The sequence below is a fragment of the Nicotiana tabacum genome, chromosome 1, assembly GCF_000715075.1.
Source record: "Nicotiana tabacum cultivar K326 chromosome 1, ASM71507v2, whole genome shotgun sequence".
Classification (NCBI taxonomy): Eukaryota; Viridiplantae; Streptophyta; class Magnoliopsida; order Solanales; family Solanaceae; genus Nicotiana; species Nicotiana tabacum.
The window spans coordinates 113,788,160-113,860,248 of record NC_134080.1 but is presented as its reverse complement, the minus strand read 5'-3'; the positions used below and the strand labels follow the sequence as shown (position 1 = coordinate 113,860,248).

Here is a 72,089-nt window from a genome sequence, read left to right as displayed (position 1 = left end):
TCAGCCTCCATTCTCCAGGCGGGCTCCTGACTCCAATTTAAAATAAACATCTCCATTATCCAGGCGGGCTCCTGACTCCAACTTAAAATTTAACAACCTCCGTTCTACAGGCGAGCTCCTGACTTCTCCAACTTTCTCAAAATAATTCAGCCTCCATTCTCCAGGCGGGCTCCTGACTTCAACAAATTTCTCAAAATAATTCAGCCTCCATTCTCCAGACGGACTCCTAACTTCTCCAACTTTTTAAATGTAACACCTCCATTCTCTAGGCGGGCTCCTGATTTCAACAACTTCTTAAAAATGTCAGCCTCCATTCTCCAGGCGGGCTCCTGACTTCCATAGCAACTTTGAAAATAAATTAGCCTCCATTCTCCAGGTGGGCTCCTGACTTTAACAATTTCTTCAATTCAGCCTCCATTCTCCAGGCGGGCTCCTGACTTCAACAACTTAAATGTAACACCTCCATTCTCCAGGCGGGCTCCTGACTTCTTCACTTAAATGTAACACCTCCATTCTCCAGGCGGGCTCCTGACTTCTTCACTGCTTCTTTCAAAACTGGTGTTTTATTCCTCTGAAAATTGCTGGGGATAACACCGATATTTTATTTCACCAATACGTCATTTTCCTTCTTCAAAGACTATTTCCTTTAAAGCTTAGTGCTTCCACTTCCCTGAAACCTGCCGGGAATAACACTGCTGGGGAATTATCTTCCTCCTTTTAACAATGGTGGGGATGATATTGATTCAAAGGTCATTGCTTTTACAACTTTGGGTTATCTTGCTTCTTCCAAGATTGCTCTCCTTTTAAAACGTGTATCTCCCTTCTTGTATACTGCTGGGGATTTTATTTTCTTCAAAACTTGTGTTATCTTCTCTCTTTCCCAAATGGCTATCTGATTTCAAGAAAATTTTCGTAATGAGAAAAAAAATTCTGCCCCAGTTTAATAATCTTCTTTGTGACCCTGTCTTCCTGTGGTCAATAATATTTCCTTTTCCTGCTTTAAATCAAAGAAAAATTTGTTAGTTTAAAACGGGGCGAGTGGTCGTGCCACTTTTGCTGGGGATGGTTTTTCCCTTTTCTTTTTCCTTGCTTTGCTATAAAACTTGCTGGGGATGATACTGTTTGCTGGGTCTGATACTTTTTGCCAGGGATGGTTTTTCTTTTCTCTTCTTTCCCCGCTCTGTGTTGTCCGACCATTGTGGAACTTGGTCGAGAATCTGTCGGAGTTGTTCCTGTATCTCGCGAATCTGCTGGGGATCCTCATAACCTTTTAACTATTGCTTTTCCGTTTTTCTCCAACGTCCCCTAGAAATTTGGTCCTCTTGGAATCTAGACTCATTCATCATTTGGTCTTCCGCCCAACTTCTTTTGCTTTGTCGCCTTATCTTTGGCCTGTCCTATTCGCATTTTTCTTTGCACCATTTTGGCAACTGGTAGTAAGCTCTGAAAATCCTTTTCAAAAACAAACTGCTGGGGAGATAAAGTCTTTAAACCAAAAAATGCAAAAGTGATAATTTCAAAAAATAGAAAAGAAGAAATCTTTCTGAACAAATGCTGGGGAGAAAGAAAGAAAAGAACTTATCTGAAATATAACCGATCCCAATGATCATGTCGTGCATTCTGGATTAATCAACCAGTCTATTCATATCAATCAATCTTTTGGACAGCTTCATCTTGCTGGGGATAAATAAAACACTCAACTCTTTGCAAACCGCGGATCCTTCCCGCCAATCTTGCCTTGTCGCCTCATAGTGCCCTTCGAGGGGTTTTCACTAATAAGACTCTCTCATTTCTCTCAACTCCCATCGCCTTATGGTGCCTGTGAAGGTTTTCACCGATAAGACTCTCTCATTTTATTTCTCTCAACTTCCGTCGCCTTATGATGCCTGTGAAGGTTTTCACCGATAAGACTCTCTCATTTTATTTTATTTTTCAGCTGGGGATTGGAGTGCTGCCGATATGACTCTCTCTGCTGGGGATCAGAGTGTTATTCCCGACTTCTGTTTGCATCACTTTGCACTTTTTGGATACTGATCGGGAGGTCTTTTTGGACATCAATATGGGTTTTCGTGTCTGGCTGAAAGGAAAGGGGTATCAAAAGGCTCGAAATACTTTTGATGGGTAACATATTACAACTCTTGGAATCAAACTTTCTTTTCAAAATTACAAACACAACTTGTGCCCCAGTTTTTCTTGCTTGGGGATTTTTATTTTTTGTTACACTATGACCGAGCCGTGAGGTGCCTACGTATCCTTCTTTGAGGAATCAGGTTAAACTAAGTTCCCAATTCCTTTGTTTTTCTTATGATTTTTTCTTTTGTCTTTATTATCATTATTTTTCTCTTTTTCTTTTTCTTTCATTTTAATTACTGATTCCAAAAGAGGGATACGAAAGAATAAATAAGGCTCAAAAGGGGAAGCAAAGGATAAAGTGTTTGGATAGAAGAAAGAATTGCCTCCGTCATTTCATTCTCCGATAAATGCCAACCACAAACAAACAACAATTACAATCAAAAGAAATCATACATAATATCTCTTAACTGCGTCAGAATTGATAGCCATGTTGATGCATTTCCCGTCGATATTTGTTAAACATAAAGCGCCATTGGACAACACTCGGGTTATAATGAACGGTCCTTGCCAATTCGGGGCGAACTTGCCTTTTGCTTCGGCCTGATATGGCAGGATTCGTTTCAACACCTGCTGCCCCACCTCAAATTTTCTGGGGCGCACCTTCTTATTGTAGGCTCTCGCCATTCTCTTTTGATATAATTGGCCATGACACACAGCTGTCAATCTCTTTTCATCAATTACGTTCAATTGCTCCAACCGGGCTTTGACCCACTCGTCATCATCAATCTCAGCCTCAGCGATAATCCGAAGGGATGGAATTTCAACTTCCGTCGGTATTACTGCTTCAGTTTCATATACCAATAAATAAGGAGTTGCCCCTACTGAAGTACGGACAGTGGTGCGATAACCCAACAATGCAAATGGTAATTTTTCATGCCATTGTCTGGATCCTTCTACCATCTTCCTCAGTATCTTCTTGATGTTCTTGTTGGCTGCTTCAACTGCTCCATTCGCCTTGGGACGATATGGTGTGGAATTACAGTGTGTAATCTTAAACTGTTGACATACCTCTTTCATCAAATTGCTGTTAAGATTAGCACCATTATCCATGATGATCACTTTTGGGACCCCAAATCTACAGATGATATGGGAGTGAACAAAATCCACCACTGCTTTCTTGGTTACCGACTTGAAAGTTTTAGCTTCAACCCACTTAGTAAAATAGTAGATGGCCACTAGAATGAACCTATGACCGTTGGTAGCTGTCGGCTCAATAGGTCCAATGACATCCATGCACCAGGCAACAAATGGCCATGGCGCTGACATTGTATGCAACTCTATCGGCGGAGAATGAATCAAATCTCCGTGTATCTAACATTGATGGCATTTCCGCACGAAACTGATACAATCACGCTCCATAGTGAGCCAATAATACCCTGCTCGAAGAATCTTCTTTGCCAATACATATCCGCTCATATGTGGCCCACAAACTCCAGCATGTACCTCTGTCATAATTATCGTGGCTTGACTGGCATCTATACATCTCAACAATCCCAAATCTGGGGTTCTTTTTCTCCTCCACTGAGGAAGAATCCACTTGACAATCGCCGAATGGCTCTTTTTTGATCTCCAGTGGCCTGCTCCTGGTATATCCCCATCCTGAGGTACTCCTTGATGTCATAAAACCATGGCTCGCCATCCACTTCTTCCTCTATCATATTGCAATAAGCATGCTGATCACGAACCTGGATATACAACGGGTCAACATGAATTTTGTCTGGGTGGTGAAACATCGATGCTAAAGTGGCCAATGCATCGGCAACCTCATTGTGAACTCTCGGGATGTGTCTGAACTCCACTGATCGAAATCGCTTGCTCAGATCATGCAAACATTGTCGATATGGTATGAGCTTCAAATCTCGTGTTTCCCATTCACCCTGAATCTGATGCACCAGGAGGTCCGAGTCTCCCAAGACCAAAACGTCCTGGACATCCATGTCTGCAGCTAGTTGCAAACCCAAAATGCATGCCTCAAACTCAGCCATGTTGTTGGTACAATAGAAACGCAACTGAGCCGTAACAAGATAATGACGTCCTGTTTCAGAAATAAGTATCGCTCCTATTCCAACTCCCTTCGCATTTGCGGCTCCATCAAAGAAAAGCTTCCAACCTGGTTCCTCAGGTAATTCCAACTCATCTATATGCATCACTTCCTCGTCAGGAAAATATGTCCTCAATGGCTCGTATTCTTCATCAACAGGATTCTCATCCAAGTGATCGCCCAGTGCTTGGGCTTTCATGGTCGTCCTCGTCACATAGACGATGTCGTGAGTAATATTTGTCATTTCGCTAGCCTCCCTGTGGGCATAGGCTTTTGGAAAATATACTTTAGTGGATCCAGGCATGAAATGAGATAAGTAGTATATGAGGACAAATAATGCTTCAATTTCTAGGCTACCCAAGTTAGGGCGCAACATGTCTTCTCGAGTTGAGTGTACTTAACCTCATACACCGTAAACTTCTTGCTGAAATAATAGATGGTTTGCTCCTTCCTTCCTGTAATGTCGTATTGCCCCAACACGCAGCCAAACGAATTCTCCAGGACCGTTAGATAAAGAATTAACGGTCTCCCCGACTCAGGTGGAACCAATACAAGTGGATTTGATAAATATCCTTTGATCTGGTCAAATGCCTCTTGACATTCTGCCGTCCATTCTATCGCAACATCTTTCTTCAGTAGCCGAAAGATGGGTTCACAAGTTGCTGTGAGTTGAGCAATAAATCTGCTGATGTAATTTAACATTCCCAACAGACTCATTACTTCTGTCTTGTTCTTCGGCGGGGGCAAATCTTGGATAGATTTGATCTTTGACGGATCCAGTTCAATACCTCGCCAACTGACGATGAATCCCAACAGCTTTCCAGATGGAACTCCAAATGCACATTTGGCCGGGTTGAGCTTAATATCATACCTTTGAATTCTTTACAAAAACCTCTTTAGGTCTGCCGTGGTCTTCCTGATGCTTGGATTTTATGATCACATCGTCCACATACACCTCAATTTCTTTGTGGATCATGTCATGAAACACAGTGGTCATCGCTCTCATGTACGTTGCTCCCACATTTTTCAAACCAAATGGCATTACCCGGTAGCAATAAGTTCCCCATGGCGTAATGAATGTCGTCTTTTCCGCATCTTCTTCATCCATCAGAATCTGATGATACCTAGCATAGTAATCTACAAAAGATCCGATCTCACGTCCGGCACAATTGTCGATCAGGATATGGATGTTGGGTAAAGGAAAGTTGTCCTTTGGGCTTGCCCTGTTCAGATTGCGGTAATCGACACACACCCTGATCTTCCTATCTTTCTTCGGCACCGGCACCACATTAGCCAACCAATCAGGATATCGAGTGACACGAATAACCTTTGCTTGCAGCTGCTTGGTTACTTCCTTTTTAATCTTCACACTCATATCCGTCTTGAACTTCCTCAACTTCTGTTTGACGGGAGGGCATGCCGGGTCGGTAGGCAATTTATGAACTATTAAATCCGTGCTTAACCCCGGCATGTCATCATACGACCAGGCAAACACATCTTTGAATTCGATAAGTGTTTTGATTAATTCTTCCCTGATATTTGGTGCAATGTGGATGCTTATTTTAGTTTTCCTGATATCGACTGCATCCCCTAAATTGATGGCTTCTGTGTCATTTAAGTTGGGCTTGGATTTTTCTTCAAACTGGCTTAACTCCCTGTTTATCTCCTCGAAGGCTTCATCCTCATCGTATTCCGATTCATTATCATAATCGACCTCTTGTATAGTTAGTTCGGAATCAGATTGATCTTTTAGACTAGGTTGAAGATCTGTTGTGCATGCCATGTCATTAAGACCAGTATGAAAAGAACTGTTTAGGAAAAAAGAAAAGAAAGAAACAAGAATTAAAAATAAAAATAAAATAAAATAAGGAATGAAGAAGAAACTTTTCATTTTATTGAATTATGGGATAACAAGGTTTCACACTTTGTTGAGCAATAATAGAAATAAAAAGGAATCTGGATTACAACCCTAGAATAATCCAGAAAACAGAAAAGGAAAATCAGAGCCAACTACCAGGACTCCCTCCAAGTAGGAAGAGGAGTAGCTGTCCAATTGTTGACATTGGCCCTAGGCCCCACAAACTGTATGTCTGCCTTACTGGAACCCTCTCCACCTTCTATCATGTTGACATCTGCGAACATTCTTTCAAAACCCTCATTTAAATCCCTATCTGGCCCAATCAGGGGTCTGAGAACTTCCGGGATTGGCAACTTTCTGCACCCTGCTTTGACAAATGATCTGGATAGGCGCGGGATTGACTGATAACAACTGGTTCTACGCGGACCCCCTTCACCACCAACACTGGTTTGCTTGATACTCCCTGCAGCACTGCCTTGGCTGACTCTGGCTTCTTCGCAGCAACAGACGAACCTTTCCCCATTACCACAAATGGCTTGTCATCTGCCTTTCCCAATTGTACCACTGCCTTTCTACTGGTCGAATTTTCGTTCGGACTGGCACAAATCATCATTACCGTTTGTGAGGGTGTTTTAAGTTTTCCTCCTTCGTGCACTAGTTCGATCATGTGGGCCTCATGGTGCACTGGTAACGAGTTTTCATTGATGTTGGGTGCCTCTAGTGCCTGAACCCCGATCCTATTTGTGTCAATAAGATCTTGTATAGAAGTCTTCAACTTCCAACACTTCTCAGTATCATGCCCGGGAGCCCCCGAACAATATTCACAGCTTACTGAATGGTCCAGATTTCTGGAAAGGGGATTTGGCAATTTGGGTTCAACAGGACTTAATAAGCCTATCTGCCTTAACTTGTGAAACAGAGTAGTATAGGTTTCTCCCAACGGAGTGAATGTTCTCGGCTTTTGCATCCTTTCATTTCTGAAAGCCTGATTTCCGTGGAAGCTTGGCCCTGAAGGATTCTTGTAGGCCCTTGGTGGTGGATATGTGTTTTATGGAGGGGGATATGTGTTTTGTGGAGGTGGATATGTATGTTGGGGAGCCGGCGCACGCCATTACGAACGAGCCGGAGGCTGGGTATAAGTTTGGGCGTGATGGACGGAGAAATGGGGCTCTTGTGGTGGATAATAGGGTTGTGGAGGGTTGTATGGATTGTGTGGATAATTTGGGTAATGGGGTCTGGTTTGGTAGCGAGGGGCTGGACCTCTTGATCTGGACCAAGTACCTGCTTCGACTGTTGCGACCTCCTCTCTCTTCTTTTTCCCGAGTGCACCTCCCGTGCCGCTTTGGATAGCCTGAGTTGGGGCCTTGATCGCCGAATAACTCATTATCTTGTTGGACCTGAGTCCCTCTTCAACCATGCCGCCCATTTTTACTACTTCGTTGAAAGATTTACCAACCGACGTCACCAGGTGACCAAAGTAAGTTGAATCCAAAGTTTGTAAGAAGTAGTCCACCATTTCTCCTTCCCTCATTGGATGATCGACTCTTGCCGCTTGTTCTCTCCAACAGAATCCAAATTCCCTGAAGCTCTCTCCAGGCTTTTTCTCAAACTTTAACAGTGTGAGACGGTCGGGGACGATCTCAAGGTTATACTGGAAGTGACCTGCAAATGCTTGTGCTAGATCGTCCCAGGTATACCACCTGCTAGGATCCTGCCTCGTGTACCACTCTAATGCGGACCCGCTTAAACTTTGACCGAAATAGGCTATTAACAGCTCATCTTTTCCACCAGCCCCTCTCATCTTACTACAGAAACCTCTTTGATGAGCCATGGGATCACCATGTCCCTCATATATATCAAACTTTGGCATCTTAAAACCTGCCGGCAATTGAACATCGAGGAAGGGACACAGATCTTTATAGGACACACTGACTTGGCTGCCCAATCCATGCATATTCCTGAAGGATTGCTCCAGGCTTTTCACTTTACGGAGCACTTCGTCCTGCTCCGGATTTTTAGCTGGCCTCTCAGTTTCTGTCGGGAGCTGAAGGTGAGGGGTGTAAGTGTATGGCTCGGGTGCTTTGAAGGTGAGTTCAGGAGGATAGTATTGATTGTCGTGAACCTGAAACACTGGTTCATCGGATGATTTTTGCAATGTGGCGGGTGGAGGTGCCACGAAAACAGGAACAACTGGTGGAGGAGGGTTTGTTTGGGTGGTGAAACTTGGGGATTATAGGAAGTTCCCCTTGATAGTATTGGGCAATGGGGAAGCTCGTCGATGGACCAGTGGAAGGGTGTTCCGGAGTCCGAGCTGGTGAAAGGGTAGGAGCAGGGGGAAGCATTGGTGGTGTTTGTACCTTAGCCCAAGCTAGGTGCATCCCAGCTATCTCTTGTCTCAACCTGTCTACTTCCTCCTTCATCATTTGCATCTCCGACTTTTCCTCCTCAACACTTTTGTCCGAACCAGACATACTTTCCGGAATGGGCCCTTTGATCTTGTGTGGTAATGGTAATCTGGCAGAACGTTCCAACGAGCTAACTGTTTTGAAATCTCTTTCTCTGGTATAAACAACAAACTTGTTAGTGTTAGAGTTTTAACAGATATTGCAATTGCACGTTGGGGGATGCAATGTTCCTAGGCAGTTTAACCATTTCTAACATGTTTTTGCTTCGACTGCATGCGTCATTCCGGCTTATGTCCTTTCTTTATTCACTTTGCCTTTTCTTTTTATCTTTTAGTGGTGGTCGAATCTTATGTAGATTGCCTACGTATCATATCCCCGCATGAATCAGACCGCGCGTAGTTCTACTGTAAGTAAAATAAAGACACAATTTTGCATTTTATTACCAAAATATATTATTACAAGCTACGCATTTGAAGAAAAACAAACAAACGAAATACACACTCCACACTATTAATATTGTTTGATATGAAAAGAGAACAGAGGGGTAGACAACAGACTTTTAAAAACAACAAATGCAGACTTGAACTAGGGATACATTAAAGCCTTGAATTTTGGTGCCCGCGAGGCATCGTTCGGCCTTTCGCGGGCTTTGGTGCCAGGCGTCTTTGCAAGCTTTTTAATTCCTCCATGATCCGGTGGACATAACCCATGACTGAGGCAAAAGGGGTATCACGGGGCATTTCCTCACATGTTAGGCACTTCGTGGTGATGTAGCGCCCAATCTCATCGATCATACCCCTGATTCTATCCCTTTCCATACACAGCTGTTCTATTCGTTGATTCTTTAATCCCAATACTTGAGTGTTGTCAACGAGCTGATCTTGGAACCTCTCCATTTGCTCTTCCATTCGGGCTATTGAATCATAGCAGCGCTCCCTGTCCATTCTAGAATCTCGGGTTTGCTTAAAGACCCGCTCTCTAAGAGTGGAATTTATTTCTCTTAATATTGCAATGCTCCCTTCATAATACCTTCTCACTTGCCATAGGTTCTTTTTCCGCGCTGCTGCACCTTTTGCCCATCTGGCACGCATTCTTGCTATGCTAGCCTTGGATCTTTCCAAGTCTTTTCAGCTTTTAATGACCTGATTCCTTAACCCTGCTATCAACCTTTTATCGGACCGGCTTCTCCGTTGGTTGTCGACATCCATTTTCATCTTCCGGATCTGAGCTTTGAGGATCTTGCTTTCTCTGGCTAGTTTGTTCTTTTCTCCTTCGTCGGCAACAACCTGCACTTTGTTCTCAAATTTTAGATCCTTAATCTGTTGTTTCAGCTTGCCTATTTCTGCCCTGTAGCTCTCTTCTTTACCCAACCAATCCCACTGTTCTTGTGACGCCTGGACGAACTCTTGGAGATGGGGTTTTTTGGCCGGTCTCCCGAACTCAATTTCTTTCCTAAACCAAGCAAGGTATCCCGGCGAAACTTCACCCTTGGACCGATCACGTACACATGTATTGGCTGTTAGGTATTGACATTCGCTCCAAATTTGTCGGACGGCTGCTTCAGGAAACTGTCCGCTGGGCCCGATCTCGACTACTTGGCCACTAAGATCTTCATCTTTCGGAACTATTTGGCATCTCCCCAGCTGTCTCAAGACTCGATACGGGGCGTGGGGTTGAATACTACGGAGTCCCATAAAAAGGAAATGGGGTCCCGTGGCGGGCATATATATGATTTCATTCGTAGGCAACCATCCAAATGTCCATCCTATTTGGCTCGCAGTAATAGAACGGAGTCGGGTTATCCATTCCGTGACCCCCTCTGGTAAGCTGATCCCGTCAACCCTTGTGGAAAATTCCTCTATGCATTTTTTCTCTGTCGATCCATAACTCATAAATTAAGGACGACGACATAGGTGTTCGATCATCCACATCTGCACCAACACATTGCACCCCTCAAAGAAATTTCCCCCGGCTTTGCAAACTGTGAGAGTGCGGAAGATTTCCGCTACTATCATGGGTATGAGGGTGCTGTTGGCCTGAGTGAGTAAAGTGCTGACAACCCTGGACACTCGTATGTCAATGTTCCCGTCTTTTCTAGGAAACACCAGGAGTCCCAAAAAGGCTATCATGAACGCAACACACCTATGTTCTTCCCACTTTAGGCGGTTTCCTTTGCTACAGATTTTGTTTTTCGGCTTGTTGAACCCTCCTATGTGGCCATACCTGTTGTATATAAACCGCAAAGTACAAAACTCAACTGCTAAGTCTGGATTGTGGACCCCCCTGCTTATTTTCAGAGAGTCTAGGAACCTGTGTACGGCCCTTGGAGCGATCAGGTATTGGTGTCTCAAAGGAATTTTGGGGCTCCCGATGTACCCGGCTATTTCTTCCAATGTTGGGGTAAGTTCAAAATCCGAGAAGCGAAATACGTTGTGAGCCGGATCCCAGAATGCGACCAAGGCCTTTATGATATCCCCTCTAGGATTAATCTTTAGCAACACAGGGAGGCCTCCCAGGTATAGATTGATTGTGTCATGTCCTTCCTCGCCCAAGTCATCCCACCACATGTGCAACTCCAAAGGGATCTTGTTCACAATTGTTACGTGTGAAGTCTAACTTGTGCTCATTCTGCACATTTATTAGTGTGATTAAAAAAAAAAATTTATCTGACTCAACACGTTGGCTATATATATATATATATATATATATATATATATATATATATATATATATATATATTCTTCGAGATTTAAAGGAAGATCCGGTTCCGAACACGGCCTTCCAGCACTTCGGAAATGAAGATTTTAAGGCTGTGAGGGTCAATCGACCAAAACTCTAAAGGATGATCAAAAGTGGCCGTTTACGCAAAGTTAGCCTTCCGGCGTCCCTTTCGGGAACATTTGGCTATTCTTGCAAAAAACGGCATCACCTGACTTATTTATGTTGACAATCAAAAATTGACATTTTTGATTATTCTTTTGTAAAAGGGGAGGTTGAACCCAATGAGGGTTGCCTACGTATCTCACACCCTGTGAGAATCAGACCGGCGTAGTTCGGGCCGATAAAATAAACTTATTTTGAAAAAAAGAAAACTCCATTTTATTGGCAAATAAAACTTTTTTTCTTTTTTTCTTTTTCATTTTCTCAAAAATTCGGCAGAGTTTCGACATTATTTTCAAAACAAGTGATTAACCCTCGTGCATATATTTCTCTTTCCTCAAAATATTCACAAGTCAGTCAGCATGCCAGTCCGAAGCAAATAAATGCACAAGTAGAAGCAAGTAAGATGCATCAGGATGGTCATTTTCATTTTTGGTACATCTGTCCTAGACAGACCCAACCCCTGTGTTGAGCCTCCAAAGTCAAATGCACGTGATGCAAACAAACGTTTCTACTAGGGATCCAGCATGAAACTGAGTTATTCTAGGTTCATAACCTGGGTATTTGTTCTAGACTGTGTACCCGAGCGGACAACTCGAGTCGAGGAGAGGGCTACGTACCGGGAACCAAAAGGCCATCCGGCTTAGTAACTTGTCCGGCCTCTTTCTTATTTCAGGTATTGACACTAACAGAATAGGGAGTCTCGACCAGCAAGCACATCCCCGGAGGTAAGAAGAGAAGGGTTTCAGCACAGTTTATATACAGTTCAGATAATATCAAAGCGGTAAAAGCAGCATTTAGCACATTAGGCCCAAACATGTAAAAACAGATAATAACCGAATATAACAATTTATCTAAGCTCGAATTCTGAACCCTGAACCAGAGATTCTGGGTTCTTTTTTCCCAGCGGAGTCGCCAGAGCTGTCACACCTCCTTTTTCAGCGCCCACCCCGAGGGATAAATGCCCAAGGGAGTTTTTCCAATTTAAGTGACAATATTCGAAATGGGATTTGTTTATTTATTTCAGAGTCGCCACTTGGGATAGGTTTGGCTTTTGGTTTCCCAAGTCATCGGTTTATCTTGAATCCCAATTCGAGGAAAATATTTGACTTTCCAAATGAAGTCTGCGAACTAGAAATTCTAAGTAAGGAATTCTGTTGACCCGAGGGAAGGTGTTAGGCACCCCCGGATCCCATGGTTCTAGCACGGTCGCTTAAATTGTTGTAATGGCTAAAATATCTGATTTTAATACATGTTCAAAACTATAGTGCAATTTTAATTATTTACCGTTTTATTATTATTTTTTAAAGGAATTGCAACGTCGTGAAAACGCGTCTCGAACTACGTCACAATCCATGTACCAGTGGTTGTTGACACATTTCGACTCCGTTAAGATTTGGATTTGGGTCACATAAATGTGCACCCGAGTTTAGGGACGTACTTTATTAAAGACGCGTCCTAAAGAGACGAGCGTATTGTTATCTTTGGGGAAGGACCATGGAGTTCACTAAGCGGCCGATCCCGAAGTCTATCCATTTATTATGTCTTTTTATCGAGGACCCCGCAACTTGTGATTTCTCTGGCGAGGCACGCCTCATTTTATTTTAGAGGATCGTCCTATAGTAACTATGTTTTTCTATTTCCGTTCGTCTCTAATATAAAAAAAGAAAAGTACCTAATTTATTTACATGCTTGTGGGTTATTATAGTTAAGTTTCGAATACGATTCGTTAATTCTGAAAATGATGCAATAAGGGCGATCCGTTTGTCATTTATGGGCCCAGGTCCAACGTATATGGGGTAAAACTGAACCCGGGTCATCCTTAATCCAATAGGGTCTAGTTAATGGTTTCTACACATATTCATAGCTTGCAAAAAATGGTGTCATTTTGTTAACAGATTTCTGCAAATTTAAAGTGGCATTCTACTGGAATGAAAGAACTTGGAAATCTAATTTTTTATCTTAAACCATTTACATGCATGAAATTAACCAGTGGTATCTAATTAAACAATGTTCCTACCAGTTTCAGAAACAGGCCATTTGTTCAATGAAATAACTATTGAATGTTTTAAGAATAATCTAAATGGCCTAACATGCTTTTGATATATACTATTTAACAAATAATACTGAAGTAACAGAATAGGAATTACTATACCATCAATCCTTCTAACTAAACATACATAGGCAGTTTTCTCACTAAACTACTACAAAAGGCATGTCCAGTTATACATAAATAAACACTTACATGATTCTAATGAAAGAGGTATTCTAATGCATATAAAAATAAGTAGACAACTATAATGAATTTAAAACTTCAACTCTTCATTTCTTTGTATTCATGCTTCAAGTTTCAGCCTACAAGAACCAGGGTATCAATTTGTGTACCTGGTATTTGGAAAGCAAAGAGAAGAAGAGGAAGATCAGTGCAGAAAACAGCAGTAGCATACACAGCAACACAGCAGTACAGCAACAACCAGTAAGCCAGTAGCCAACAATAACAGAAATCCTAAGAAAGATTAAAACCAAGCAGGAAAACCCATGAACTCAATGCAATCAGTACTCCACCAACAGAAACCCAGGAAATACTAAACTGAAACCCAGCAATACCAAAATGAAACACAGACAGATGCAAGGAAACAGTAGTTTCTGATTTGTCAAATACTCAAGAAAAACAGCCTGAAACTCTTGATGTAAAAGTTCAGCCTTAACACTCTAACTCTTAATGTAAAAGTTCTGAATTTTTCTGAATTTTTTTCCCCTTCTTGTTCCAGAATTTTTATCCCTATCATATACCCAAATCCAGACCCTTTCCCCACTTAGTGCCCGACCCCTTTTCCTTATTCAAGTCAGATTTTTTCCACTAAAATCTGATTTTTCACTTTAAATCCCACTAAGGCAAACTTTTCCTTATTACCAGCCCCCCATTCTCTTTTGTTCCCCATTACCAAATTAATTTAAAGACACTAATACCTCACTAACAAAACACTAACATTAAAATATTATCCTAACTGTTTCATTCCCAAATCACCCCTGAAACCCCCTTAATATTACTGCCCCTAATTATTCAACTGTATTAAAACTTTTAATTCTGAAATCTGTTCAAGCTACCAAAAATTTAAAAACTAAATCGGACTAACAGCTATAACCAAACTTATTGACAGCTAAATGACTAAGGTCGAATCCCAATTGAAACAAACTAAACTGAATTTAAATCAACACACAGAACTCAACAGAATCATTTAAACTGAAATTGAAACATTGAATCAATATGCACATGAATGCAGGTAACATGAATGCAGGTTCATTGTCAGCCTATTGACAATGCCCTGAAGCTAAGTGTCCACAGATCAAGCATACACACCAAACATTTGACGAACTTATTGATTTAACAAACAAGAACGAATTAATCGACGAAAACTAACTAACCGATTACCTACAACAAATGATAACAATCAATCTGAAAATAGATAATCATGCAATTTCAATCGGCATTGAAAGGAACAGGGGTTTATAATAAAACAACTAATCGATGAACTTAGTCGAATCGATTACACACATTGTAACTCATAACAATTACAGCAAACAGAAGCAATGTCAGAATTGGACCAAATAAAAAGGTCTAGTGGAGATGAGAAGATGAATTGAAACAGCATGGGAAATCAATAAAACTAAATTAAATAGATACATAGATAGAAAAATCATAAACACAGAATAAAGGAAAAAGAAAAATACCTCAGAACCTCAGAACTATACGAACCCAGGCTCGAACTCGGATTTGGACATTTTGAGGTCGAACAAACCTTAGTCGAAGTATTCTCAACTAAGAACACTTCGATTAAGGTCGATTAAACCCCAAATCCTCACTTAATTTGGACGGATTCCATGATTTGGAATTTCTAGGGTTCCGTTTTTTTTTATTTAGGGTTCAAACATTTCTAGGCAGATTTGAAGGGAACCAGTGGTGGTTTAGGGGTGAGGGAGGTATGGGGGTCACCTGGTATGATTTTGGAACGGATCGGGGTAGGTTAATTTTTGGCTCGAATCTTCAAACGAAGATTCGAGGAGTTCCAGGAAGATTCGAAGCCAACTGGTACTGGATTTGTAATGAGGGTGGTCAGATGGCTTAGGGGTGTTAATTTGGTGGTCATCGGAACAAGTGAGGTCTTAGATGGACTCTTTGATTGAAGATTCGAGACATTGGGTATGGATTCGAGGGAAACTAATACCAGATATGGAAAGAGGATGTCATGGGGAAGCTATGGTGTAATTTTGGGGTCGTTTGGACCACCGGAACCGCCGTGAGGCTATTTCCGGTGGGCGGTGCACGGTGGCTAGAGGTGGCAGACATGTCTGGTCTCTGAATATCAGAGACGAATGTGGAAAGGGGGGGTATGGCTTTGGGGGTGTGGGGTAAGGATTGGGCTTATATACGGAGGGGTTGTTTCGATCTTAGCCGTTAGATCAATTAAGATCAACGGCCAAGATCAAGGGGGTTAAACTACACGGTGTCGTTTTGTTTAAACAGGGGGGTTTGGGTCGGTCTCAGATGGGATTGGGTCGGGGTCATGAAGGAAGGCCTGGGAGCCATTAGATCAAAAGCAATGAACGGTCCTGATCAAACACACCTAAAACGACGTCGTTTCAATTATGCAGGGGCTACCGTTTGATTGAAACAAATCAACGGCCCAGATTTGAGACTCAGAAACGACGTCGTTCGAGTCTTTTGAGGGACTGGCTGAAATGGACCGGGTCTTTTGAATGTTTGGGCCTGATTTTTGGGTCTAAAATTTTGGCCCAGATCTGATTGGCCCTATATTTTTAACTCTTTTAATTTTCTTCTTTTATTTAACAATTTAAACACAATTCCTAATTAAATTGTAAAATCACAAATATTAATTAACACTTACAACAATTAGCACACAAATTAAGACCTTAAAAAAAATCACACAATGACAACAAATAGAATAAAATGCATATTTTTTTTATGATTTTCCTTTTAGAGCCAATTAATGGTTTAATTAATTCCTAAATGCATAATTAAATCCTAAATATGTAAAAAAAAAATTCAATTAACTACAACAAGGTAAACATTTACGGATAAAAACACAAATAATTATCCAAAAATGTCACGCAAATCCTAAAAATTGTACACCAAGAGAATTTTGTTTTATTTTTGATTTCTTTTGGAGTAGTTTTCGTGAAGCAAAAATCACGTGCTCACAATTCTATGTTTTCTTGTGAGGATAATAGGAACAAAGAACCCATGTATGAGGACCTGAAAGAGATCGAGGATATGTTAAAGTGCCTTACGAAACAATATGATGAGATACAACTGCGGGTACAAAGGCAAGGGGCAACTATTCACAACTTGGAGGCTCAAGCGAATAATTTAATTGAACCTGGTAAAGCGCAACAAGTTGACATTGTGGATAGTAGCCAATATGAGCAAGAACGGGTTGTAGAAATTGCCATGTTACTGGAGGATTTAAAAAAATACGAGGATGAGCTAGAGGAGGAGGCTAGAGTAGGACACCAACAATCAATTGAACTAGATTTTGAGGATGCCGATGTCGTAGAGGAGATACTAGAGTCAACCAAGGATATTGAGGATACATATTTAGTTGACTCTATTGTCATTAGTGTTGAGAATGTAGACTGTCCCAATGTTCATGTAGTTGAGCGCATTGGTCCTCACTCCAAGCATTTTTCCACATTGTGTTTAGATGATGATATGAAAATAGAGTCGTCCGAGCCACTTGAGGAGTCAAGGAATGAGGAACAAAGTGCTTACATTCTGGAATTCTTCTTTCCAGAAAGTCGGGATTACACACCTCATCTAAAGGCCAAGAAGTGCAGAATACTACATTATTTTATTGGGCCAGTCAGATTCGTTCCACCGCCCCATGGCCATAATCATAAGCTTGAATCAAAACTTAGGGTTCAATTCATAAGCTCGAGGTGGAGGCAAAAAGTGATCCGCGTCGTGCCGCGACGTTAAATCAAGCGCTTGTTGGGAGGCAACCTAACTTTATTACTTTCTTTTATTTATTTTTTATTTTTTTAATTGTATTATTTTTGTAGTGTCAATTTTTTATTTTCTAGGAGCATGGAAAGCAAAGGTATTGGAAGGATGCAACAGCAAACTAAATGGTTGGAACTAAGTGTGAGGTACCCGCACAAAGGACCAAGCTTGGGAGAAGTCTGAGTACCCCATGAGCTGTTAATGTTTCGGCCTTTGGCCTACCATGGAGTTTCTTTTACCCTCTTATTAGTATGGTGTGCATTGGGGACAATGCACAATTTTAAGTGTGGGGTGAGGAGATTGTCTGGGTGACTTTCTATGCTATTTTAGTTGTATTAGTTTAATTGAATAATTTTATTTTAAATAGAAAAGATTGAACTTTTCTCGACGATGGATCTATTAGACAATTCTCTTGAGGGATTTAAGTCTAAAGAAAAAGTACAAAAAGATTTTCTTTTGTCAGGTAGTGTAATAATTCTCCCTTGGTTTTCTTTAAACCACGGTTCTTTTCCAAGGGTTTTATTTGAATCGGGTGTAGTTAGTTTTTTTTTTGGAGTAAAAGCTATTGTGTTGTGTTTTGAAGTGAAGCAATATCTCTTGACTTTGTTATGCCTTGAGAATAGTGAGTACTTTGGTTGTGACGCTTAGGCTCAGTTTTTGACTCTTGTAGAAGTACCTTAAATTGTATGATCTTAACTTTGCTTAACTGCTTTGACTAGAGTGTCTTGATGATCCAATCTTGAGTGAGTCATGTGCCATGTGTGTGTAAGAATTTGTTATATTCTGTGCATTGCATTTGATGCCTAGAACTTGTCCCGTGTGTTTACAAAGCGAAATAGTAGTTTTATTCAGTCTAGGAAGTGATATAGGCATTTCTTTGTTGAGCCAAACATGTATATTTTACCCACCTAAGTGTTATGTATCGTAGTTAACCCCTTTGAGCCTGTAATCTTGTTTCTTTGGCAACCACATTACAAGTCTTACCCATTTGTTTGAATTAACCATCTATTGAACCATTGTAACCTCTCATGAGCACTTGAATTGTTTATGAACTTTGTAAAAGTTAAAGTGTGGAGTAGTTGGTTTGGCTTTTGAGTGGAACTAATGAAATAAGGAGAAAGGGTGCACTGATTTGAAAAGCAAGAGCCTCTTGAATTGAAAAAGAAAAAAAAAGTTGTATTGATGTAAAAAAAATATATTCTTTGATAGTGGTGACTCTTGATATAATTGGGCTTAAATAATTTGGGAGTTGATGTATATTGATGTGAAGGTGGAGTTTGGCTTGACATAAGTATGAGGTTTGAATGTTAAAGTATATGTATTAAAGTGCTTAGGGAGGTGTAGTCACTCTTATATCTAAATGTATCCTACCCGTCCCGTAGCCTACATTACAACCAAATAAAGTCTTAATTGATCCAAGATTAAATGAGCTCGATTAGTGGAGTAGTACACTACGGGCAAGCTTATGGTGCATTTTTTGTGGCATATGAATGTTATTTCTAAGAGTGAGTGAATTCTTTCTATCTTGAGTTCCTAAGTGTTCTTAAATTTTATTGTGTGGAACTACTCTCTTTTGTTGTGTGAAGGCACTTGATTCATGAAGGAAAGGTAATGTCAGTATCCTCTATGTTAGAGTAAGTAGGTGAGTTGTGAATAATGCGTGGTACTTGTGAGTCAAATCTTGAGGTAAAGATGTTACGCTTTTGTGCTTAGTCTATTTTAAATACTTTTGGTGTGATGAGTTAGGAGAATTGTTTAAAAAGGTCATGTCTATAAAAAAAAGTGTAAGGCTTTTTTGCTTAGTCTATTTTAAATACTCTTGGTGTGATGAGTTAGGATAATTGTTTAAAAAGGCCGTATCTATAAAAGAAAAGTGTAGTTTGATTGCTCGAGGACGAGCAATGGTTTAAGTGTGGGGTATTGATGATAGGCTATAATTACGTATTTTAGTCGATTATTGCACTCTAATTTACTGCACTTTAGTTGAGTTTGCGCTTTAATCGCTAGTATTTTGCACTAATTATTGTTTTATGCCTTGTAGGTGTGATTCCGAGCTATACAGATGTTATGGAATGAATTTAAGTGGTTTGGAGCTTTGAAGTCTAAGTAAGAGCTCAAGGAATTAAGCCGGGATCGCGTTCAGGGATCAACGGATGATAAAACAACAAAACGAAAACTCGAAGAGGCATATTGCGCACTGTCTAGTAAAATAGACATAACTTTTTGCTCAGAACTCCATTTGGGCTCTATAATATATTGCTGAAAGATAACTCAAAGGGCTACAATATTCATGTTTTACGTTTTTCCAAATTCCAAACGGAACAGGGTGGAAAAACGCGATTACGGTAGGACCGCAGCAGAACCGCGGCAGAAGGCAGTCGCGGACAAATGAAGAATCTGAGAGGGTGTTTGGCCGCGGTTCCAAGGATGCATAAATTTCAGGGACCAAAGTGCAAAACATGGGATTTTAAGCCCTAAACCCTATATTAAACCAAGGAAGTCGGCCAAGAAAAGAAATTGGACATATTTTTGACATAGATTTGATCTAAGGAGGCAGAGACACAATAGGAGCAAGGCTTGAGAATTCTTCTACAAGTTTTTTCTTTCCTCTTCCTATTTTTCATTATTGGTTATGACTTTTAGTATTGTAGTTTTGCATACTATTATGAATAGCTAATTTGTTATCTAGGGTTTTGATGGAACCTTTTGTAGGATAAATTCTTGTTATATTTTTATATAATTGAGCCGTAGTATAATCTCTATTTGTTCAACTACGTTCTTATTGTAGTTAATTGAAGAGCTCTCAATTAGCTGTGCCTATTTACTATGCATAACTCGAGAGAGAGTGCATATTTAGGTAATTGTTGAACAACACCACTCCCAAAGTATATGAGGGATCAATAACCTAGGGTTTAAAGGTGGGATTAGGGATAACGAAGCCTTGGGTGCGATCTGAAGTGAGCTGTATCAAAAGCCAGCTAGCGTAGCTCGGGAGAGTGCGTCTAGTAAATTTTCGTGATTACTCAGGAGAGATTTACGGTAATAAGAGTGTTCATGATCGTTAGAGAATACTTAGGCGAAATTATAGAAGACATAGCGGGAAGAATTCCGACAATTGGGGAAATCATAACTCTAGACCTCCTTAATCTTGTCTCTAACCCTTAGTATATTTAGTTGTTAATTTAGTATTTTAATTTGTTAGTTAATTAGTTAAACACAAGAATCTAAATATCTATAAGTTAGGAATTGTTCAAGCTTGTCTTCTTGGTGATAGTGAACAGTTGTAGCTAAGCCTTAGTTCTCTGTGGGATTCGACTCCGGACTTGTAAAGCGGATTATATTTGCAACGACCGCATTGTCCTTTTTATAAGGCATAGTTGGGCGTGATCAGTGCTATTTTAAACCCATATTGTCAAAATGATAAAGTGTCGCCAATTAATTAGAGCTTTATATACTTATATGGATATTGGCCCAACTGAAACTCCTGATATTGACACTTGTATTTTTGAGCTACACACACATTTACAAACTTTATATAATTATTATGCTAACATTGTTGATGCTTCTTCGGTTGTAGATGCAAATATTCCTTCAACTAATCCTTCAACATCTAGAAGAACTATGGATGATGATGATTGTGTTCAAGATTATCAGATTTGGTCTACACTAGGAGAGCATCAACAAACCAGTAGCAGGAATATTGATGAACTACAATTCTACTTGCAAAAGTCACCAGAGCCCCTCACAAAGGATTTTCTACCATTGAGTTGGTGGAGGAGCAACTCAAATCAATTTCCTGTTCTTTCGGCTATGGCTCGAGACGTGCTAAATGTGCCAATTTCAACAGTCGCATCAGAGAGCGCATTTAGCCAAGCAAGGCAGCAGCTAGGAGATACCCGTCTTTCATTGGGCAGCAATGCTTTGGAAATTCTAGTGTGCTTCAGAGATTGGAGAAGATAAGAACGGCGAAATCAAGGGCGTGACGAGGTAGACGAAGAGGAGGACCAAGAAATTGGAGATATAATGGTTTATGGTTCCGATTCAACCAATCCCAGAAATCAAGAACCTCATGTTGACATGGAAGAACTTACAAAAATGATGCAAAACATGTGATGTACTATTTCTTATTTTTTATAATTATTGTAAAGTTTTAAGTTTTAATTTGCAAGTTCAAAAAAAAAAATCAAAAAAGAACTTGCAAATTAATTTGAAATATTAAAAATATAAATGAAAGCCTTCGGAGTTTGTTCCTTATATTTGCCTATTTTTCTTATACTCTTATTAAATAATTTTGTAGCCACTTACTTTCTAATTTCAATTTTATAATTATAAAATACAAATTTCAAATTTAACACTTTAAACATCAAAATTTAATTCTAACCCTTAAAAGTTTGCAAATACTTAACTATCAATAACATTGAATAAGAAAAATAAAATTAAAATTAAAAAAAAATAAATATATATATATATATATATATATATATATATATTTGAGCCCGGCCCGCCCGAGCTCGAGCCGTGTGAGCCCTAACCCGTACTGGCCCACGAAAACCCGAAAAATCCCAGCCCTATAACAGCCCGTTATCCCCAGCTCGCTAACAGCCCGCCCGCTAACCGAACGAGCTGGGGGTTTTCCCGTTCAACCCGTCCCAGCCCGCCCGATAAACACCCTTAGTTTTGGTTTCCACCAAAGGCCTTTCTTAAATTAATTTTTTTAATAATTGTTTTATCAATCAAATAGGTCATAACTTCTATTATTTTAAAATATTTACAAAAAAAAAAAGCATAATAAATTTGGGTCAAACACCACCTAACTTTCGTGGGATAACTACAAGAATAATAGCCTGTTTGGCCAAGCTTCTTTTTAGCTAAAAGTGTTTCTTCTTTTTTTGCCAAAAGCACTTTTGGCCAAAAATTGAGGTGTTTGGCCAAGCTTTTGGAAGGAAAAAAAATGCTTTTGAGGAAAAGCAAAACCAGTTTTGGAGAAACAGAAAAAAGTAGTTTCTCTCCAAAAGCATTTTTTTGAGAAGCACTTTTGAGAAAAATACACTTAGAAGCAGTTTTTTAAAGCTTGGCCAAACACTAATTGTTGCTCAGAAGTGTTTTTCAAACTAATTAGTCAAACACAAACTGCTTCTCACCAAAAGTACTTTTGAGAAAAACACTTTTGAAAAAAAACATTTCTCAAAATAAGTTGATTTTTGCAGCTTGGTCAAACGGGCTATAAAAGTAATAGATTTTTATTGTAAATCTTTGTCAATAACCCATAAAGATGTGGACGAATTATCAGACAATATGCACAAAATTAAAGATTTAACTTCTTTATTGTCAGTAGCCTTTTGTGGGCTGTGTTAGAGAGCCAAATATAATCTATAAAATATGATAATAAAAGAGACGAAAATTACCTCAAAAAAATCCGCGTGCAGATGTTTTGGATTGTAATGGTGTGAATACAACGAAACTGTTTATATAGAGGCAATATATGTGTTTCATTAAGCGTGGGATTGCTATGGATTTGGGACTCTAAGAGTATGTGGGATTCTATTATTGTTTTATATAATTTCCCACCAAGAATTAGTATAGTATTAGAACTTTACATTCGCTTATTAGTTTTGAAAGAATTCTATCATTATTTGGTATCAAATTCCTCGCTAAATATTAGGCAAATTATTGTTAGATTACTATTTTATCCAATATAGAATTATCTTTGTAATAAAATATTTAAGAGTATAAAAGTCGATTAATATTTTAAGGATATTTTAGCCATTCAACATTTAGCATGAAATATTTGTGTTTTTATAATAATATAGATAGATATAGATATAGATAGAGATAGATATAGATATAGATATCGATAAATATTATGCATACGACTGAACCAAGAACCTGCTATGGACATGGACCTCACATAATAAGCATTAGTCCAAACCAAATTTTTGACCCCACTAATCTTGCTAGTAAGGGACCCAACTTCAACGGTCCAACCTACACGCCACTTTGTAGTTTGTATAGATTATCGCAATAATATTACGTTATTTCCTATGCTCATACTTCACTATATATATAGCAACCCTCATCTTCGACACAATCACAATCACAATCACACAAATTCTTCTTCTCCAATTCTCTTGCGTAGTTATCAAGCAAATTAGATCAGACATGGGTTTGAAGGTAAAATGTCTTTAAATCCTTTATATTCCGTTTTCCACTTTTATTTTAATTGGTTTGCTATTTTCGTGGTTTGATAGATCTGTAGTTTTGTTGGTCAGTTATGCTATTCTTGTGAGTACGTCTTGTCAATTAAAAAGCCCCCGACATAATGATTGGACGGTAATTACATAGTTGAAATTTCAGTGGTTGGGTTGATCTGTTAATTGTCGTTCAAGAATTCTCGCTTAGCAGATCGGACACTGGTTCAGATTAAATACTAGTCTAGGGTGATGTATTTATGCTATACTATACTATCATTAATGCTAATGGTCAAGATTTAAGCACCTAATTAGATAAAAATAGTTGGATGCAATGGCAGATGAGCCGCGAATTGTCATAGGAATTTGTCCTCTACATGTTTGGCCTTCCATATATTGATGTATTGTCTCCGGCACAGTAGTAGTCCACAATTTCGATGATCTTTTGAAGATTTCATCTGATGAGAGTGTTTTTTCTTTTGGTTTTTGAGATAGTTGATATTATTGGCTATATATGGTGTATCTTTTGAAGCTTAAGTTGATGAGTAAAGCCAGGGAGCACCATTTAGCTAAATATGAATCATAAGGAACTATTAATTAATAGTAATGAACAAATTATTGTTTCTTGAATTTATATGATGCTACATGGACCTCCTTCTGTGTATAATTTAACAGAAGTTGAAGGCTTCCTCTTTACCATCCTATTTTATCAGATTGCCTAGTCTGGGTACTAGTTTACATTCAGTTGTCTAAAACCTATCATTTCCCCTCCGTGCTTCATTAAATCGGGTAAAGAAAATGGAAGAAAGGCTCAACTTATGTTCAGCCTGGCTTTGAATTCTTTCTGCTGTTCATGGCTAGTGGCTGTAATTTTGCCCGTCCTATTTATAAGTGGCTAGAAGAATTGTTGGTTGGCCAATTGCTTTCCACTAAAAGGATTCCTATTGCCACCAAGTATATAGGCTACTGAGAGCATTGGCGGAGCCACACGTATTCAAAGGGTGTCAAGTCACACCCCTTTCCCAGAAAATTACATTGGGTAGCTAGGTAAAAGATTTTTTTTTTCTATATACTATATATTGATTCCCCTTGACTTTTCCGTAGGTTTACTTCTTTATATTTTGATATCCCCCCCCCCCCCAAATTCTGGCTCCGTACGCTAGCCAAAACTTCAGTAGTGAAAGATTGAAAGTTTAGAACTGGATTGTGGCCGAATGATAGGGTAACAGACGGAACAGAGCAGTAAACAAAAATATGAGTGTCATAAGAATTACTCATGTTATCTAAAAGGTTATTTCTGGTTCTTCATTGTGGTTTGTAAATAGTAGTATTTGAAGAACTGAACGATAAAACATAGATCACAGACTAATGTGCTCTAATTGTAACATGTTGGAAGCAAAAGATTGGCCAAGGGGGTCTTTACAATGTTGAGGAATGAATGTATTATTTGTGCCTCTCTTGACTAACATTTTGCAGATATTCTTTGGACTAACTATGAACTGACGCACCATATGAATTTAAACATATGTATTTGGATAGCAAACTCTTCGTAGATGCCGATAAAGCACTCAATTTGTATCATAGATTTCCATAAATTCGGTTTTGGCGTTGGAGCTGTTGTGTTTATATAGATTTTTTTTGTTAGTTGCGCTCTCATTTTATTGAACCACCAACTATGTGCTTCTCCACTATTAAGGTGGAGTTACGTCCTGATTTTATCATGAAGAAAGTATACCTGGAAGATAAAACTTTGAATCTACTGCTAGCCATACCTTTTGCTGAAACATTTGGGTTTCAGGAGGATTTTGAAGAGCACGCTGAGTTGGCTAAGACATTGCCAGAGAGTACTTCCAATGAGAACAAGCTTATTCTTTACGGGCTTTACAAGCAAGCAACTGTTGGCAATGTTGACACAAGTGAGTATTATGTATTGAGCATTTGCACTTATTGATCTTCATGTCTCAAGCTAGCTATGTGATGTTCTTACATGCATTGTGTATTGATGGGCAGGCCGTCCTGGTATGTTCAACATGAGGGACAGAGCAAAGTGGGATGCATGGAAGGCTGTTGAAGGTAGGTGATCTCTATAGTATTCATATTCACTACCTTCTTTCTTGCGAGACCTTGCTTTTCCCTTGAGGAAAAACACAAATAACGAGACTATATCTATGGCAGGAAAATCCAAGGACGAAGCTATGAACGACTACATCACCAAGGTGAAACAGTTGAAGGAAGAAGCTGCTTCAGCATAAGCTCTATCATCTTTTGTTGCTAAATTGTTGTTGGACTATGTAATCTTATTTACCAATGGCTTGCCTAATTCCGTGCTGCGAAAGAATGCTACTATTATTTATGTTTGAACCTTTTATCAATAAACCAAAAAAGAAGTTTGAACTTGGTTTCTTTATATTGGGGAATTGATAACTTGGTTGAAACCTGATTGAACTGCTCCTAAAATTTTCAGAGTAGCTATTACCCCTTGTTTGTTGGTTGCGGTTTATCCACTTGTTCTACTTCTTTATTCATTAAACTCATTTCTACCAGCTCCCAAGTTAATTCTTTAAATGTCAGACGATGAATAGTTCTATATTTTCAGTCATTGTTTACGAATATCTTCAAATTCATCTGTTATTTGGTTGTATAACCGCAAGGAACTCGTATGATGTCAAGAAAATTTTGAAGACCTATTTGAACATAAAACCATGTATCACAAAATTAGCCTTGCCAAAATGCAAACATCTTCAACTGACTCATTTTGAGGATTTGAAGACCTACACTCCAATATAAATGAAGACCTATTTGAACATAAAACCATGTACCACAGAATTAACCTTTGCCAAAATGCAAACATCTTCCAATTGAAGATTTTATTAAAAGCTTGTTGTTTCGTAGTCTATTAGATCATTACATTGGGAGATCAGAAAGGAAAACAGTGTAAGAATTGAACTCACTTATCAGTGTCACTAGTTGTCGGTAGTTCAGAAACTCCTATAAGTGCCACTAGCTGTTGGTAGTTCAGAGAGAATTGAACTACTATATTTATTTCTCTTTCCACAACCATTTAATGTTTGTCAGATTTCAGAAGACATTTATCCAGTTGCTTAGGACCATACCATCCCTTTCAAGCTAGAACAAGTATTTAAAGCCTCAATAGAAAGACCAGGACCAAGAAAAATAGTAGTAAATGATAAGCATCCACATCAGGAATAGTGACATCCATCAATAATTCTGTCAAAAATAAATCTTCATGCCATACTCTTTACTAGTTAGCATCAATAGTTTGGGCTCATTATGCACATTCAGTTGGAAAGAAGTCTGACCATTCTTGATATTTCTTGTTAACAGAAAGGAGCTATACACCATTTCAATAGGATGGATGACAAATTCATCACTATATTTTTGAATCATGATTTCATTTAAACTGTCAACACATGAACAACTATTGAACAAAAGGATATCTAGATATATAATAATCCCTTACACGAGCAGCACCATCGCGGGAAAGGATTCCCTCAAGATCCCCAATAATTCTTGCCAGCCATATCTCTAAATTCCGTTGGATTTCTTTTAAGTTGTTACGGATGGAGTCAAAGGATCGCTTAGTAGCTAGTTGGGCTTGACCTTCAAATTCATCCCCATAATAACTCTTTCCGCTGTCCGTTTGTAGCACCATTAGCTTCTGACCAGTTTCAGATGCACGCTGCTGAAGTCGAAATGCTTCAAGCAAAAATTCTGTCTGTCTTTGGGTCCGAAACTCAGGACTCAGATTGGGTTCACCAGGATCGCTGGCCTGCTGTTATGAGGATTATCGTTATCAGCAGTATGCTTATGTAAGGCCTAGTGTTGTGCGAGCTAAGAGTATAAACCGACATCTAAATATGCACATGTAATCAAGACTAGTTTATTCCCTTCTTTCAACAAGTCCAATAGATAAATCTTATTGATGCATGAGGTAATCCATTTCACCAAAAATAGAAGTGTTATACGTATTTCTTGATCTCTATTTCTTTGCAAGAAAGAAACACCATATTGTCCAATCTCAGAGAAACATAAGCATGCATGCAATAAGCTTTCAAATCGATGTACTAAAATTTTCAGCAATAAGCTTGCAATAATTACCATTCTTCTGCATAGATCATCGATCTTGCCAGCAAGAGCTTGGTATCTCTTGACCTGTTTTCGCGTTGATGATGGTACCTTAGATAGATCTGTCTTTCCAATCCTTTCCAAATTCAGTAGCTCCTGCTCAAGTAACTTTAATTTGGAGGAGACTCCTGTTGATTCACCATCTATCTTCCAAGGGGCCTCCCTTCTAAGAAAGCAAAAAGTGATCACCCTTGTTAGTTCCTACAACCTCAAATTGCAAATGTCAAACCATGTCATCTCTAAACACAGAATGTTTACCTTGCAACAAAATGCTTTAAATGGTGAAGTGAATCGGCAGAATCATACTGCATATCCTGCATTAAGAAAACACATTTTATTAAGACCCAATGATAATTCCCACCTAACTACCAAGCTGGTTATCTACTAAGATAGTGAAATGCTTCAATTTTCCTCAGGAACCAAATAAATGAAAAGCTCGCCAGTACCAGGGTTAAGAAAATCTAGATCTATAAAAGGGTTTCATTCTCAGGAAAGGAAGAAATGGCAGGCACAAATAGACTGTGTGATCTCTACCTAGTCCAGACTTGGCGCATTCACCTAGTATAGGTAAAAATGTTTCAGTAATTAGTTATGAATGGCAGCCCTGCAGAGTTAAAGTTTCATTTGAGGAACTAGTTTAAAACGATAACATATACTATTACATTACAAAAGATGACGTTGAAGTTAGACTGTTAGAGAGATAAAGTCCAGAGAGAGACGAGGGCAAGATACAGCTAGCAACAAGAAAAGGAAAGGACATCTTTCCATTGAGGTTGATGAATCTTAAACAGATATATAACAGATCAACTAGATGTTGACTGATAACAGCCCATTCTTTGCTGATATAAGGAGCCATTTTAACCAGATTACTGTTGAACTTGCAACCAAAGGGGATATATAATTGGATGTCATTACTTGGTGGGAGTTCGGTGTTCTATGCCAACAAGATAGTTTCTGGAGCTAATCTGTATACATTAATTTGAGCTTCCTATATAACAGCCTCATCGAAATACTTAACAAAGAGGGACCATTCTTGAAGCCAGAATTGCAAAACTCTAATAAGACAAAAAAAAGGTGAAAGAAGAAAAGTACGAAACAATGACCTAGTTTTCAAGCAGTGGTCCAAAACACCAGTATATGGTGAAAAAAATTAACAGTTAAGGTGAGTTTCATCTTTTGTAAAACAGAACCATATCCCGGGAAGTTTGAAGTTCAGTAGACACCAAGAAGATAAAGCCATTCAAAATTATGGATAACAATGACAGGAGTCTCAACAAAAAAGACAAAGCACAAGACAAGTAGGAGAGGTAACTGAGTACACTAAACTACAGATTTCATTAATAAGCATCTCAGAATGTAATCATCATATAATTCAATTTCAATTTGCCGCTGAAGTACTCTCCTGCATCAACTTTCATTTCAGCTTTTTTTATCATAAAAGATTAAACTATGAACAACGGAATGTTCCTCTGAAATTTTCAGGTATTTGAAAAAGGGTATAGAACTTCACCAAGAACTCTTTATTACTACTGCAACATTGGTCAATACTTCAGCCACATTCTTATAAAATTTCTTTAACTCAATTTTCTTCATCCCAACATACCTCTGGCTCATTTTGTTCATCATATATCTTATACAAAAACAAACAAAAAAAGAAAACAAAAGGCATACCAGGTGGTAATCTAATCTAATCCTTTTAGTACCATCCTAGTCAAATAAAAGCACTTTTTTCCCCAAAGTATCACCATGGAAAACCAAATATAAGACAAACACAAAGGAGACAAACTTAGTCATATTTTTTTCTACATGAAGATCATTCTAGCAAGGACTTTGTGGTTTTTAACCACATTATGAAAGCACCATAACCCCAAATATAACTAACCAAAAATCTTCAAATGAATGAATCATACCTGCTGCCAAGGACTAGCTTTTTCAGCCCAAAACTTAGAAGCAGAATTCAAGTATTCTGAATTGAACCCATTACTCTGTCCATAAACACCACTCATTTGCTCAGAATTAGGAATCCCATTACTCAAGTAACACTCTTCCATCCCTACCCCTAAATCCATCCCTTCTGATATCCCAACTTTCCCAAACCTCAAACCCATTTCAGCATAGCAATCCCCAACACCCTCGCCAACATCTCCACTCGTACTATTTTCCATCTCACAACAACCCCTTCTACTCATGAAGTTCAACATTTCATCTCTTTCACTGATCTCCCTTTTCAGCTCCTCAATATTAGCCCTTAACTCACCTTCCACTTTCTCAAACTCCTCAACTCTTCCTCTTAACTTTTCAATCTCATCAGCACACTCATCAATCTGCTGCAAAAGCCTCTTCTCTTCTTGCTGCCAAGCATGTCTATGACTTGCAAAGATCTCCACAACTCTTGCATTTGCCTTTGAATCCTCTTTTCTACGAGAAAGTAACTGCTTTAGCTGCTCTTCTGTCTCAATGAGCTGAAAAGTTAGCTCCTTGCTCCGGTTCTGAAGCCTTGGAATCAAAGAAATTGCATTCTGGGGTAAAAAACCAAGAAAGATTGTGAAACTGAGACCCAAATAGGAGGACAAGAACTTCTCCAAGTGTTTATTGTTGGGGTCTAAGGTGAAAGGGCAAATGGGTTTTTCTTGTTCTTGTTCTTGTTCATGTGCCGCCATTACTGCCGAGAAAGTTGTCTTCAGTGAGTGGGGGAGTTTTTGAGGTTGCTTTTTTGGGTTCACCTTTTCTGGTTTGGTTTTTGATGATTTCTACTCGAAAGTCCCTTTTGGTTTGAGCTCCCCACCATGTGACTTTTTGTAATTGTGGTCTCTTTGCTAGTTAGTCCTTTTCCTTGTTTTTGTAAATTTGTGATAAATGATTTTTGGGATTTAAGTGAAAAAGAAGAAAGTGGATGTTAAACTCTTCAAGAAACTCCAAACAATTGAAGTGACTTTTCATTTCCAAATATGTGGATTTAGAAATTTTCTTTCAGATAAAATGGCAATAAGTTCAATGGGATTTAAGTATTTATCTTCTTGATGGTAGCCCTTCTTTTGAAAAACGACGAGTTCAAAGAAATATAAGGTTCTAATTTTTGTTGGGATCAAAATAGCACGGTGGATGAGCAAGTTAATAAAGTAGACCTTTGAGACAAAAAAAAATTATACGCTAAAATAGAATATTATAGAAATGTTTGATCAATTGACCTACATATAAAAACTAGTATAAAAATATAAAATCTATTGAGAGAAAAATCTCTCGTAAACGAGACTCTTTAATGATTACATTGCGGATGGTAACAAGAAAACGTCAATTTATAAAAGTACAAAACTTTTCTTCCACGAAAAGTATAAGACATATAAAAGAGATTTATTCCTTTTAGGAATATTTTTTCCTTCCTTCGAGAAAAAAAGTCCTAATAAATAAAAAATTTAGGGCAAAAACCTAACAATTTTGTATTTGAGAAGTTAGTTATATCAACTCATCCACTTCTCTTAATGTAACCTCACTATCCAAGAGGAAAAACTTGTATATAAGTTAAATATTGAACTTCTTATTATCATTTTAATTTGTGACTCTTAGGATCAAACGATTTTAAAAAGCAGTGAATTCTAATACGTTATTTATCGTATATAAGAGCATACATGTGTACTATCTACTAGCTGTCAAAAATGAAAGTTTAATCGTTGACGGGTTTGTTATCTCCTTTCTTCTTCTTCTTCTTATCTTAAGAAAAAAGGGAAATTAAGAAAATCTCTCCCTTTAGAGTAAATTTCATTTAACTTTCTTAATCTTTTAGATTTGAGAAACAATATTCTGTTCGTACTTTGAATAGAACAGTGGATCCCCTCATCTAAAACCAACGATGAAAATTAGCTATTCATTGGATGTAATTTCAGAATGTAAAAATGCTCTTAATTATTACAGAGATTCTATACGTTTTTCTCATAAATTAAAAAGCGATATATAATACCTAACAACAATAACAACATACCCAGTAAAATCCCACTAGTGGGGTCTGGGGAGAGTAGATTGTACATCTTAGCCCTACCCCAAAAATGGTAGAGAAGTTGTTTCCGGGAGACTCTCGGCTCAATCAAGAGAGACAATAATATCAGAAAAGAAACAAAAGAAAAGACATGTAACAACAAAAGATGCCAGAAAGAAAATAACACAACGAATAAGTGAAAGGACAATAACACCAAACTATACAAAATAACAATGTGAACACAACATAGATTGCTAACAAACCTAAACAAAACTCTATCAGACTACCCGGTCAAAGAGGGAAGAACTCTCGACTACCCCTAGCCTACCACCTTAATGCTCGACCTCCACATGTTCTTATCAAGAGTCATGTCCTCGAAAATATGAAGTTGCGTCATATCTTGCATGATCACCTTGCCCCAATACTTCTTAGGCCGGTCTCTGCCTCTTCTCGTACCTGCCAAAGACAACCGCTCACACCTTCTAACCGGTGCATCTAGGCCTCCGCACGTATCCGAACCATCTAAGTCGCGCTTCCCCCATCTTGTCGTCCACGTGAGCCATGCTCACCCTCTCCCGAATATCTTCATTTCTAATCTTATCCAGCCTAGTGTGCACACATCCATCTCAACATCCTCATTTCTGCTACTTTCATCTTTTGTATATGTGAATTCTTGACTGGCCAACACTCAGCTCCACACAACATGGCCGGTCTAACCACCGCTCTATAGAACTTACCTTTGAGTTTCGGTGGCACATTCTTGTCATACAAGACTCTAGACGCTAACCTCTATTTCATCTACCCTACCCCAATACGGTGCGTAACATCCCCGTCGATCTCCCCATCTCCCTGGATAATTGACCTTAAGTACTTAAAACTTTCTCTCTTGAGGATGACTTGTGAGTCAACTCTGACTTCCAAATCCGCTTCCCCCGTCACGTCACTGAACTTACATTCCACATATTTCATATTAGTCCTACTCAACTTGAAACCTTTAGACTCCAGGGCCTGCCTCCATACCTCCAATCTCCCATTAATGCCGCCTGGCGTCTCATCAATCAGAACTATATCACCGGCGAACAACATACACCATGACACCTCTCCTTGGATACGGTGTGTCAGTGCTTCCATCGCCAGAGCAAATAAGAACGGGCTGAGCACAGATCCTTGATGTAACCTCATAACAACCGAAAAAGGCTCTGAGTCACCTCCCACAGTCCTAACCCGAGTCATAGCTCCATCATACATATCATTTATCGTCCTCATGTAAGCCACCGACACACCTTTCACCTCCAGGCACCTCCAAAGGACGTCCCTAGGGACCTTGTCATATACCTTCTCTAGGTCAATAAACACCATATGCAAATCCCTCTTCCTATCCCTGTATAGTTCCACCAACCTCCTAATGAGGTTCCGTAGTAGAACGACCCTAATAATATTATATAGATATGAGAAATTTTCATCTAAGTATAAAATTCTAAATAAAAACGATTTATTCATCTTTTGCATGAAATAATAAAATTTCATTAAATCAATATTTTTAGATGGTTCTGAAATTAGTGAAATATCATATCACCTATAAATTGTATTAGTAACATTCAGGATTGTTTCTTTTTATTTTTAAAATAACCATCCATGAGATATTTACAATCAATCCTTTTGAATGTATACGAAATGACATGAAAATATAAAAAATGCTTTACACAAAATTGACTAGGTAAAGTAAAATTTGAAAACGAACAATAACACAAATAACAAACGAATGGACATACTTAAAATTTGAAACTCTACATGAAAAAAATCTCATGAAGCAAAATGAGGCTTTGAAAATCGAAAAAAAAAAAAGCCAAAGAAGAAAAAAGAGAGATGTGATAATGTAATTTCTATTAAAAAAAAATTACTACGAGCACTTAATTTCACTTATTGAAAATGAATACTCTATTTATAATTCATACTAATTTAGGGTTATTTATGACCTTAACAATGACATTTCATGCGGCCTTTGACTTTGAGGTGAAGGGATTATCTAAGTGAAGTGGTGTTATTTTCCTAAATCAAAAGTTAATGGGGTTAAACGGAGTTTACTCTTCATTTTATGTTGAAATTCTAATCAATCAAAATAAAAGATGAAATTGTGCCCTTCTTATCTTTTAGTAATATGTATAACAAGACAGCAGGAAAATAAATTGCACCAAATGTTTAGTTTTAAAAAATAACTAGTGATAAATAGGTCCTTCTGACATATAGCCAGTGTGGCCAAGCTTCTAAAATCAACTTATTTTTGAGAAGTGCTTTTCTCAAAAGTACTTTTAAAAAAAGTGCTTTTGGTGAGAAGTAGTTTGTGTTTGGCTAATTAATTAAAAAAGCACGTTTGAGCAGTAATTAGTGTTGGCCAAACTTTTGAAATCTGCTTCTAAGTGTGTTTTTCTCAAAAGTGCTTCTCAAAAAAGTGCTTTTGGAGAGAAACTACTTTTTTTTTACTTCTCAAAAACTGCTTCTGTTTCTCCTTAAAAGCGTTTTTTTTCTTTCCAAAAGCTTGGCCAAACACCTTAATTTTTGGTCAAAAGTGCTTTTGGCCAAAAAAAACTTGGCCAAACAAGCTAATAATTTCATGTGTAAGATGTTGATGTAATAATAAATTAATAATGTCAAATGTGCTATGTAATGCTTAAATTATAAATGCATATACAACAACAACAACAACAACAATAACGGCCCAGTATAATCTCACAAGTGGGGTCTGGGAAGGGTAATATGTACGCAGACCTTACCCCTACCCCGATGGGTAGAGAGGCTGTTTCCAAGAGACCCTCGGCTCAAAAAAGCAACAGGAGCCAGGGTATATAAATGCATATAGTGACAGGGTATTTAACAAAAAGCACAATGAATTTTCAATGTTAAAATTTTTTATGCAAATCAAGCTAAAATCGTGAAAATTGTTAGTATCTTAGGTTTATATATATATATATATATATATAAACCAAAGGTATGCATAATTCTTATTTCCAAAAATCCCACGACTGTGAATATATCCATACCTCCCTAGAGATACTATTTTGACTACAGAATGGATCTTAAGTGTGTAACAGAGTTAAAAGGATCAACGGTCATTTTAGCATTAAATAATTGGTTCTTGTTTGCTTTAGGTATAGGCAATTTGGAATCAGAATCAACAGATTGTGCAGAGGACTCTGCACACCACTTTTACATAAAGCTTTCAGATCTTTAACGGGCTCTATTAACCATTTCATAATGCAATCAACCATTTAAAAGAAAGGAAAAAAATAGCTGATTTTAGAAGCTTGGCTAAATAGGCTATAAATTAGAGTAGGGTTCCTCAACAAAAACGGTACTAAATCAACAACTCGAAATACAGTGTCATGAATCTACTAGCCTATTTGGTTGTGCTTCTAAAATCAGCTTATTTTAAAAATTACTTTTTTTAAATGTGTTTTTCAAAAAAATATTTTTGGTGAAAACAGTTTGTGTTTGACTAATTAATTTAAAAATACTCTTAAACAATAATTAGTATTTACCAAGCTCTTGAAAAGTGGTTTTCAATGTATTTTTTTTCAAAAAATACTTTTAAAAAAAAAACATTTTTGAAGAGAAGCTAACTTTTTCTATTTCTCAAATAATGCTTATACTTATACTTAAAAGCACTTGAGAAAAAAAGTGCCAAAATTAATTTTGAGCGACTTGATGAATTTTTTGGGTCAAGTGTCCGTAGAAATAAAAGTTTCAATTTCTGGAAATGGTAGAAACACTTCCTGAAGAAGTTTTCTCACATTTGGTCCAAAACAAAGAAAGTTTAGCAAAAAATTAGGCATGAGCGAAAGGGACTAAAGATAGAAAAGTTTTTTTGTTTTACTTAGAAATTCGGGCAAAGCAGAACCCTCGACACTAGTGGCTACGCCATACTCTGATCCTTAGTTTAAAGGAAAACCTATACATAAGAGTTATTCTACTCCATATTCATGCAATTCTCCACTCCCTTTTTCCATTTGCCTTAGTGACAGATCAATTTTAGATGCTGTCAATCAAATATTAAAAGGGTTGTCGGTATACATCAAAATTTTAAGGGATCAAGCCAAATTCTAAATTAAAAATACTACAGGACTCTTGAAATCCTAGGAGTCTATCAAGATTTCTTGGAGGTTACTCTACCCTAAACCTTAACTCACACCGATATAAAGGGATATTTATTCCCTTGAAGAGGTGTTTCAAAATCCCATAATTTTTTGGGATATTCACAAAGAGATCAAAATATGGCTGGATACTTCTTGACAATTAAATAGTTCAAGAAGCTGGAGATCAAATACATCCCCAGGAGGTCTGCATCATCCTACATTCAAGAAATATGCGGCTTCAGCCCTCGAATCACGGAAATAATCAGGAGAGAGGAATCAAGGAAGAAACAGAATTGTACTCATAATTGATTAGTAAAAATATTTTTCTCTTATTTTGTGATTGAAGTTTATTTTTCATATGTTGAAAATTAGTTGCAAACAAATTGGCACGCCAGTGGGACTAGTTCTGCCCTTCATCTTCTTCCTGTAAATCGAAAACTCCAAGTTTCAAAACCATTTATTGCAATGGTAGAGTACTTCAAGTCTCGTCTTAAAGTTTCGGCAAGCCTACACCCTGATAAACCTTGAAGTAGGAGGCATTTGAGGACATCGAAATTTTAAGGGATCAAGCCAAATCCTAAAGTAAAGATACTACAGGATTCTTGAAATCCTATGAGTCTATTAGGGTTTCTTGCAGGTTACTCTATCCTTAACCCTAACTCACACATATATAAAGGGATACATATTCCTTTGAAAAGGTGTGATGACCCAAGAGGTCATCACTTATTTTTTTAAATGAATTTTGCTTCTGAGGCTTTAAAAACATCTTTTAGCATCACCTCGATTTGCGTGCATAGTTTGGGCGCGTAGCCAGAAAGCTTATATGTGAAAATCTGTGAAAAATGATAAATTTTGACTATAAAATGAATTAATTTGACTTCGGTCAACATTTTGGGTAAACGGACTCGGACCCATGATTTGACGATCCCGGAGGGTCCGTAGGAAAATATGGGACTTGGGCGTGTGCGGAATCGAATTCCGAGGTCCCAAGCCTGAGAAATGAATTTTTAAAGAAAATTATTTTCTGAAATTGTTTAAAGGATTTGTTGATATTCTCTTCTTCGCGTTCGCGGGAGGACCCTCGCGAACGCGATGTGTTATTCATGCTGAAGGAAAATTCCTTCTACGCGAACGCATAACCCAGGTCGCGAACGCGAAGCTTTGGGGGGTCTTCCCTTCACGAACGCGGGCCTAGTAACGCGAACGCGAAGCTTTATGAGCCTGGGCAGGGGGGGGGGTATTATACCTACGCGAACGCGAGGGCTCGAGGAGTTAGTGCTTCGAGATCGCGAGCCCACTTACGCGAACGCGAAGGTCTCTTAGGCCTGACTCATCGCGAACACGATGAGCCTGTCGCGAATGGGAAGACCATATTCGCACAGTTATTTTATGTTTCAAAAACAGAATGCATTACGGGATTTCCACTATTTTTCATGAACTTCGTCTTCTCCACACCTCTTGGGCGATTTTTGAAGAGGAACTTTACCATAGCTCGTCACTACCTCGCCGGGGTTAGGCCAGGTACATACCAACACATGGGGTCGGTTGTGCTGATGCTACACTCTGCACTATGTACAGATTCCGGAGTGGCTTTTGGACAGTAGCACTTGGGAAGCCTGCCTTTAGTCCAGTCAGAGATCCCGAGGTAGTCCTGCAAGCGTCCGCAGGCCCGACATTCTCTTCTACTTTATTTTGTACTCTGTTTTCACTAGATTTCGAGACAGCTTGTATTTCTTTCAGACATTTGTATGTAGTACTCTTAGACAGTCCGTGAATATTGTGACACCAGATTCCGGATAGAGGAGTATATTGACATTGTAGTACTGGCTTGGTTATATTTAGTTGTTTAAGTCTTCCGCTTGTTCTGTTTATCGTTAATCTTTAAATGTTGATTACCTATTAATTCAAAATTGTAAAAAGGATTAAAATAAAAGAGTTAGAATTTCTATATTTCGCGGCTTGCCTAGCTTCTACGAGTAGGCGCCATCACGACTCCCGAGGGTGGGAAATCCGGGTCGTGACAAGTTGATATCAGAGCTCTAGGTTACACAGGTCTCACAATTCATGGACAAGCTTAGTGGAGTCTGAGAGATCGGTACGGAGACGTTTGTATTTATCCCCCAAAGGCTACAAAGTTAGGAAAAACTTCACATTTGTTCTTTCTTGTCGTGTTTGATTTCTCAATGCTAATTGAATTTCTACTCTATTCTTTCACTGATGGCGAGAACATGCGCTTCCTCATCCACCGATCAGCAGCCCGAGCCCCCAGCAGCAGCTTCCACAAGAGGCAGAGGGCGAGGCCGAGATCGTGCTAGAGGCCGAGGCAGGGGCAGAGCTCAGCCTAGAGCAGCAGCACCAGCGGCGGAGCCTCATGTTGATTTTGATGGTGAGGTTCCGGCCCCAGCAGTTCGATGGGCCCATCTCAGGTCCTAGAGGGGTTTATTGCTACCCCAGTTCTTCAGGATGCTCTGGTCCGTCTAGTGGGCCTTATGGAGAGTGTCACCCGGGCAGGCTTGCTTCTTGTAGCACTAGCCGTCTCTCATGCCGGGTTTACCCCGTTTAGAGTGGAGAGGGACTCCTGGTCATTCTACCCATTGTGATATCTCTTATGTGAAGGCTCGGCGTATGGTCGAGAAGCGGTGTTTGGCCTATTTGGCATATGTTCGTGATTTTAGTGCTGAGGTTTCTTCTATTGATTCTATGCCCGTTGTTCGTGAGTTTCCTGAGGTATTCCCTTCAGACCTGCCGTGTATGCCAACCGATAGGGATATTGATTTTTGCATTGATTTGGCTCCAGGCACTCAGCCTATTTCTATCACACCGTATCGTATGACCCCGCCTGAGTTGAAAGAGTTGAAGGAGCAGTTGCAAGACTTGCTTGAGAAGGGTTTCATTAGGCCGAGTGTTTCGCCTTGGGGTGCTTCAGTGTTGTTTGTTAAGAAGAAGGATGGGTCGATGAGAATGTGCATTGATTACCGGCAGTTGAACAAAGTTACAATCAAGAATAAGTATCCATTGCCGAGGATTGATGATTTGTTTGATCAGCTTCGGGGTGCCAAGGTATTTTCGAAGATTGACTTGAGATCTGGCTACCATCAGTTGAGGATTAGGGCATCCGATGTCCCTAAGATAGCTTTCCGCATTCGGTACGGGCATTATGAGTTCTTGGTTATGTCGTCATTTGGGTTGACAAATGCCCCAGCAGCTTTTATGGATTTAATGAACCGAGTGTTCAGGCCTTACTTAGATTCGTTCGTGATAGTCTTCATTGATGATATTTTGATATATTCCCACAGCCGGGAGGAGCATAAGCAGCATCTTAGAGTGGTTCTTTAGACCTTGAGGGATAGTCAGTTATATGCTAAGTTCTCAAAGTGTGAATTCTGGTTGAGTTCAATTGCATTCCTGGGTCATGTTGTATCGGCAGAGGGTATTCAGGTTGATTCGAAGAAGATTGAGGCAGTCAAGAACTGCCCTAGACCAGCATCAACTACAGAGATTCAGAGTTTCTTGGGATTGGCAGGTTACTATCGTCGGTTCGTGGAGGGATTTTCATCTATCACAGCCCCGATGACTAGGTTGACCCAGAAGGGTGCCCAGTTCAGATGGTCGGACGAGTGTGAGGCGAGCTTTCAGAAGCTCAAGACAGCTCTGACTATGGCATCTGTGTTGGTTTTGCCCACAGGTTCAGGGCCTTATACAGTTTATTGTGATGCATCTCGTATTGGGCTTGGTGCAGTATTGATGCAGGATAGCAAGGTCATTGCCTATATTTTGTGGTAGTTGAAGATTCATGAGAAGAACTATTCGGTTCATGATTTGGAGTTGGCAGCCATTGTTCACACGTTGAAGATTTTGAGGCATTATATGTATGGCGTGGCATGTGAGGTGTTCACGGATCACAAAAGTCTTCAGTATTTATTCAAGCAAAAGGAGTTGAATTTGAGGCAAATGAGGTGGTTGGAGTTGTTGAAGGATTATGATATCACCATCCTATATCATCCGGGAAAGGCCAATGGGGTGGCCGATGCTTTGAGTAGGAAATCAGCCAGTATGGGCAGTCTTGCTTATATTCTGATCGGTGAGAGACCGCTTGCTTTAGATGTTCAGGCTTTGGCCAATCAGTTTGTGAGGTTGGATGTTTCTGAGCCCAGCCGTGTGTTAGCTTGCACAGTCGCTCGTTCTTCATTATTGGAGCATATCCGTGATCGATAATATGATGATCCCCATTTGTGTGTCCTTAGAGACATGGTGCAGCACGGAGGTGCCAAGCAGGTTACCTTAGGTGATGATGGGGTTTTGAGATTGCAGGGTCGAGTTTGTGTGCCTGATATGGATGGGCTTCGAGAGTTGATTTTAGAGGAGGCCTATAGTTCCCGGTACTCTATTCATCCGGGCGCCGCGAAAACGTATCAGGATTTGCGGTAGCATTATTGGTGGCGGAGAATAAAGAAGGATATCGTTGCATATGTGGCTCGATGTTTGAATTGTCAACAGGTTAAGTACGAGCATCAGAGGCCCGGTGGTTCATTTCAGAGGATTGAGTTTCCCGAGTGGAAGTGGGGGCGGATCACTATATTGATAGACTGACCAAGTTAGCGTATTTCATTCCTGTGGTAGTCTCTTATTCATCTGAGAGGTTAGCTGAGATCTATATCCGGGAGATTGTTCGCCTTCATGGTGTGCCCGTGTCTATCATTTTGGACCGAGGTATGCAGTTTACCTCACGTTTCTAGAAGGCAGTTCAGCGAGAGTTGGGCACACAGGTTGAGTTGAGCACAACGTTTCATCCTCAGACAGACGGGCAGTCCGAGGGGACTATTCAGATTTTGGAGGATATGCTTCGAGCTTGTGTCATTGACTTTGAAGGCTCGTGGGATCAGTTTTTGCCTTCAGTAGAGTTTGCCTACAATAACAGCTACTAGTCGAGTATCCATATGGATCCTTATGAGGCTTTATATGGTAGGCAGTGTTGGTCTCCGATTGGACGGTTTGAGTCGGGGGAGGCTCGGTTGTTGGGTACGGATCTGGTTCAGGAGGCCTTGGACAAAGTCATGATTATTCAGGATAGGCTTCGTACAGCTCAGTCAAAGCAAAAGAGTTATGCCGACCGCAAGGTTCGAAATTTGGCTTTCATGGTCGGTGAGCAGGTATTGCTTCGAGTGTTGCCTATGAAGGGCGTGATGAGGTTTGGGAAGAAGAGCAAGCTTAGCCTTAGGTTCATTGGTCCATTTGAGATTCTTGATCGAGTGGGAGAGGTGGTTTATAGACTTGCATTATCGCCGAGCTTATCAGTCGTGCATCTAGTGTTTCATGTGTCCATGCTTCGAAAGTATCACGGCGATCCCTCCCACGTGTTAGATTTCAGCAATGTCCAGTTGGACAAGGACTTGTCTTATGAGGAGGAGCCGGTAGCTATCCTAGACTGGCAGGTTTGTCAGTTGAGATCGAAGAGTTTACCCTCTGTTCATGTTCAGTGGAGAGGTCAGCCTCCTAAGGCATCGACCTGGGAGTCCGAGTCTGATATGCGGAGCCGTTATCCCATCTTTTCCTCGACTCAGGTACTTCCTTCTTCTGTCCGTTCGAGGACGAACGGTTGTTTTAGAGGTGGAGAATGTAATGACCCAAGAGGCCATCACTTGTTTTCTAAAAAGAATTCTGCATTCCGAGGCTTTAAAAACCTCTTTAAGCATCACCTTGATTTGCGTGCACAGTTCGGGCACGTAGCCGGAAAGCTTATATGTGAAAATCTCTGAAAAATAATAATTTTTGACTATAAAATGAATTAATTTGACTTCGATCAACGTTTTAGGTAAACGGACCCAGACCCATGATTTGACGGTCCCGGAGGGTCCGTAAGAAAATATGGGACTTGGATGTGTGCCCGGAATCGAATTCCGAGGTCCCAAGCCCGAGAAATGAATTTTTAAAGAAAATTATTTTCTGAAATTGTTTAAAGGATTTGGAAATGAATTTTGATTAGAACATGTTGGTATTGGGCCCGTATTTTGGTTTCGGTGCCCGATACAGGTCTTATATATGATTTAAGATAATTCTGTGAAATTTGGTAACAAACGGAATCCGTTTGACGTGATTCGGACCCTAAATGCAAAAGTTGATGTTTTAAGAAGTTTTGAAATATTTCATTGTTTTGAGGTTTAATTCGTTGTTTAAGGGTTTATTTTGGCGATTTGATCACACGGATAAGTTCATATGATGTTTTTGAGTTAGTATGTATGTTTGGTTTGGAGCCCCGAGGCTCGGGTAAGTTTCGGATGTGTTTCGGAAGGTTTTTAGAACTAAAAAAAGTTGCAGGTTTTTCAGTTCTGGTGTGCTGATATTTTCTTCTTCGCGTTCGGGGGAGGACCCTCGCGAACGCGATGTTTTATTCATGCTCAAGGAAAATTTCTTCTACGCGAACGCGTAACCCTGGTCGCGAACGCGAAGCTTTGGGGGGTCTTCCCTTCGCAAACACGGGCCTAATAACGTGGACGCGAAGGCTTATGAGCCTGGGAAGGGGGAGGGGTATTTTACCTACACGAACGCGACTACCTGGACGCGAACGCGAGGGCTCGAGGAGTTAGTGCTTCGCGATCGCGAGCCCACTTACGCGAACGCGAAGGTCTCTCAAGCCTGACTCATCGCGTGTCGCGAATGCGAAGGCACACCCAGTTATTTTAAGTTTCAAAAACAGAAAGCATTACGGGATTTCCACCATTTTTTATAAACTTCATCTTCTCCATACCTCTTGGGCGATTTTTGAAGAGGAACTTCACCATAACTTCATAGGTATGTAATCCTAAGCTCGTTTCCTTCCATTTTTATCAACACCCACTAGATTTCTAGGCCTAAAACATGAGATTAAGGGTAGAAAATTAGGGATTTGGGTAGAGTTAGGAATTTTTGATTATTTGGGAATTTGACCTTGTTTTGAGGTCGGATTTCAAAACAAATTATATACTCGGGCACGTGGGTGAATGGGTGATCATGTTTTGGTCCGAACCTCGTGTTTTGACCAAGCGGGCTTGGGGTCAATTTTTGACTTTTTGGGAAGAATAATTAGAAAGCTATAATTAAGCATTGGAATTGGATTGTTTAGCGTTTATTGATGTTATTAAGTCGATTATATCTAGATACAATTGATTTGGAGACGAATTCGAAAGGAAAGTCGGTGTTTGAGGCTTGAGTTGGCCGTGGAAGTTTGAGATAAGTGTTCGGTATAACCTTAGCTTGAGGGATTAGGAGTTGTGTCCTATTTGCTATTTTCTTGTTGCTGAGTACGACGTATATGCATGGTGACGAGTATCTATACGTTGGTGTCGAGCATGATCGTGAGTCTTAAATTGCAATTTTGTTGTGTTCTTAAATGATATTACGGATGCTTTAATTGATGATTCTCGATATTGAGCAAGGATTAAGTTTGTTTTCGTGGAAATTACTTATGACTGAGTATCGATGTTAGCTGAGATGAGTAGAAGTTGGGTTAAGATTGGTTATAGCCGTTTCTCTCTTGCCGGGATGTATTTATTTTTATTGTCGAATCCCTTGCCGGGATAGTGTAATTTATTGTTGATCCCTTGTCGGGACTCTTGGTATGGTTGTTGTTAAAGGTATATAAATGTTATATTGGATCGGGTTGCACACAACAATAATATTATATTGGATCGGGTTGCACGCCGCAACAATGTTATATTGGATCGGGTTGCATGTTGCAACAATGTTATATTGGATCGAGTTGCACGCCGCAACAGTGTTATATTAGATCTGGTTGCACGCCGCAACAGTGATATAAATGGATCGGGTTGCACGCCGCAACAGTGTTAAATGATAGGGATAGGGTTGCGCGCCGCAACAGTGTTATTAATGTTTTGTTGTAGATCTTGAGTTGTTCTCTCATAGTTCTCTTAAGTTTCTGCTAGATTTGATAGTTCCCACGTAGCATGTACCCCCTCCCATGTTAATTGTTTATTCCTGTTTATTTTCTGCCGTATATTATATGACTGGATAGGTTATCTAGAATCTGGTCCTAGCCTCGTCACTACCTCGCTGAGTTAGGCGAGACACTTACCTGCACATGGGGTCGGTTGTGCTGATGCTACACTCTGCACTATGTGCAGATTCTGGAGCGACTTTTGGATAGTAGCACTTGGGGAGCCTGACTTCAGTCCAGCCAAAGATCCCGAGGTAGTCCTGTAGGCGTCCGCAGGCCCGACGTTCTCTTCTACTTTATTTTGTACTCTGTTTTCACTAGATTTCGAGACAGCTTGTATTTCTTTCAGACATTTATATGTAGTACTCTTAGATAGTTCGTAAATATTGTGACACCAGATTTCGGGTAGAGGAGTATATTGACATTGTAGTACTGGCTTGGTTATTTTTAGCTGTTTAAGTTTTCCGCTTGTTCTGTTTATCGTTAATCTTTAAATATTGATTACCTATTAATTCAAAATCGTAAAAAGGATTAAAATGAAAGAGTTAGAATTTCTATATTTTGTGGCTTGCCTAGCTTCTACGAGTAGGCACCATCACGACTTCCGAGGGTGGGAAATCCGGGTCGTGACAAAAGGTGTCTCAAAATCTCATAAACTCTTAGGATATTCACAAAGAGATCAAAATATGGATGGATACTTCTTGATAATCAAATTGTTCAAGAAGCTGGAGATCAAATACATCCCCAGTAGGTCTGCATCATCCTACATTCAAGAAAATACGCGGTTTCAGCCCTCGAATCACGGAGATAATTAGGAGAGAAGAATCAAGGGAGAAACAGAATTGTACTCATAATTGATTAGTAAAAATATTGTTCTCTTATTTTGTGATTGCAGATTATTTTTCATATGTTGAAAATTAGTTGCAAACAAATTGGCACGCCCAGTGGGACTAGTTCTGCCCTTCATCTCTTCCTCTTGTGAATCGAAAACTCCAAGTTTCAAAACCATTTGTTGCAATGGTAGAGTACTTTAAGTCTAGTCTTAAAGTTTCGACAAGCCTACACCCCGACAAACCTTGAAGTAGGAGGCATTTGTAGACATCAAAATTTTAAAGGATCAAGCCAAATCCTAAAGTAAAGATACTACAAGATTCTTGAAATCCTAGGAGTCTATTAGGGATTCTTGGAGGTTACTCTATCCTTAACCCTAACTCACACCTATATAAAGGGATACATATTCCCTTGAAGAGGTGCCTCAAAATCCCATAAACTCTTGGGATATTCACAAAGAGATCAAAATATGGCCGGATACTTCTTGACAATCAAATAGTTCGAGAAGCTGGAGATCAAATACATCCCCAGGAGGTTTGCATCATTCTACATTCGAGAAATACGCGGCTTCAACCCTCGAATCACGGAGATAATTAGGAGATAAGAATCAAGGGAGAAACAGATTTTTTCTCATAATTGATTAGTAAAAATATTTTACTCTTATTTTATGATTGCAGTTTATTTTTCATATGTTGAAAATTAGTTGCAAACAAATTGGTACGCCCAGTGCGGCCTGTTCTGCCCTTCATCTCTTCCATGTAAATCGAAAACTCCAAGTTTCAAAACCATTTGTTGCAATGGTAGAGTACTTCAAGTCTCGTCTTAAAGTTTCGGCAAGCCTATACCCCGACAAATCTTGAAGTAAGAGGCATTTATAGACATCGAAATTTTAAGGGATCAAGTCAAATCCTAAAGTAAAGATACTACAGGATTCTTGAAATCCTAGGAGTCTATTAGGGTTTCTTGAAGGTTACTCTACCCTAAACTCTAACTCACACCTATATAAAGGGATACATATTTTCTTGAAGAGGTGTCTCAAATCCCATAAACTCTTGGGATATTCAAAAAGAGATCAAAATATGGCCGGATACTTCATGACAATCAAATAGTTCAAGAAGCTGGGGATCAAATACATCCCCAGGAGGTCTACATCATCCTACATTCAAGAAATATGTGGCTTCAACCCTCGAATCACGGAAATAATAAGGAGAGAAAAATCAAGGGAGAAACAGAATTGTACTCATAATTGATTAGTAAAAATATTTCTCTTATTTTGTGATTGAAGTTTATTTTTCATATGTTGAAAATTAGTTGCAAACACCATCATAAGATACTCTCTTCGTCTCAATTAACGTGACATATCTTTTTTATTATTTTATTTAAAAAGAATGGTAAATTTAAATAAGTATCAAAATAATTAAATGATAATTCATTTAATCAAAATGTAGTTTCTGAGCGACCTTTTTTTCATTTTGATCTAGCATTTTTCTTGATGTCACAATTTGTTTTCCGTATTTTGTCTACAAGGCGGGAAAAAGATTTTCATTTCCTTTTAGCTAATCATAAATAAGTTCAATAGCAGGTACAGAAGTTTAGTTGATATATCTTAACATTTTGAATCATATACAAATCTTTATATGCTTTGGAAACTTATTGAATACCCCTTTATCATATTAAAACACAAAACCAGATTCTTCACCTAGAAAGAAAAGGAATGGGTCCTCAAAAACAAATAAAGCTGGCAAGTGAAAGGTAGAAAGTGAAAAAGGTGGGTAATCATTTCAATTAGAAAAGGCATAAATTGCCACAATTTGTATCTCATTGGTTTTGTTTCTATTTACAAAGAAGGGCAACGGCAAACTGCTAATCGTACTCAGTGGCGTCACTCATTGTATTGGACATCTAATGACAGTATTGACCTCTGACACCTTCATGTGTGATAAAGGAAGATCAACCTCTGAGGTTTACCTGTCTTTGTCTATTGTGTTTTGCAGTGAACAAAGGTAAGAAAAGTGTTGTATTTTTCAAGTAATTAGGCTTAATACATTGTCGCTTAAATTAACAAAAAAGAAGAATGGGATAATGCATAAAATCCATCCCATCTCATAACCCATTTACCAACTATATACCTTTTTTTTTGGGGTCCTATTACCCCTGAACTTATTTTTACCATAATTGATTTAACATTATATGCTCAATTAAACCCGACCTTGATTACACCTCTTCCAAGCGCGTGAGGCATAATTTTGAAAGGCCCGTCTGCTATTCAATCGCCACGTGTAATGCCAAATAAGCCATAAGAAAGGGTCCCAAACGTTAAACTCAGCTATTTTAATTGAACCCATTATCTTATCCCTCTTTCTAAACTTAACGGCTATTTATCATTGTTGAAGAAATTTTGCTGCTGCTGCTGAAATTGAGGTAAGTTTCAATCAATAGAGTATAAATTACTAATCTTTAGTCAATTCGATTTCATAATCTTTATGTTAGGGTTTGAAATTTCTTCCCCAATTTTTATATATTAGGAATTAGGGTTATGAAATGACAAATACCAACTTGAATAGACTTTGCATGGACGATGAAGATCCAATGCTCAATGTTCAAGTGCGATGCAAACATGGAATTTTGTTGCGAGTACTTTAAATATTGAAAAGTCAAAGGTCTTAGAGGAAAATATTGAAAAGTTAATGAGGTGTACAATTTTTTTAATCGAGATACAAGATATCAGGTTAAGGAGGGAACAAATCAACATACTGTTTGCCTACGAAATAATACTTGTAGTTGTAGGGCTTGGATGTTAAAGGGGATACCATGTCCACATGTCATAGCTGCACTATAAAGGGTATGAACCAACTGGCTATGTTGATAATTGCCACATGAAGGAGACATATTTGATGACATTTCTCACTTCCTTCAACCACTCAATAATATGGAAATGTGACCTGCATCTACTAACCCTCCTGTTGCACCACCAATGGTGAAAAGTATGTCTGGCAGGCCCAAGAAGGTTAGGAGAAAAGAGGCAACTGAAATCAATAAATGTGGAAAGCTGCCTAAAACTGGACTTGTCATGAGGTGTAGCATCTGCAAGGTTGTTGGTCACAACAAGAGGGGGTGTAATAAGAGTGCTACAGATTCATCAGGTTCAGGAACTGCTGCTGCACCATCAAATGTAACTTCTACTGCTGCAGAAGCATCAGGTTCAAGAAGAAATAGAGGCAAACCAAAGGTAATATAGTATAACTAAGTGTATCCTGTTTCATTTAAATTCAAACACTATATCTTATTGTTTATTATTTGTTAGAAACCAAGAAATGTAGAAGATGAACCTGCTGCAAAAAGAGGGAGAGAAAGACCTAGAAAATCAACATCTACTGCGCATAATGTTTCTATTGTTGCTGAATTTTCAAGTTCTGTAACATCTACTGCTGCTACTACATCAACTACACCTATTGCATCAGCTAGTATAGGAAGGGGAAGAGGCAGGGGAAGAGGATGATCTAATGCAACATCTGCTGCAGCTAGTAGAGGTAGGGGAAGATGAGGATCTAGGAATGTAACAACATCAGTTAATAGAGGTAGGGAAAAAGGAGGATCTTGGAATGCAACTCACTCAGAACCTAATACATTTGCTGCTTATCATTCACTAGCCAGCTGGTTTGAATGTTCTGCACCTAATACATCATCATCACCTAATGCATCTGCTGCAGCTAATGCCTCGACTGCTACTGTGAGCACCTAATTTTTGCTCTACATGAAAACAACTCCTAAAAATAGACCAAAATAATTTTAATTGATTTTCTAGAAGTTTTTCTTTATTTAGTTGCATTTCATACATTTTTAATATTTTAAAATCATAGAAAAATCAAAAAAATTGTCACGTTTTAATTTCATGCCATCTTAGGTTCAATTCGCATGTAGGAATTAATTTTATTAAGCAAAAAACCACAAAATAGTTATTTGTACATATTTAGATTTTAGCCATTAAAATTAGCATTTTTTTTAGTTTTAAGTTAATTAGTTGTTTTAATGTTAAAATAGATAAAGAATTTTATTTTTTTACAAAAATAGATTGATTTAGGATTTTAATTAATTAAAGAAAAAAAAACAAAGAAAAGAAAAATAGGAAGAATACATTTTTGGTCTTGTTTCTTTTAAAATTGGGCCAATAACTACAATGGCCCAATTAGTTAAGACCCAAATTCCCTCCAAAACAGCCCCAAACCCGCCTGATCTGACCCGACCCAAACCCCATTCTCTTTAATTAAAACCTAGCTCCTAGACCTAAACAATCAGATCCCTTACCCCTTTTAGACCCATCGCCGTTTACCCAAAAAAAATGGAGGACTGCTCTCTGCTCTCACTCTGGAACGACACAAAAACGGGCACCCTTCTTGTTCTTCCTCATTTTCTAACCTAACAAACCACTCACAACCAGACCCTCCCCAATTTTTGAAGGAACAACGGCGCTCCCCCTCCTCTCGAGAACAATCAGATCTGATCCCTCACACATTACACCTAAGGAGATGAAAAAATCAGAGGCTCTTCTTTAAAAGAAGCGCCGTTCCTCCCTTCTTCTCCTTCATTGCTCATTCACATACAGAGAACACACTCTTTCCCTCCCATTTTTCTCTGATTTCATCAACACACACACGTTGAAGCCTTTGGTAACAAGTGGAAATTAGAGAATCTAGCGCTGAAATTCGAAGGTGACGAAGCTGATTTTCAGCCTTGAATTTTTATTTTTATTCTCCACATTTTTCTGGGAATTTTAGAGCTTGATGAAGCCGTAAAGATTACTTCGAAGCTGAGAGTTGTTGGAACTGTTTGATTTCGAGCTCGTTGTTGTTTGTTGGCTGGAGCTTCATTTTTTCATCTATGGGTACTAATTCGTCAAGTTTCACCTCTTGAATTTTGCTTCTAGGTATGTTCATCTTCTCTGTTGCTATACATCGGATCATGAAATGAAAATTGCTTTGTTAGTTCTGCTCAGTTCTGTAAGACCAGTTGGCTCAATTGTTAAATTTAGCTTTGAATCCCTCTCTTTATTTATCTTTGGTTCCGGTAGCATAATTTAAATATATTTGAGTATGATGTTATTTTGCTGATGAACTCAACATCTGTCTACTAAGTTTTACTCACATAAAAGTGATAAATTCGTGGGCCTAAATCTATTCTGCTTTCGTCTTAGTATTTGTACTAAAAGTAATATTGCTCCTTTTGTCTAGTTGTGTTTTGTGGTGGTGAAGTACCTGAATGCATATTTATACCAAAAGCTTTATTTGTGCAGAATATTTATACCAAATGCTTTGTTTGTTTGTGTAGAATAACTGATTTATTCCAGTTGCCTTCTGGATTTTAATCGGATTAAATGATTTTGGATGTCCTAAATTTTAGCGATTACAAAAATAGAAACTAATTGGTAAATGAAAGACATCTTTGGTTTCAGCAGTGTATGAATCGAGTTGTTTTGTAATGGAATTTGGTTGCCTTAAGTTGAAATGGCTTGCCAAAACTGACATATATAGATCAAAGTCTCAAACTAATGTATTGTTATCTTTCAGTAACTCATGAATCCATGTTGCTATCTTTAAGATTTGGGATGTTAACATCTAAACTTTTCTTAAGATCACAAACGCATTCCTACTCTCTATAATGTGAAAACCTACCATGCTACCGCTGCTACTACAAAACACAGTTTTCTTTAGTTCAATCTCCTTAACACCCTACACACATCATGTTTGATTCTCAACAACAACTTCAACAGTGTAATCAAATTTCAGACCCACCTGATATAGGATCTATGCAAATCGACGATGCAAGTATACATACACAACCACCTACTTTCCTACAAACTCTACTAACAGAGAAATACCTTCTGCCATCTTCAACCAACCAAATACCTTCCCTAAACACTCTAGATATAGCAGATGAAGTGCTCCATACCACTACTGATGATGATACTTTTATACCAATTTCATCAACTGATAAGTCACGTTTATATGCGCCATGGAAATACTCTGTTATATGAGTTGCCTATAGAGTTTTATGACTTGGAAATACTCAGTAAGATTGGTTCAAAATTAGGGCGACTACTAAAGATAGATACATGTATATCATCTACTACACGGGGAAGGTATGCTCGTATATGGATTGAAGTGCCTTTGGAAAAACCCTTAAAAACTCATCTTTACATAGGGCACCACAAACAGTCTCTTCTCTATGAAGGGCTGAATCTTCTATGTACATACTGTGGAAGATTTGGGCATCCTACTACTAGTTGCTCTGAAGTTGTTCGTGTATCAAATGAGCAAAACCAAAAAAACAACCAGGTAGAAACTAATAGCGCTCCTAATACCATCCCTTCTAAGGAAAATGAATGGAAAATAGTGATATTTACTAAGAAAAATATACAACCACCCAAACAACTCAACTTTGGCAAGGGGCAGGTAACTACAATGGAGGTCACACTAGCAACACAACCACTACCAGGTCAGGCCCCTAACCCTACTTCACCTGTATTGGGCCGGGTCACTTCAACAAGGTCAGGTAAGCTGCAAGAACCCATTATGGAATTTCAAAACAAATTCCAAATGCTTTCAAATGCTGGGCCTTCAGATTTCCAATCTGATCTTTTTTACAAAGGCCCAATAGCAAAAAATATAGATACTGAGCCTTTATTAACGAAGCAGCTTGCAAAAGCCCACTCCCATACGCCTGATAAGCTGCCGACCTTATAGCCCATTTCTTTTCCTAATAACCCTAAGTCTAGATTACCTGACTCACAATCTCCATCTTTAGTTGATTAACACACGTCTTCCCGGGGCCACATGACACTTATTCAACACTTGCCATGTAACCAACTACTTACATCCTCAACCCAATTAAACTCAAACAAATCAGAAGGAACCCTTCCTATTTCAGACACGTTGGATCCGACTCAGAACAAAGCAGTAACAACCATGCATGCTACAGTAAAACTAATTACTTCTGATCCTAGACTTCCTCAAAACCCATGCAAACAACATGATGAGTTCCCATGTGAACATCATCATGAAGAACCCATTAATCTGTCTCCTTTGCTTCCTAATATTTACTCTCCCTCAATTCAAACACCCGAACCTAATACGACTCTAACTTCTGAACCACAACAATTACCTAAGTCCATTCTCAATGCAGAGACCAACCTTCATAGGCATGAGCCAGAGTAAGTTTCTGACGGCAAATATACAAACCAACAACCAGTTTTTTCATCTTCCTTGTCTCACAATGGCAGGTCCTTAACTGCCTCAGAGTTCCTCACCTCTAATATACACATCTCAACTAATGACCACAGAACTTCCTCTCCAATCTTGGTTGGAAATGGGGCTGTAGGGGTATGCTTTAATATTCACTCTGCAACTTAACAATCAAGAGGTGGTATTGCTAATACAAAATCCGACTCATTTAACAGAAATAGTGACAAAAGGAATGAGGATGGGAATGGAAGCTTACAATCAAAATCAATGGTATACGACTCAGACTCCTCTCCCAATGGAACAACAGGCTTCAAGCTCCACCCATCAGCCATGGTCATATCAAATGGCACAGATGAGTCTAGTTTGGTACCAAACAGTAAGTCTATTACCCTTTTACCCACCCTATCATATGGGTCAGGTTTATGCACTTTGGTTCCAGCAACTGGACTCATTCAATCCACTCTCTCCATATTCAAGCCCACTGAGTCCTCTAGAGAGTCTTACCCTACCAAACAGTCCAGTCCAATCACCTCCTCCATCTCTACAAGAACTAGACAGAGATACAAGAGAGGAACTGATAGCAATTCTTGCGGAGATGAGGGAGACAAGAACAAAATTTTGGTGGTTAAAAGGTATCCAATTTTACAACCTCAAAGAACAGTTCGAAAAAAAGTTCATTCTAAAGTGTCCACCGGAAATGGTCACATGCTTGCTCAATTTTCGTCAAACCACCAATCCAGAGGTTGGGAAATATTCTATGGTGATCATTCCGACACTTCTTCAACTTCCTAGCCTGGATCCGATGACATCCTCAGTTGTCCATCCAATGACTCAGGCTCCTATGTCCTAGCCCAGAAACCCTAATTCCTACATGAACTTCTTAGTTTGGAACTGTAGGGGCTCTCACAATCCAGAATTTAGGAGGCACTTTAGGTCTCTACTAGATAATCATAGACCTACTCTTACATCTTACTTGAAACCCACATGCAAGATCATACAAGCTTACATGAGAACTTTAATTTTGGTAATATGGCACAAGCTTCTGCAAATGGTCTTATAGGTGGTTTAGTGGTGCTGTGGAATGCTGATCTTATTAATGTCACAAAAATGAGAATCTCTGATCAGGAAATACACTGCATGGTCCAGGTTAGTCCCACAAAACCTCCTTGAATATTGTCTGCTATATATGCTAGTCGACACTACCAATTACGTGATATTCTTTGGAAAAATTTAATTAGTTTGAATGATAATACTGCTATGCCTTAGCTAATTGGGGGAGACTTTAATGAAATACTAGAATCTAAGGAAAGAGGTCTCCCTATGAATAATAATAATAGGGCTGATAAATTTGCTAATTGCATGCACTACTGTAGCCTTATTGATTTAGGTTATCAAGGTAGCCGTTTTACATGGACTAATAAACAAAGGAATGGTCGTACGATATTAGAAAGGCTCGATCATTTTTTAGCTAATTATGATTGGTTAAACTTGTATCCAAATACAACTGTGACTCACTTGCCTCGTACCCATTCAGATCATTGCCCTTTATTAATTAACTTAGAACCTCCTCAACCTATACAAAATAGAATATTTAGGTTTGAGACGATGTGGGCATCTCACCCACAATTTCAACAACTAGTTCATATAACTTGGTCGAATAATTTGCCCTTACTAGCTACTACTGATAACTTTAAGACAGTGGTCACACGATGGAACCAAAATACTTTTGGAAATATTTTCCAACAAAAAAAGGAAAATTCTTGCTAGATTAGCAGGGTTACAATCCTCCATCCATTATTCCACTAGTATTTTCTTACAAAATTTGGAAACACAATTGTCTTTGGAATATAGCCACATTCTTCATATAGAAGAGGAATTTTGGCAATTAAAATCACGTATAAATTGGTTAAATGAAGGGGATGCGAATACTAAGTTCTATCATCTCTTCACACTCCACAGGCGTCGTAGAAATAGAATTAATGCTTTACAAGATAGTGTAGGTAACTAAGTAACTACCACTAATGAAATACATGATTTAATTAATACTTATTTCAATGCTCTTTTTCAATCTGATCAATTAATCTCTGAAAAAATGATAGGAAATACATACAAATGCGAGTTATCTTCTAATGATATTCTTAGTCTTGATACACCTCTTCATCAAAATAAGATTCTAATTGCTTTAAATAGTTTCAAGGCATACAAAGCACCAGGACCAGATGGGTTACACCCATTTTTTCTACCAAAAATACTGGACGGATGTAGGTGATAAAGTTAGCTCGTTTTGTCAGGATATTTTCCGCTAAAAAATAATTCCTCCTGAACTTAACAAAACTCTTATATGCCTTATCCCCAAGGTAAAGCATTCTACAAGAATTCAACAATTTAGACCTATTAGCCTTTGCAATACCGTTTATAAGATTATTACTAAGATAATTGACTCAAGCCAATCATTAGTAAAATTATAGGACCTACACAATCTAGTTTCCAACAAGGAAAAAGAGATTGTGATAATGCTATAATAATACAAGAATCATTAAATTATCTTGCTAAAATGAAAGGCAAATACCCTTCAATGTTATTAAAGCTTGATTTAGAAAAAACGTTCGACAAGTTGGAATGGTCTTTTATAAGACGTGCATTGTCTTACTTTAATATACCTCCCTATATGATTTTCTTAATCATGTCGTGTGTTACAACCACCTCAATATCCATATTAATTAACGGTTCAAAAACTCAATATTTTACACCTACAAGAGGTATTCGTCAAGATGATCCACTGTCACCCTACTTATTTATTATGTGCATGGAATTATTTTCACGAAGCATTTCCCTATCAGTAGATTATTTGAATTGGCAACCAATTCGACTGTCTAACAAAGGTCCACTTCTATCTCATCTCTTCTTCGCAAATGATATTATATTGTTCTCTAATATTACTGCCAAAAGCTGTCATGCAATCATCGATGTGTTAAATAATTTTTTCAAATATTCTGGGTAAATATTCTGGATAATTTTTTAACATTAAAGAAGGTACCTCTTTTGGTAAATACTTGGGATTTCCCATGTTCCAAGCAAGACCCAAAAATGCAGATTTCCAGTTCCTCCTTGATAATTTTATAAAATAAACTAGCAGTATGGAAATCTAGGTTTCTTATGTTAGCAGGAAGAGCCACCTTAATAAAATCTACTCTTAACCAGTTACCAAATCATATCATGCGGTACATCCACATTCCGGCACATATTCTTAATAAAATGGATCAATACCAATGGAATTTCTTGCGGGGTACTACTTTAGGGAAAAAAATTACACCTTGTTAGATGGAATGAAATTACCAGACCAGAGGAAGCAGGAGGCTTAGGGATTCAAAAATTACATCAAAAGAATAATGCTTTACTAGCAAGTCTAGCCTGGAGGTTATTTAAGACGCCACAAGCTATGTGGGCTAACATCCTTCTGACCAAATATCTTAATGCTTCTCCTTATAATATTCACTCACAAATTTGGTCTAATATTATTAATGAATGGCATCAATGTCAGCTAGGTATAAAATGGAATATAGGTAATGGCACTCATATTAAGTTTTGGGAAGACCCCTGAATTGGGCCTGACACAACAATTAGATCACAAATACATGGCCCTTTACCGTTAAACTAGCAGAATATTACTATCTCCTCTTTAATTAATAATAACGAATGAGACTGTAATAATTTGCCCTTTGAATTACCCATTAATATTACTCAAATAATTCAAGTTAAAATATATCCAAGTATAATAATAAGGCTGACAGCATATTCTGGGGATTAACTCCTACGGGAAAGTTCACTACTAAATCTATGTATAATATCTTAGAAACAAAACATGATGTATCTATTAATAGTTCTACAAATTATAACTGGATATGGACACTTCCGGTACTGCCCAAAATCAAAGGGTTTGTTTGGCTTCTTAAAAAAAATGATTACCTACCAAAGAATACCTTAAACATATTAATTTAATTCAAGATGCTACTTGTCAATTCTGCTATCAAAAGGATGAAACAATTAAGCATTTATTCTTTGACTGCATAAACGCTAAAACATTTTGGCAGAATTTGGATATTCGTGATTACATTAATTATAAATTGCACTACACAAACTCTTGTAATTGGGTACACGACCTCATAACTTGTAAGAATTTACATTTTCCTTACCAAATCAATCCAACAACATACATGCCTCTAAGCTTATGGAATATTTGGTTAGCACGTAATAATAACTGTGACAAACATACTACATCCACAACTTCTGCTAAATTAACTACTCAACAAGCAGCTAAATTTACATATCTAGTAGCTAAGAAGCATACTTGTGTTAAAAAAGAAACAACAAAATCTAAAATGGAAATCTCATAAAGAATTTTTCTATAAACTAAACACTGATGGAGCACATACAACAAACAAAGCTGGTATTGGAGGACTAATACGAAATTCAAAAGCTGAATGGATATTGGGATTTATAGCAGCAGTCCCAAGAGATTCATCAACTTCATCTGAATTACATGCTTTGTTGCAGGGACTTCAGTTAGCTTACTCAACAACCTTGTTCCACTAGAGGTGGAAGTGGATTCTCAAGACCTTATAACACTTCTCTATTCTAACAGTGTCTCATTCGATAATTTGACTACTGACTGCAGGTACTTCCTAGATAGGTTAGGTAAGCTTGTAGTACTGCATGCGTACAGAGAATAGAATAGGGTTGCAGATAAACTAGCAAAGGCAGGCTTCAATTTTGACATTTACTCAACAGTGCGAGTTTTGGATGACAACCCAGATTTTGCATGGTCAGTTTTTCAGCAAGAAAGGAGTGCAGCAAGAACCTGTTTTGGAACACTCAATGCCTCACTCTGATAACTTTCATATTGTAAAGGTGTTGTAATAGTAATGCAATGGTTAGTAGTACTCATATCGGTTTGTAAAATCCTTTGGCACCCACTACTGATGCATTAGCATGTAATAGGCTGCAATATAGGCAGCCTCCCTCTGTACGCAATACTTATTATTAATATATGTCTATCTTTTAAACCAAAAAAAAAGATTTGGGATGTTCAACATATTTGTTAGAAAATGTCTTAAGATTCATAATTGATTTCTTCTTTTATTCGTTAAATGAAAAGCACAAGTAATTATAGTTTTTGTACAAAAGTTAGATATTAGTTTGTAGGTAAGGAAAGGCCCAATAAGTTTCGCTACTGCAAACCTTCATATAACCATAATTTTTTTTAGAAAAATTTTAAATTTATGAACATCGTAGTTTGCTTTAGGTACATAATTAAATTATTACAGCTACGAGTACGGTTCCCGTAGCGTAATGTGATACCTAATCTCAAATTAGATTTAAATAAGAGCATCCTTAGTTGCTTTAGTGAGATACAAATCTTTTAAAAATAAATTGAGGCGTGCCATCCACAAATGAATCCTATAATCTATGGCCCTCATATAAATACAAAACTAGTGTAGAAAATACTTTGAACGCGTAGTTGCTTTAGGCGCGAATTATAATAAAATAATCATAGCTACGGGTACAGTTCCCTAACGTAATTGTGATAACTAATTTCCAAATCCGGGGGTACATTTATGTGACCCGACCACAACTTCTAATAACTTTAATAAATTAAACATGTTGTAGATCGTGGGTACGGTTTCCGTGACATGATTCGCAATGTGTATCAAACAAACAAGTGTACGACAATCGTAACTTGTTACAGAATAATTCCATAAAATAATTAAAAGGCCAATTATTAATAGTTTAAGTGACCGTACTAGAATCACGGAACCCAAGAATGCCTAACACCTTCTCCCGGGTTAACAGAATTCCTTATCTAGAATTTCTGGTTCGCAGACTTATAAAGTAAAGTCGAAATTTACCTGATTTGGGATTCTAAAATAAACCGGTGACTTGGGACACCAAACAAACTATTCCAAGTGGCGACTCTGATAAATTAATTAATCCCATTTTGATTAATGTCACTTTAATTGGAAAAAACTCCCATATACCCTCGGGTGTAAAAAGGAGGTGTGATAGCTCTGGCAACTCTGCTGGGGATTTAAAACCCAAAACATCCAGTTCAGGGTTCAAGAATTCGAGCTTAGAATAACTGTTGTATTTGGCTTTATTTATTATCTAATTTCTACATGGTTGGGCCTAATGTGTTAAATATTATTTTTATCGCTTTGATATTATTTGAACTGTATATAAACTGTTACGAAACCCTTCTCTTCTCATCTTCGGGAATGTGCACGCCGGCGTGACACCTTTTTTGTTAGTGTCATAACTTAAATTAGAAAGAGGCTCGGACAAGTTATAAAGCCGGATGGCCTTTTGGTTCCCCGGTACGTAGCTCCCCCCCTCCCGGCTCGAGTTGTCCGCTCGGGTACACCAAGTCTAGAATAATACCCAGATTTTAAACCTAGAATAACTAAGCCTCATGTTGGATCCCTAGTAGCATCATGTGCATTTGACTTTGGGGACTCAACAATGTGGTTGGGTCCGTCTAAGACAGGTGCACTCGAAATAAAAAGACCATCTTGATGCATCTTACGTGCTACATGCACATCTGTTTGGTTCGGCTTGCATGTTGACCGTCTTCTAGAATAGGGAAGGAAAATCAAAAAAAAGTGAGAGGTAGATATTTAGAAAATTCTGAAACTCTGCCGAAATTCTGAAGAAAAAAAAAGAAGAAAAAGAAAATTCATTTCAAAATGAGCCAAAATTTTCAAATGTCATGTTTCCCTTGTTCCGTCAAAACTGACGGAACTACGCGGGTCTGATTCTCACCAGATATGTGATACGTAGGCAAACCTCATCGTTTCCGACCCCAATTTTCAAAAATTCAAAAATATGTTCCTTTAATTCCTTCTTTAGAAATCTTTCCTTAGAAAATACAAAAAAACAAAGAAGTTTTTTTTAACTTAAAAAAATAGTTTTCTTCCTTTTAAAGTATTTCATACGAAAAAAAGAAATAAAAAAAAATCAATGAAGAATCAAATTCCAAAATACAGGTTTCCTTTATTTTGAAGTATTTTCCCCAAAAATTCCAAAAAAAAAAATCAGAAACAAAAATCCACAAATAATTCTTTTCTTCTTTAGAAGTCTTTCTTTTGTAAAGACCATAAAAATCGAGAAATAAAAGTCCAAAAATATTTTCGCTTTTCTTTAAAAGTACTTTCGTAAATTAAAAAAGAGAAAAAAAAGAAAGAAGAGAAACTCAGAAATCCGAAATGTTTTCTTAAAAGTCCTTCTTTCGAAAGTCCATAAGTCAAATCAAATTTCAAAAAAAAAAAACAAAAAAATTCTTGTGTGAGTTTGAATTGAGCAATTGATATACTCTGACGTTTGTGGTGTATTTGGACCTGGGTTTGCTGCACGTATAAGGGAAGAGCCTGTTGAAGGCCCAGGCTTTACTGGGTTATAGTCTTTTAGGCCTGCTATGTGTGTTGAGCCTGCAATTTTTATATGTGGAGTTCGCACTTGTATTCATTATTTCTGGGTCCATAATAATTTTGTAATTGAACAGATGGGGAGATTAGTAAAAGGGGTAGGGTATTTTAATTCTCGCACAAATGAGTCACAAAATTGCACACCAAGGAAAATCATTTTATTTTTGAATTTTTAGGAGTAATTCTCATATAGGGCAAAAATCACGTGCTTACAGGAATCACACACTCACTCAACTTGTTTACTATCAAAGCATGAATTTAAGTACTTTACTTGTTTCCCATGTCTACTGCTATGTGTTATTAGACAGTGCTTATAGGAAACAAGTGTCAATAATTTAATTTGCGCAACTGCAGTATTTTACTAGATAACATGCCTATAGGATTATACTAATTCTGCTAGATACCATGTCTATAGGGCTTTAATTGATCAACTGTTTCTGCTGTCTTATTACACTGCTCACTTAGATAGCATGCCTATATGAATAAGTGACAAATCTTCCAATTATTAAAGAACCTAATTATAAATACTGTTACTCGCTTAGAAATCATGCCAATGGGATCAAACACGAATAATTCTGAGTCTTTCCAATGGCTTGCACTGCCCCATTGCGTAAATCACTTAGTGATCATGTCCATAAGTCTTAATAACTTATAATCTGTAGACTCGATAATCTAAATAGCAGTATTGCCATAAGGCTTTTCTTGAACTGTGCAGTCATTCAGAAGCCATGTCTATAGGTTTAAAATAACATCTTGAATCTGAAACTGCCCATAATTTGAAATCTGCCCGCGTGCATTTGTTGTTTTTCTACTTTTTAAAGAAGTCTTTTCCCAAAAATTCAAAAAACAATCAGAAAAGAAAAAGGAATAAAAAAAGTTTTTTTCCTTGTTTAAAAGTCTTTCTTAAAAAAAAAAAAATTTGAAGTCCAAAAATATTTTCGCTTTTCTTTAGAAGTACTTTTGTAAAATAAAAAAAAACTCAGCAATCCAAACTATTTTTCTAAAAGTCCCTCTTTCAAAAATTAATAGGCAAACATCCAAAATACAAAAAAAAATATTTTTTCTTTTTTCTTTAGAAAAAGAGTAAACAAATGAAAATTCAAAGAAAAGTATCTTCCTTTTACATTTGAAATTCCCAAAGTTTAAATAAAAAAAAAAGAATTTTAAGAAGTCTTTCTTTCAAAAAATAAAAATAAAATCAAAATCGAAAATCCAAAAAAAAAAAAAGAAATATATATATATATTTCCTTTCTTCTTTTAAAATATTTCTTTCGAAAATTCCGGAAAAAAAAAACAAAAAAAAAATTCAAAAATATGTTTTTTCTTTGTCTTAAAGCTTTCATGGTCTCAGTTTTATAAAAAGTAAAAAAAGAGAGTTTATTTACTCCATTCTCGATTTTCCCGAACTACGCAAGATCTGATTCATGCGGGGTCATAATACGTAGGAAATCCCCATCGGATTCGATCATAGCCATAAAATTAACTGAGTGAAAAATAAACTGAAAAAAAAGAGAAAGAAAAATTGAGTGAAAAAGAGAGTGACAAAAATAAAAGGGTGACAAAAAAAAAGAATGAAAGAGAGTGCCAAAAATAAGAGCGACAAAAACGGAATGAAAAAAAAATCAAGAGTGATTAAGAGAGGCAAAAATAAAAGAAAAAGGGTACATAGTGAAAAAGGTTAGTTAAGGCCGGAATGAAACATGCAACCGTTCAAACACATGGTAGAAACATCTAACTGTTTAGGTGCATTGCATCCAAACGTGCGATTTCCTATCTGTTAAGCGTCTCCAAACTAACAAGGTTGTTTGGTGTGCAAACAAGCCAGGTTTTGGTGGTTGGTTTTGTTGTTAGTCTAGCCTCCCCTCCTTCACAAGATCCAAAGGCACAGATGGCCTCCACAAGCAATCTACTAATCATCCGTCCTGAGGATAGCCCGGCATTGGCTATTCTGCAGCTAGAATCAGCAGTTGCTGAAGAGAATAAGATGTTGCGTCTCCACATATTGGAAATGTGGGACGCCTGGTCTAATGGTAGGGAACCGCCAAGTGCAATCCTTGGGTTCCTTGAGTTGATCCTCAGGTCAAGTGAGGTTAACAACGTCCCTGTGCCCAACCCGCTCATCCCATGCGGGCACTCTCCAATACCATTCAATGATCCTGGCATGCCTTCTGTGGTTCGCCCCCAGGCGCCGGTTTCCTGGGCACCTCCAATATTGTTCTCTACAGCACCAGTCTGCACCAGAACGCAACCAACTTTACCACGGCCGTATGTTGAGCCTCCAATGTTCACCTTTCAGCGTCCACAGCTTCAATCAGAAATAACATATGTGCCCCCATACTCTTTTATTCAACCTCCGTAATATGATCTCTCGGGGGAGCAAGAAAAGGTTGTTAAAAATCCCGAGCTAGAGTAAATGGCTCGGAAGATGAAGAGCCTGGAACAAAGTCTGAAAAATATGCAAGGTCTGAGTGGTCAGAAGAGTGTCTCATACTCTTACCTCTGTATGTTTCCCCATGTCCACTTGCCAGCTGGCTTCAAGATGCCAAAATTTGAAAAGTACAACGGGCACGGAGACCTAGTCGCTCATCTGAAATGATACTGTATCGCTTCTAAGTGGTATACGGATCAAGAAATTACCCATTATCACATGTGGGACGATATGGCCCGAGATTTTGGTCACCAGTTCCAATATAATGCGGACATCGCTCCCGACAGAAACTCTTTGTCCAATTTGAAAAAGAAAATCACAAAAAACTTCCGCGAATGTGCTATCAAATGGACGAGAGAAAGCTTCCAGGGTAAAACCTCCAATGGATGAAATTGAAATGGTCACGGTCTTTCTACAGGCCCAAGAGGCGGACTACTTCCAGAACATGATGTCCGCTATGGGTAAGCCGTTTGCTGAGGCTATCAAAACTGGGGAAATGGTTGAAAACGGTTTATAAACAGGTCGAATCTTGAGTCATGCTGCTTTTAAAGCCACATCAAAGGCTGTTCAGAATGGTCCGGAGGGTTTGATGAACAACAATGGGAGTAAAGACGGAGCCATGATGGCTTCAAGCTCGAGGGGGCCCGCAGGTCACTCAGCCAATCATATGTGCCTCATATGTTCCCTCCATATTATTGTCCCTTTCAAGATGATGCTTATGTTGTGGCACCACCTCCTTATGCGGTGATGAACGCGCAGCCTAACACGCGGCCACAACATCATACCAGAACCGAGCTCCACCTCCTATAAATGTCCATCCTTACCAAGCTCCATATAATCCCCAACCAAATGTTCCCCAGTACAATCCTCGCCCAAGAGAGACTTTCAGGAAGAATTAGTTCACCGCTATTGGTGAATCGTATTCAAGCTTGTTTCAAAAGCTAATCAAGCTAGATCTATTGCAGCCAGTGGCCCCGAACCGGCCGAACCCCGAGTCCCCCTCACACCGAGCTGATGCTATATGTGAATACTACTCTGGAGCAGTGGGACACAATACAGAGGATTGTTGGACCCTCAAAAGGGCAGTTGACGGTTTGATTGAAGCTGAAAGAATCGTTTTTCAGGATGAAGAAGCTCCTGATGTGATGAACAATCTGTTGCCTGCCCACAACATCGGGCCAATAGTCGGAATGATTTGTGAAGCTGAGGAATTTGATCCGGCACTGAAGGCCATTGCAGCCATTGCCGAAACAAAAGAAAAGCCGAAAAACGGTCGCCAAGTCTGAAAGTTCCCCATCAGACGGGAGTCTCGGTAGCCAGTCTTACTATACTTTCTGCATCCGGATTATCTCAGGGTGTGATCCGGATGTTTTACTTTATTGTCTTACTTTCCGATGTAAACTCTTCTATCTTCAAAAATCAAAAAAAAAAATCAAAAATCAAAAAAATCAAATGATATTAATATTACATTGTCCAGGAATATCTCTTTTCTTAGTCTTGTCACTTTTCTTATTTTTCTTTTCAGTTCTGTTAAATGCATATTTCAATAACATGACATGCTTGCGGACTTCATGCCCAGATCCTGAAAAGCTGTCAGACCTCGAAATAATGAATCAAGAATTAGATCGCAATGAGGATAAGTTTTAGGAAATAAAACAAAGAGTTGGAACAGTTAAAGGAAAATTGGCTCCAGATTGGAAAGATCCATACATGGTAACAAGGGTACTACCAAAGAGAGCGTTGTACCTAGGAAACATCAAAAGAAATGTCCCTGAGACAACTGTCAATCCAAATGTAGCTGAAAGGTACTACGTTGGATCCTCTATATAACATAAATGTTCTCCGGTTGGGATGAAGAAGGCTTTTATTCTCGCTATCCAAACACTAAAAAAATATTGCTCTTTTTGTCTAGTTGTGTTTTGTGGTGGTGAAGTACCTGAATGCATATTTATACCAAATGCTTTATTTGTGCAGAATATTTATACCAAATGCTTTGTTTGTTTGTATAGAATAACTGCTTTATTCCAGTTGCCTTCTGGATTTTAATCGGATTAAATGATTTTGGATGTCCTAAATTTTAGAGATTATAAAAATAGAAACTAATTGCTAAATGAAAGACATCTTTGGTTTCAACAGTGTATGAAGCGAGTTGTTTTGTAATGGAAATTTGGTTGCCTTAAGTTGAAATGGCTTGCCAAAACTGATATATATAGGTCAAAGTCTCAAACTAATGTATTGTTATCTTTGAGTAACTCATGAATCCATGTTGCTATCTTTAAGATTTGGGATGTTCAACATATTTGTTAGAAAATGTCTTAAGTATTGATGGATTGATTTCTTCTTTTATTCGTTAAATGAAAAGCACAAGTAATTATAGTTTTTGTACAGAAGTTAGATATTAGTTTGTAGGTAAGGAAAAGGCCCAATCAGTTTCGCTACTGCAAACCTTCATATAACCATAATTATTTTTAGAAATTTTTTAAACTTATGAACACCGTAGTTTGTTTTAGGCACGTAATTAAATCATTACAACTATGGGTACGGTTCCTGTGGCATAGTTGTGATATCTAATCTTAAATTAGATATAAATAGGAGCATCCTTAGTTTGCTTTAGTGAGATACAAATCTTTTAAAAATAAATTGAGGTGTGCCATCCACAAATAAATCCTATAATCTATGGTCCTCACATAAATACAAAACTACTGTAGAAAACACTTTGAACGCGTAGTTGCTTTAGGCGCAAATTATAATAAAATCATCATAGCTACGGGTACGTTTCCCGTAACGTAGTTGTGATAACTAATTTCCAAATCCGGGGGTATATTTATGTGACCCGACCACAACTTCTAATAACTTTAATAAATTAAATATGTTGTAGATCGTGGGTATGATTCCGGTGACATGATTCGCAACGTGTATCAAACAAACAAGTGTACGACAATCGTAACTTGTTCTAGAATAATTCCATAAAATAATTAAAAGCGGTTATAAAGTTGAAAATGCACAATAATTTTAAAACATGTAATAAATCAGATAATAGGCCAATTATTAATAGTTTAAGCGACCGTGCTAGAACCACAAAACCCGGGAATGCGTAACACCTTCTCGCGGGTTAACAGAATTCCTTATCTAGAATTTCTGGTTCGCAGACTTATAAAGTAAAGTCGAAGTTTTCTCGATTTGGGGTTCTAAAATAAATCGGTGATTTGGGATACCAAACAAACTATTCCAAGTGGCGACTCTGATAAATTAATTAATCCCATTTAGATTAATGTCACTTTAATTGAAAAAAACTCTCATATACCCTCGGGTGTAAAAAGGAGGCGTGACAGCTTTGGCGACTCTGCTGGAGATTTAAAACCCAGAATTTCTGGTTCAGGGTTCAGGAATTCAAGCTTAGAATAACTGTTGTATTTGGCTTTATTTATTATCTAATTTCTACATGGTTGGGCCTAATGTGTTAAATGTCGCTTTTTACCGCTTTGATATTATTTGAACTGTATATAAACTGTTACGAAACCCTGCTCTTCTCATCTTCGCGGATGTGCTCGCCGGCGTGACTCCTTTTCTGTTAGTGTCATACCTTAAATTAGAAAGAAGCTCGAACAAGTTACGAAGCCGGATGACCTTTTGGTTCCTGGTACGTAGCCATCCCGGCTCGAGTTGTCCGCCCGAGTACACCAAGTCTAGAACAATATACCCAGTTTTTAAACCTAGAATAACTCAGCCTCATGCTGGATCCCTAGTAGGAACGTTTGTTTGCATCATGTGCATTTGACTTTGGGGACTCAACACAGAGGTTGAGTCCATCTAGGACAGGTGCACCCGAAATAAAAAGACCATCCTGATACATCTTACGTGCTACATGCACATCTGTTTGGTTCGGCTTGCATGTTGACCGTCTTCTAGAATAGGGAAAGAAAATAAAAAAAAAGTGAGAGGTAGATATTTAGAAAATTCTGAAACTCTGCCGAAGTTCCGAAGAAAAAAAAAGAAGAAAAAGAAAAGTCATTTCAAAATGAGCCAAAATTTTCAAATGTCATGTTTCCCTTGTTCCATCAAAATTGACCGAACTACGCGGTTTGATTCTCACCGGATGTAAGATACGTAGGCAAACCTCATCGGTTCCGACCCCAATTTTCAAAAATCCAAAAATATGTTCCTTTAATTCCTTCTTTTGAAATCTTTCCTTAGAAAATGCAAAAAAACAAAGAAGTGTTTTTTAATTCAAAAAAAGTAGTTTCCTTCTTTTTAAAGTCTTTCATACGAAAAAAAGAAATAAAAAGAAAAATCAATAAAGAATCAAAATCCAAAATACAGGTTTCCTTTATTTTGAAGTATTTTTCCCAAAAATTCCAAAAAAATAAATCAGAAACAAAAATCCAAATAAAATCTTTTCTTCTTTAAAAGTCTTTCTTTTGTAAATGTCCATAAAAATTGAGAAATAAAAGTCCAAAAATATTTTCGCTTTTCTTTAAAAGTACTTTCGTAAAATTAAAAAAGAGAAAAAAAAAAAGAAAGAAGAGAAACTTAGAAATCCGAAATGTTTTCTTAAAAGTCATTCTTTCGAAAATCCACAAGTCAAATCAAATTTCAAAAAAAAATAAAAATTCTTGTGTGAGTTTGAATTGAGCAATTGATATACTCTAACGTTTGAGGTGTATTTGGACCTGGGTTTCTTGCACGTATGAGGGAAGAGCCTGTTGAAGGTCCAGACTTTACTGGGTTATAATCTTTTAGGTATGCTATGTGTGTTGAGCCTGTAATTTTTATATGTGGAGTTCGCACTTGTATTCATTAATTTTGGGTCCGTAATAATTTTGTAATTGAACAAATGGGGAGATTAGTAAAATGGGTAGGGTATTTTAATTCTCGCACAAATGGGTAGAAAGTATGCCTATAGGACCTATGTTCTATACTTGTTGTTTTGGCTTTTATGCGTTATACACTAGTAGAAACGATGCCTATAGGAATTGTCACACCTCCTTTTTGCGTGCCCGCCCCGAAGGGTTGAATGCGTGAGGGAGTTTTTTTCCAATTTAAGTGACAATATTCGAAATAGGATTATTTATTTAATTCAGAGTCGCCACTTGGGAAAGGTTTGGCTTTTGGCGTCACAAGTCACCGGTTTATCTTGAATCCCAATTCGAGGAAAATGTTCGACATTCCAAATGAAGTCTGCGAACCAGAAATTCTAAGTAAGGAATTCTGTTGACCCGAGGGAAGGTGTTAGGCACCCCCGGATCCCGTGGTTCTAGCACGGTCGCTTAAATTGTTATAATGGCTAAATATCTGATTTTAAATACATGTTATAACTTGTGTGCTTTTATTAGATTTAAACCGCTTTTATTATTATTATTATTATTTATTTTTTATGGAATTACAACGTCGTGAAAATGCATTTCGAACCACGTCACAATCAATGCGCCCGTGGTTATTAATACATTCCGACTCCGTTGAGATTTGGATTTCGATCACATAAATGCGCACCCGAATTTAAGAAGGTAAGATTATTAAAATGCGCACCTGAAGCAATTATCGCATTATTATTTCTGGGTAAGGCCGTGGAATTTTGCTAAACGGCTCATCCCGAAGTCTAAGTAATTTTAATTAAACATTTATCGAGGGCCCCACAATTTGTGCATTTTATTGGGTAAGGCTCATCTCATTTATTTTAACAGGATAATCCTAAAATGCCTACATTTTTCTATTAAAATTGTCTCTACAAAATGAAAGAGAAAAGGTCTTAATTTATTTACATGCTTGAGTTGTTATAGTTGAGTTTCGGATATGATTCATAAATTCTGAAAATGATGTAAGCAGGGCGGTCCGTTGCCAATGCGGGCCCAGGCCCAACGTGTATGGCATAAAACTAAACCTGGGCCGTCTTATTCACGTATTACTAACTAGTTACATTATACTAGGCATGTTCCCAGTTTGTCAAATTAAAAAAAAACTTAGCAATCTAATTTTAATCCTAAACCAATTACATGCTGGAATTAACCAATATTATTTAACTAAACAATATTCTTACAAGTTCCGAAATGGTCTATTCGTTTGATTTTTAACTTAGACGGAGTTACTACACCATTTATTTATTTATTTATTTTTAGGCAATATATATAGATAGTTCATCCGTTAAACTATCGTCAGATGTTCCACTATATATATATATATATATTAAATAACTACATGATTCTGATTTTTGTAAGCTAAATAATTTATAAATACAAATAAAATTCAGAATATAATTTAAAATAAATTTAGAACTTCAATTCTTCATTTTTCGTATTCATGCTTCCTGTTTCAGTTTACAATAATTAGCGTGTCATTTGTGTACCTGATATTGGAAGCAAAAGAAACGTGAGATCAGCAAAAACTCAGTAGCATACAACAACAGCAACCCCAACAACCAGTAACAACCAGCAACGAGAAACTTAGTGGCAGATTTTAAAATCAAGACAAAAATCCAGAAACACCAACAACAATCAACGGACAGAAGCAAAGGGAATATTTTCAAATTTTGAAAGACTCGTTAGTGTTTAACCCTTAATTTCTGAATCTGTATATCAGAATATTTGGATTGTATATCAGGTGTGTACTATTCTTCTTTTGAATTTCCAGAATGTTTTTCTTTTTATTTTCTAAAGTCTTAGTATTTTTCGGAATTTCCTCTCTCTTAAAATTTTCTTTTGTCTTCTCCTCTTTAAATCTGATTCTAGTCTCTTATTTATTTCCTATCCCAAACCCTTTAATCCATTAATAAAACCACACTTTCTCCTACCAAACCCATTATCTTCTCACTCATCCCTCACTACATTAACCAAATATATCAACCCCACTCCATTACATCTTGTCCCCCATGCCTAACATAAACAAATACAATATTCCCCTCCACTACATTATGTCTTGTCCCCCATTATATTAAACAATTATATCACCCACACCCCATTACATTTTGTCCCCCATGATTAACATAAAGAATTACAAAATGTACAATTCCTAAACTACCCCTCCGACCTTATTGCAATTACCATTTTACCCTTGAACGTACTGCAAATTACCAAACTACCCCCATCAGCTATAACCAATTCACCTAATAAATCTTAACCAAAATATAGCCAATATGATCAATTTCTAACAATGTTCAACAACAAAATTCAAACTAAATGATGAACAACAAAGAAACAACTAAAATTATCTTGATTGAACAACATCTTTAACAACAAACAAACCTACTTTCAGATTCAACAACAACAACAACAAACAAATATATTCAGATTTCTAAATTCAATAATCATTTGAACTTAAAATCTAACAACTTTACAACCAACAATTCCTATATTAAAACTAAACAAAATCATGAAGCAAACTGAAGAAATAATCATAAATGATAAACAATAAACAAGAAAATCAAACTTATACTAATTTCGGATTCAAGAATAATCAAACAAAGTATGGACATAAATGAAAAGATTTAACAACAATAACAAGCAAGCTTTATTCAAACTTCGAATTAAACTTAAACAAAACAAATAAACATATTCAAATCACTAATCTTCAAATAATCAATTAATCTTTTTAAATTAAATCCAACAAAATTATAACAAAGATACATGATTCAAAAAAAAATTAAAAACCAAAACATAACTTCACATTAAATTACTGAGTTAAAACGAACTTTAAACAAAAATGAACACGAATTTAATCTACAACAAACAACGGATTCAAACGATTTAAACTAACATTCTTTTATATTAACATTAAATCCTTTTAAATTAATAAAACAAACTAAAGACAAAATTCATTGAACTTCAACTTAAAACTAAAAACATTATAATTACTAACAATTTCTACCTAAAAATAAATAAGAAAAATAAAACAACTAAATAAAAATCAAGAACAAGAATCAAACATTTAATGATTTTAGATCCGAAAAAATATCAAACAAAAATATGGACAAAAACAAAACTTAAACCAACTAACCGGATCGTAACGACGATGAACTCGAACAGAAACGGAAAACTCAAATCAAGACTCCCAACCTCCCAACGGATCCCAAATTCAAAGAAAACCCACCTTCTCTTTTATACTTGACGAACTTCAACTGGACCTTAACAAACGACGAACAACAATGGACTCAAACAAACCAATCGAAACCTTGACAGAACTTCGCCGGATTTTAACCAGACTGCTTTGTTCTTCCTCCGTGTGCGTGCGATGGGAAGCAGCAGCTATGGTGAGCAGCAGCAGCACTTAGCTGCGACTGAAGCTGCACCAAACCTTAACCGAAGCAGCAGCAACAACTATGGTGAAGAAAACACAGACGAAGCAACAGTAACGACATTAGCGATGACACAATAGGGTCGTTTGGTCGGGGTCGATGAAGAAGTTGTAACCTGGCATCTTGCGCGATGCAGCTGGAGGTCAGCTGGTCGTTTGGAGAAGGTCGACGTAGGGGCAGCTGCTGCGACGAGGAAGCAGCAGCGACGAGGGTCGTTTGGACGCGTCGAACGCGGGCTGCTGGCAGAAGGTAGAAGCAGCTGGAGCTTCTATGGCTGCTTGGGTCGTTACTGGTTGTCGACGGGAATGGGAGGTTGACGACGAGGAGATGAAGCAGCGGCCATGGATGCTTGAACGAAGAAGAAAACGCAGAGGTCGTTTGGGATGAAGATGAAGAAGCAGCAGCCATGAATGACTGCTGTGTGTGTCCAATTCCACTGTGTGTGTGTGTGTATACTGACGTGGTGAGGGGGTGGTTGTGAGGATGAGGGGGAAGGGCAACTGCCATGGGAGGTGATGGTGGAGCTTGAAGATGGTAAAGGAGAAGAGAGAAAGAGAAAGGGGGGGGGATGAGTTTTAGGGGTTTCTTTTTTTGTTTTGTTTTTGAAATGCAAGATAGGGGGTGTTGGGTTATGGATTGGGTCGACCCGGTTTGAAATGGACCGGGTCGTGTGGAAGGTTTGGACAATTGTTTGGGCTTGGGGTTGAAATTTGAAGAAGTGGCCCAATCCGATTTTTCTTTGTATTTTTGCTCTCTTTTCTTCTTTTATTTTTCTAAAACTAAATTCTAAAAATCCTTAAATTATTATTAAGAACTAAAGTAAGTTATAAAAGCGCAAATTAACTCCCAATAACAATTAACGCACAATTAAGTAATAATTAAGCATAAAATTATATATTTGGACATTAAATGCTAAAAATGCAAAAGATGCCTATTTTTGTAATTTTCATTTTTTTTGTAAAACAAACTTAATTACTAACAATTGTAGAATTAAATCCTACATGCAAAAAATGTGACATATTTTTGTATTTTTATTGATTTAACAAATAAACATGCACAGACAAATACAAATAATTATTCAAAAATATCACAAAATTGCACACCAAGGAAAATCATTTTATTTTTGAATTTTTAGGAGTAATTCTCATATAGGGCAAAAATAACGTGCTTACAGCTGCCCCTGTTTGCCCGAAGACACGAAGGGTTTTCGTGCAAAGATAAAACGAGCGATTTTTGCCCATCTGAGTACTCCGTGTGAAGCATTTTTTGAAAAAGATTTAACCGAACCTTTGCTTCAAAGGTTTCCTACATATCCTAGGCTAAACAGGAATCAGGTCAATGTAGTTCGGGAAATTTTGGTAGCTGGGACTACCATGGGATTGCAATGCTTGCTGTTACTGCTGTTGCTGTTGCTACTACCGCTTTACTGACCTCCTTATTACAACCAAAGTAAACTGAAACTGAACTAACTACTTATGCATGTCAACCGCTAGTTACAAGATTCCTATCTATAATTCTTTTGCAACTTGATCTTGGGTCTTAGCTGATTCTGCTTGTAGACTTCGATCCGAATCTTGATGCTTGCAAGTTGTAGGCGCTTGTTTATTTCTGCAGTATTGAATGAAACGGGATTGGCGGAGCTCGGGAATTTGATCCAATTTTTGAGCGACCTGCCCTTTGTTTGTTCCAAAATGTGGGAACATCTTCTTTTTTTCTTTTGTTCTTTTCTTCTTTTCTTTATTCTGGATTGAGACTCATCCCGTAGGTCGTCTCGATCCACGCACCTCAGGGTCAGACCTGCTGAGACAACAAAACAAACGAACGAACTTTTCTGCCCCAGTTTCACTAGAAAAATTTCGTGAGTTAATTGTCATGAAAATTTACAGCACTGATGAGGGGATTGAAAAAAAAAACCCTAGTCTACAAAGCGCAACTCAGGGATTGGAGCCCTAATGTCGCAAAAGGTAAAAATGCACAACTCAGGGATTGGATCCCTAATGTCGGCTAAAGGAAGGTTGCTCAACTCAGGGATTGGAGCCCTAATGCTGGCTAAATAAAAAACGCTCAGTTCAGGGATTGGAGCCCTAATGCTGGCTAAATAGAAACTTGCTCAACTTAGGGATCGGA

The 72,089-nt window shown here is 38.0% G+C and overlaps 2 protein-coding genes and 1 long non-coding RNA gene across 5 annotated transcripts; 2 read left to right on the top strand and 1 right to left on the bottom strand.

Moving 5' to 3' along the window:
- Window positions 1-23,359: 23,359 nt before the first annotated feature.
- On the top strand, window positions 23,360-25,934 carry LOC107787145 (acyl-CoA-binding protein). The gene is made up of 4 exons (XM_016608668.2): window positions 23,360-23,510; window positions 25,326-25,443; window positions 25,538-25,600; window positions 25,703-25,934. Exons 1-4 carry the CDS (start codon window positions 23,499-23,501, stop codon window positions 25,777-25,779), a joined length of 270 nt encoding a protein of 89 aa, XP_016464154.1. The 5' UTR covers window positions 23,360-23,498; the 3' UTR covers window positions 25,780-25,934.
- Window positions 25,935-26,795: 861 nt separating this feature from the next.
- Window positions 26,796-30,478, bottom strand: LOC107787144 (uncharacterized). 2 transcript variants are annotated; one of them, XM_075252940.1, is made up of 4 exons: window positions 29,584-30,478; window positions 27,932-27,987; window positions 27,647-27,839; window positions 26,796-27,317 (listed from the first exon to the last, which is right to left on the bottom strand). In XM_075252940.1, exons 1-4 carry the CDS (start codon window positions 30,331-30,333, stop codon window positions 26,967-26,969), a joined length of 1,350 nt encoding a protein of 449 aa, XP_075109041.1. In that variant the 5' UTR covers window positions 30,334-30,478; the 3' UTR covers window positions 26,796-26,966. The 2 variants fall into 2 exon arrangements, with proteins under 2 accessions (XP_075109041.1, XP_075109038.1); XM_075252937.1 differs by having other exon boundaries at window positions 26,796-27,320; window positions 29,584-30,477.
- Window positions 30,479-48,832: 18,354 nt separating this feature from the next.
- Window positions 48,833-56,716, top strand: LOC107787143 (uncharacterized). 2 transcript variants are annotated; one of them, XR_001648319.2, is made up of 2 exons: window positions 48,833-49,458; window positions 56,448-56,716. It is a non-coding gene; the product is annotated as an uncharacterized LOC107787143 (long non-coding RNA). The 2 variants fall into 2 exon arrangements; XR_001648320.2 differs by having other exon boundaries at window positions 56,327-56,716.
- Window positions 56,717-72,089: the final 15,373 nt, after the last annotated feature.

Excerpts from the sequence above, each read along its gene's own strand:
- LOC107787145 (XM_016608668.2), top strand. Across the intron at positions 25,444-25,537 it reads TGTTGGCAATGTTGACACAA|GCCGTCCTGGTATGTTCAAC; the intron begins GTGAGTATTATG and ends ATTGATGGGCAG. Across the intron at positions 25,601-25,702 it reads TGCATGGAAGGCTGTTGAAG|GAAAATCCAAGGACGAAGCT; the intron begins GTAGGTGATCTC and ends TATCTATGGCAG.
- LOC107787144 (XM_075252937.1), bottom strand. The coding sequence starts at position 30,333 with ATGGCGGCACATGAACAAGAACAAGAACAAGAAAAACCCATTTGCCCT. Across the intron at positions 27,988-29,583 it reads AAGCTAGTCCTTGGCAGCAG|GATATGCAGTATGATTCTGC; the intron begins GTATGATTCATT and ends TTCTTAATGCAG. Across the intron at positions 27,321-27,646 it reads ATGATCTATGCAGAAGAATG|CAGGCCAGCGATCCTGGTGA; the intron begins GTAATTATTGCA and ends TCCTCATAACAG.